Source organism: Malania oleifera, chromosome 13 (genome assembly GCF_029873635.1).
Source record: "Malania oleifera isolate guangnan ecotype guangnan chromosome 13, ASM2987363v1, whole genome shotgun sequence".
Taxonomy (NCBI): domain Eukaryota; kingdom Viridiplantae; phylum Streptophyta; class Magnoliopsida; order Santalales; family Ximeniaceae; genus Malania; species Malania oleifera.
In genome coordinates, this window is record NC_080429.1 from 84,162,302 (window position 1) to 84,234,390 (window position 72,089).

General features: G+C 35.3%; 4 protein-coding genes across 9 annotated transcripts; 3 read left to right on the top strand and 1 right to left on the bottom strand.

Annotated features, from left to right (window-relative positions):
* Positions 1-4,260: 4,260 nt before the first annotated feature.
* On the top strand, positions 4,261-28,055 carry LOC131146978 (nuclear transport factor 2). 2 transcript variants are annotated; one of them, XM_058096890.1, is made up of 9 exons: positions 4,261-4,416; positions 5,942-6,127; positions 21,356-21,659; positions 21,774-22,009; positions 22,093-22,273; positions 23,350-23,471; positions 23,561-23,620; positions 27,478-27,541; positions 27,667-28,055. In XM_058096890.1, the coding sequence occupies exons 2-9, from the start codon at positions 5,945-5,947 to the stop codon at positions 27,918-27,920; spliced, it is 1,404 nt and encodes a 467-aa protein (XP_057952873.1). In that variant the 5' UTR covers positions 4,261-4,416; positions 5,942-5,944; the 3' UTR covers positions 27,921-28,055. The 2 variants fall into 2 exon arrangements, with proteins under 2 accessions (XP_057952873.1, XP_057952874.1); XM_058096891.1 differs by having other exon boundaries at positions 4,262-4,416; positions 5,945-6,127.
* A 146-nt stretch (positions 28,056-28,201) lies between these two features.
* LOC131146979 (uncharacterized) lies at positions 28,202-29,545 on the bottom strand. The gene is made up of 2 exons (XM_058096893.1): positions 29,164-29,545; positions 28,202-28,742 (listed from the first exon to the last, which is right to left on the bottom strand). Exons 1-2 carry the CDS (start codon positions 29,353-29,355, stop codon positions 28,317-28,319), a joined length of 618 nt encoding a protein of 205 aa, XP_057952876.1. The 5' UTR covers positions 29,356-29,545; the 3' UTR covers positions 28,202-28,316.
* Positions 29,546-46,811: 17,266 nt separating this feature from the next.
* LOC131146980 (mitochondrial import receptor subunit TOM5 homolog) lies at positions 46,812-54,363 on the top strand. Its single transcript, XM_058096894.1, has 2 exons — positions 46,812-47,049; positions 54,059-54,363. The coding sequence occupies exons 1-2, from the start codon at positions 46,963-46,965 to the stop codon at positions 54,134-54,136; spliced, it is 165 nt and encodes a 54-aa protein (XP_057952877.1). The 5' UTR covers positions 46,812-46,962; the 3' UTR covers positions 54,137-54,363.
* Positions 54,364-64,547: 10,184 nt separating this feature from the next.
* On the top strand, positions 64,548-68,470 carry LOC131146329 (uncharacterized). 5 transcript variants are annotated; one of them, XM_058095877.1, is made up of 3 exons: positions 64,548-64,789; positions 65,102-65,483; positions 67,194-68,470. In XM_058095877.1, the coding sequence occupies exons 2-3, from the start codon at positions 65,102-65,104 to the stop codon at positions 68,318-68,320; spliced, it is 1,509 nt and encodes a 502-aa protein (XP_057951860.1). In that variant the 5' UTR covers positions 64,548-64,789; the 3' UTR covers positions 68,321-68,470. The 5 variants fall into 5 exon arrangements, with proteins under 5 accessions (XP_057951860.1, XP_057951861.1, XP_057951859.1 ...); XM_058095878.1 differs by having other exon boundaries at positions 64,548-64,721; XM_058095876.1 differs by having other exon boundaries at positions 64,548-64,710.
* The last annotated feature ends 3,619 nt before the right edge of the window (positions 68,471-72,089 follow it).

Below are 72,089 nucleotides of genomic sequence, written 5' to 3' on the forward strand. Positions count from 1 at the left end.
TACCACGATGCTCCCGGCGAAGTTCTCTGCAAGTCTGCCAGAGCTGATCGTGGGGAAAACGAAGTTGGATTTCATCCCAAATTCAGGGTAAGGCCTTTTAGCCTATTTTTGGCCTTATGGTAGTTATAAGAAATGATGTAGGCGATGAAATACTGATATTTTGTTCTGACATATGTTGGTTTCAGGGTGTTTTATAGGAGGCCCTGCAGGTGTTAGACTAGTATTCTATAGGGGCTTTCCGGTAGTCAAGTAAAGGAAATATGCTATGTTAGGAACTTTTAAAATATTATATAGTTTATTTAATTATGAAAATTATGTATTACAGTATCGTGTGGCTTGTGAATATGAATATAGTACGAAAATATGTTTTACGATATTTCAGTATCCTGATTTTACGATATTTTGATACCATGATTTTATGGATTTTTAGTACCATGATTATACGAATTCTAGTACCATGATTATACGAATCTCAGTATTACGATTATGGAGTTTCAGTGTTATGATTATACAGTTTTCAGTAATATGACGTATGAATTACAGTACAGTTTATGCAGCATCATGGTTATTACGATTATTTCAGAATCATGGTAATTCAGATAGTTGTATATAGAAATATATTATATAGTATCAGACTCTATTGGACTTGCAGCTACAGAGCACGGTACCGTTGCTACAGATATTATGTTACTTTATGAGTGCAACCACTTATTTATACGTGGTAAGGTCGATCACTTAGGCCCTTGAAGAGGTTAGGCTCCCCATTCAGATATGGGTTGAGGTGGGCAAATCGACTGACGGAGTATAGTGATTTATTCCTGGTTGGTCAGCCAGGGTAAATCGCGCCTACGGGCCGCACAACCCTGTCATAAGGGGGTAAGTCATGACACACAGATAGCCACTGGGAACAGTTTCAGTTACTATTACGTACGTACAAATTTACAGAAATAGGGACCATACTTATGTACATTAGAAGTATTCTAAATTATAACCTATAATACTTTTATGTTAAGCAACATGGAAAGGGGTGGTGTATTTTATTACTTGTATTGTACTTTTGCATCTAGTTATTCATGATTATATGAAAACAGATTTTTATAGTATAGTAGCTCATTTGCCACATACTAGTAATAACATATTTCGTCTTACTGAGCGTTGGCTCATCCTAGTGTTGAAATATTTTTCAGGTGATCCAGGTAGGCGAGCAGATCAGACTTGCAGATAGAGGGGCTTTAGTAGTGCCCCGTCAGAGAGTGAGTATGTTTTGGGAATGATTTTGTATACCCTAGGTAGTTGAGGGTGTTTTGGGAACAGTGATATGTGTATATTTTGGGGAACATGTTAGTACTCTGGTATTGGTATTGTTTGGTATTGATTTTGTATTGTGTACATATTTTCATATGGATATGGTTATTCAGTTTTTGCTTCTTGTTGCTTAGGTTTATGGTTAGGTTTATCCCGGTATGGTATTAGAGCATGTAGATTATCATAGCATATAAAAAAAAAATCAGTTTATTAAGCAGGTCGTTATAGATGTGCTAACAGTTTGAGGACCAAGTGTGTAATTAAGGCCAATAAGGATCATCTAGGCCTGTGGTGGATGCGAATAGGGTCAAAATGTGGAGGTAGGATTGGTTCGGAGGCACGTGGAATGCAATTCGAGGCACGTAAGACGCTAGTGGTAAGACCTACTTTAGCAACTGTTGAGGAATTGAGTTTACTCCCATAAGGGAGATGATTTCCGTTCAAGGGAGAGCGGTTGGAACTCACAAGTGAGAGGGAAATTGTTGAGAATTCCACTTGTGAAGTTTGTCTCACATTGGAAAAAATGAGTGGATGATGGATGCTTATATACATGGTGTAACTCAAGACCCAATAGGCTTAAACTTTTGGATCAAATTGGTACTCACCTATATGTATCAAGCCCACTCATAGGCTCCGCCGGTCCTAACATTTTTAAATAATAGTAGGAGGGGGCATGTGCACGCAATACATGTGCAATACACATGCTTATCTAAACATTATTGTATGTTGTGAAAAATATCATGACATATTTAGTTACAGTCAATTTACTTTTGTTTGTCTTACAAGAGTAAATTTAGTTACAAAAAGAAAAAGATGAGATCAAGAACGCCATATTACACTACACATATCCTATTGAGCAAAAATATATGGAGTTATCTTTAATTGTTGTAATTCATACACACTTATAACACTCATGGCTGGCTATTTTTCGGAAATAGAATATCGAATCTATTTGTTTGATTTTTCACAGCCATCATACCCTTGCATTGCCCTTTTTTTTTTTTAAAGCTTATTCATTGGTCTCTAGAGATTGCCAATGTTAATTCAATTATTTGAAAATATTTTATTTCTTTTAGTTTACTTAAAATAAAATAAAATATTTTGTAATTTTTGTTTTTTAGTTCATTAGGGCCCTGTCTAGAAGTTGATAAACATTAAAAAGAGAAAAGAAAAATATGAAGGAATTCACTTTTTTTTTCATACTTAGTTATTAAGGAAAGGGAGAAATAATATAAAATGTATAACAAAACAATTACCAAAATATTAAATTTACACATTATTAGCATGTGATATTTCTATTTTTTTAATCATATAGATAAAAAAAATGTTTTTTTAATAGTATTTTGGTCTAGAGAAAAAGAATGTCCCTCGGATCAAAGGTAAGGTTGCTCTTTGGTAACTTGTTGGTCATAGGTTCGGGTCCAAAGAAACAACCTCTCCATATAAAAATAGGAGTAAGACTACGAACATTGTCATCACTCCCCTTAACCTTGCAAAAGTGGTGAGCCATCTCACATGAGAATGCCTTTTTTGATACAGAGGAAAAAGACAATAGAAAATAATTTCTTTCCTATGTTTCCTTTCATTTCCTTTTCTCAAATAAATACTTAGAGGTTTTGAGTTTCATTAATTTGTTTTGACAATTTCATGATATCAATAATACCCTAGTAAATTATTTGAAGTTTTATTTTCGTACCGTTTGACTTATGTAGATTTGTGCCATTTTTGGACAGTTGCAGCCTTTTCGAGTTTGCTTATATGATTATCAATTGACAATTTTTTTTTTTCCGTTTTCAATGATTAAGTTCTCTTATATTTACAATTAATGACAATTCGGTGAAAGTAGAAGTTCATGCTTCCATCTCAGATATAGAGGACATAATGAGATGAGAGCACTGATCTATAGTGTTGCTAACTATTAGAAAAAGTTTCCTTTCATCAACAATTTAACCATTGAAACTATTTTTACAATTTGCATATTTTTATAATTTAAAACTTTTGTTGTGTAATTCCTCTCCTCTACTTAGTTTTTTTTTCGTTCTTACTTATATCGTGTTTATCCTTTTGTTCAATTATCTCTTTGCACCCATACTCTCCCCACCCAATAACCTTTATTCTTCTCACTCTCTTTGGCTTCTCAAGTTTTATTTTTCATTTTTCTTATTTTTATAGATTCCTGAATGAGAATATATCAATAAATAAATGGAGGTGCCGCCCTCTTTTTTTTTTTCTTAAAAAAAATAGCTTCTATGTAGAAACAAGAAACAAGATGTAGACAATATCTTAATTGCTAAATACTTGGCTTCCTCCTAAGCACCTTTGAGCATTCATCCTACGAGAAATTATTAACGATACCAACCTTTGAGAACAAATACAACTTCTCCTTTTCCCCATTTTATTTTGTAAGAAAGAAATCCTACTAAAAATAGAGCATTAATTTATGACCAAATATTACAACGAAATCACGTAAGTTTTATTGACGCATGCATTTTTCTTTGGGTACAAGCACAAAGATGAGTACTCACATATCGTTGTATTTGTAATATATATATATATATATATATGTATATTTTTTTTTACACTTTAATTACTTTTACTCTATTTTAAGAGAGATCTTTAAGAAATTTGAATGAGATGTAATATAAAATTATATTAAAATTTGTTCAAATCTACGTAAATTCACATCTAAAGTCTCAAATACATACTTCTAAACACACCTAAAATATAAGTTGAATAATAATTTATTAATTTTTAAAAATTTGTCCGAAAATATTATAAGTAAAAGTATATAATGTGGGTATAAATATAATTTTAAATTTTAAATTTATAATAATATTAGTCAAAATAATATTAATTTCTTGGTTTTTAAAAATGATTGGAGGAGTTTTTAGTGTGACAGTGGAAGAGTTTGGAAAAGTCAGGCTTTTATAAAATCCGTGGTAAATAAACAAAACTGAGTATTTATACTTTGCCCATTGCCTCTGTCCTTCCCTCTTTGCGTGCGCTTACTGACCTTCTCTCTGCTCTCGTTCTTCACCCGCACAGATCTCCTTTTCCCTACCTCTCTGCTTCTCTCTTCATCGCCAGCAGCCTCAGATCACTTCAAAGCAGGTACCTTTTCTCTCCCTAACATCATCAATTTCTCGTTATTATCTGTTGAACCTGTTTCCTGCAATCTATAGAATTTTGCATTTTGCTTGCAGCCCAAATTTTGCTTGATCCGTTTCAGAATGGGTTAATATCTCCCTGCTTTTTCATTATCGGGTCTGCTTGTCTCCTGGGTTTTATGGGTTTTCCTTATTTTTTAATTTTCTGTTGAATTTTTTTATCCCGGATGAGGTGCGGGAGCTTTGGGACGGACCTCTGATGCTAGACATAATGCATTCAAATACAGTGTTAGTTTGTTTTTAATATCTGGATTTTGCCTTTTCTGGTCAGGTTTGTTAGGGTTTCATAGTCTTTTGTTTATCCTAAGTTTATTTATGGCTTTGTATTTCTGTCTTCGGTGTCTGTTCTTTTTGGGATTTTACTTGTTTCAACCTTTGCCGTTCGTTTGGTTGAAGAGAAGTGGAGAGCAGAAAAAAGAGTCTCTCCCCACTTCTCTTTTGTGGTTCCCATAAACCGGAGAGAAGAGAACAATAAGTGGAGATATATTAAAAAAAGTTATTTCTTTTGTCTCCCAAATAGGAGACAAATAGAGAGTAGCTACTTGAAAGACAAATATGAGATCCTGTTGTTTGGGAGCTTAGTACTTGGACCCTTGGAGTTGGATTTATGTGGATTTGGATATAATGGAGGATAAAATTGTGCTAGGTTTCACTTGAATCCCTACAAAACCTAACCTGAGGCGGGAAATCTAGTTGCTCTCAACAAGACAATTTTAAAAAGTGACCTTACGGGGTATTCTCTTAAATGGCTTGTTTCCCCTTATTTCTCTCCACTCTCTCTTACTAAATTAAATAATATAGAGAGAATTAGATTCTTTTGCTTCTTCGTGCTTCTCTTATTTCTTGTAAATTTCTTTCATCATTTCTCTATTTCTCTCCCACCAAATGGAATGTCAGTTTACATGGGTTTATGCCTTGTGGGCTTTGTATTAGGTGCCTAAAGAACTCTTTATATTTTGAGTTTGATTGCTTCCGTCTTTTTCTTATGTGTGTTTCTGTTTGGGTTTTATGCATTTTGATTTTGCAACAATATGCTGTGTGTCCTTTGGTTGGGGCAGTCATACAACTACTCTGCTGCTACCCCTGGTGCATATGCCTTAAATCTACAATCCTTTTGCATTTTATAATTTTATATTATTATGTGGCCAAATCCTTAAGGAAGCCCTATGATTTTCTTTCGTTTTATTGGTTTCCTAAGTGTATGTGACTGTATGTGATCCTTAAATTATAGATGAAAAGAAATAAAATATTTTTTCTGTATTTTCTATGCTAATGGAACATGATTAATTATTAAACGGGTTAAAGTATTCGATCATTTTTCTGTAGTTGATTTTTTTATGGCTCAAACCAAACACAACATCCTTTCCCTTGTATGCATTTATGGCTTATTTTTTCATAAATTTCTTCTTCACTATTCTATAATAATTTTATGATAACTTTTATTGATATGTTAATGTTGGTCTTCTTAGTAGATGGCAATGCAGGAAACTGGTCCTGCTGCTCCAAGTGCACAGGTGGTTGGTAATGCCTTTGTGGAACAGTATTACCATATTCTTCACCAGTCCCCTGGATTGGTGTATAGATTTTATCAGGATTCAAGTATGCTTAGCCGACCAGATTCCAATGGGGTTATGACCACTGTATCAACCATGCAAGTAAGTTTGGAAGGAAGTAACATTTTAGACTTCTACACTGGAAACAAGGATGCTCTTAATTGCTTTCTAGTTATATTAGAAGTTTTGCAATTTGGTACATTGCCACCTCCAAAGGCATGAATAAACATGCAAAACATTTTGAATAATATTTTAGCCCATATTTGCCTCAATATTTTACCATCCAGATGAAATTGGTTTAGTAATTTTCAACTGATACAGTGATATCAAGCACTGGATAATCCCACTTTCTTTTCCACACATGATTACTCTGCACATTTTAAAGCAAGACCAAGCCTTGCCATTTATATGATTTTAGGCATGCTCTTATCCAACAAATAGGGTTGGCTGGTTAAATGATCTGTATGCTAGCAAATGGCTATAGCATTCTTGGTATCTTAAATGAACATGAAAAGCTTCCATGTTGGATACATTGACTATGAATTTAAAGAAATAGAGAACCCTATTATGTGAATATCACCTTTTTTTGGAAGTTGGTAATTATGCAGTTTCTGTTTTTGACATGTTCGCGCACTGAATTTGATTAGCTATCTGGGAAGTATATTTAAATGTTTTCACATTTTGTTGTGCTTGGAATGATGCTGTATGGCATATCATAAATAGCCTAATTTAAATAGAACAAACCTTAAATTTGATTGATAGGATCACATCAGAATTTGAAAGCATTATAACTCCTTGTAGGAATATTTATGTATAAGACTTGTCCCCTGGGACAACATGCTGGCCTGCTGGAATTCATAGTTGTCAAATTGAGACTTGAATTGTGAATCGAAATTTCAAATTTGGGAATCAAGAATCGAGAATTGAATCGAATCGTGAGATTTGGTACAATTTTCAAAAACAATTCTAAATGATGTGCATATATTGACATACAAACAAGAAGGAAAATCGTAAAGTACATTTAAAGTTTGAGAATAAAAAAACCATATTTCATGTGTATACTTTCCCTATGCAAATGGAAACTAAGAGAAAGAGTCAAGAAATATAAATTTAAAAAAAAAGAACTTTATGTTGTTTAAGGGAAGGATTCAAGAAAAAAGAATAAAAGATTGAAATTTTGGTGTTTATCAACAATTTAAAAAAATAATATTTCATGTATATTCTTTCACAGACTAAATAGAAAAATATGATAATAACAAACTACCACAAAAACCAACTCTTGAATCTTAACAACACAATGAAACATGAATACCACCGCAGCCAGTGACTCATTGAGCAGAATAGTATACACGAGTGAAGAATGGTTTTGTGGAGGCAATATAAGATGTGAAGTTCTATTTCTTCTATAAAACTTTTTTAGCACAAAACTAGCATAGACAAGGAATGAAAGGTGATAGTGTAAAAACGAAAGCAAGAAGGAAGAAAGAAAGAAATATTGTTTTGGGGGTTTTAAACTAGTCAGGTTTGTTAGGATATGATAGGTCTAGAATCGTGTGAATCAATAGATTTGGATCGATTCATTAGATTCACAAGGTGAATTGATAGATTGGACAATGATTCAGTAGATTTTAGATTCGCTGCTAAGATTTGAATCGATTTGGTGTGGAGTTGATACGAATCGTATGAATTGAATCGAGAATAATAAGATTCTAACACCTATGCTGGAATTGTTGGCTCAATAAGTTTTACGAAATTGTTTGATATTAGGTTGGGCAATAAATTAGCTGAAAGGAGAAGTTTAGCTGCTTATGTTGTAGCAATAGCTTTAGAATTTAGAATTTTTAGTTTGCAAAATTTGGGTTATTTTAGAAGTTTAGATAATTTAAAGATTATTTTATATATTTTATTTATTTTGGGGTCTTTTTGTAATTATTTGTAGGTGTATAAGTACTTTATTTGTGTATTGTAATAGAGAGCTACCAATTTAGAATTTAGAATTCCAGACTTGTTTCCTCTCTCTCTCTCTCTCTCTCTCTCTCTCATGCAGCCTTCTCCCTACTATTCTTCTTCCTTCTTCCCCCTCCTTTCATCTTCTTATTTCTTAATCTTCTTGCCTCTTGCTCTTACTCTCCTTTAATTCTCTGTTCTGTCCTGCATCAGTTCCCTCTCCCTCCTCTTCTTCTTTCTTCTTCCAACTTATTTCTTATTCTCCTTGTTCATTTCTCCTCTTTATCTTTCTCTCTCCTGTATTTGTGTTTTTCTGTTTCAATTGCTTTTACCGTCCTACATCACCAGGTTTTGGAGAGTTGTGGCTTTTGTTTTTTCTGCTTGTTATCTCTGTCTCCATCTCTTGATGATACTCTTTGTTCCCTGTTTCGTTTTAATATTTCTTTAAAATATTCTTATGAAAGTTGTTTTGAAGATGGAATGCAAACTTTTCTCGACACTGAAAGGTCTTACAAGAACTTACCACTCTTTTGGAGCCTGGGAGAATCTATCCAGAGTTAATTTTCCGTCATGGGGTCAGCTGGCTTTACATATCTTTATCAAATATATTGTAATTGAATTCTTGTCATTTTATTTTATGATATTATAATATTCCCACATTCTTATTTTAAAATTCCATAGTTTTTATAATATTTGAATAATTCTCATTTGATCAAGTTTATAATTAATATCTGGATTGTGAACCATGGATACGAAATGGGAGTATGGCCACCTTGAATATTTAAAAGGTAGGACACAACGTTGTAGGACATTCTTATTTTGTTTTGCCTGTCCTGGTTAGGAGGATATCTTATTCTCCTCTTTTTTTTTGGGCATTCTTTATTCCTTAATGAAATCATCTTCTTTTGCTATAAAAAAAATTGTAATGTCTGTGTGTATGCACGCATGTGCACGTACATAGTCTATTAAATCTTACATTTTTCAAAGTGTGTTTTATGGGTGTGTGAATATGTTTCTTCCTCCTCATCTTTCTCTCATGGAAAGTTTTGATGTTTTACTTCTTCTATTGTAACTTGCAAGAACTATGAAATTCAGTAGAAGTTCTAGATAAACTAGTACAGTGCTTTTTCCTGTACAACTATAGTCTTTCATGGATAGAATAAAATAACATTGATGTTATAATTTTTCATTTTGTTGCTAGAATGTGTCTGAGAAGTGCTGGAGAGGTGGCTGGGATTAAAACTAAAATATAAAATTGTGGGCATGTCAAGGATGTTAGATGCATGATTTTCTGCGAGAATAAGAAGTCTTAGTGTTCAATATGGATGTGATGTGGTCCATACGGACAAGACACAATTGTGTGTATTGGGTTGATGACTTGGATTTTTTTTTTTCCTGATAGAAAAAGAAACTTTACAAAGTAAAAAATGATTGTATGAGAAGAATAAGAAATCCTATTAAGACAAACCGGGAGAAGACAAAAAGAAAGAGAGAGAAATAAATACAAAAATGAAAATAAACTCACAAAGCTTTCCAAAGATGTTGAATATTAGAGAAACAACACTGCTGAAACAGCTTGACGAAAAAGCTCACTGCGAAGCAGAAAAGATAAGCCCAAATCAAATCAGGAAGCGATGTGTGATCAGGAAAAATACAAGTGTCTCTCTAATCTTCTTGCATCCTGATGCCTTCCAAAACGTGTAAGGTCAAAGCTAGGGAAATAAATGGGGCGGATTTGGACTGGGAAGGGCAGAATCTGAAACCACCCAACCAAAAATTATGCACCCCATGCCCCCACCTACTGCCCCATCTGCCTTGGGTGGGGGCATTATTTATATCCCCATCACCGCCTTATTAGGGGATCTGCCTCCTGCTGGGACCCGAATCTGCCCTGCCAATTGCCAAAAAAAAACATACAAAATTTTGTTAAAAAGCAACTAAGATATCTTTATATTATGAAAATAATATACATTACCATCTTTTTAATGTAATTATAGATAACATGGAATTTGTAGTAGAATGATATATAATAAAAACAATACATTTAGAAGCTAGGAATAATTGAATGAAAATACTATATTCACACACACAGACATATATGCATACATATATTTTGTTTATTTATTTATACTCAAGACAGATTTGGTGCAGGTATCGTTTAAGCATAATGGTATTCGGCGCTGGGCAGATTCGGGGCAGGAAAATACATTTCCTGGTGCCCTGGATCCACCTTGGATCACAAAATTCATCCTAACTACTGCCTTGAATCCATTTGGAAACTACTGTATTTGCCCCTGTAGAGGCAGGTGCAGGATAGCCACCAACCTGAATCCGTTTACATCCCTAGCCAAAGCACAATGCTCAACACCCAAATAACCCCCAAAGAACTAGAGCACACCCAACACTGCTGAAATAATTCAAATAACTACTCCATAAATTCTAGGCCACAGAGACAAGAAGAAAATGATGAGCATGAGTCTCACAATGCACATAACACGTCACACAAACATCAAGCAGATAGGGCTATATAAGGTTTTCTACTATACAATAGATTGTTGGTATTAACTCTATTAATGATGGCCATCCACACAAAAGCCTCAACCTTTTAAGGACATTTAGCTTTCTACAAATGATTAACAAGCTGAAAATAATGAGAAGAACAAGTGAGATAAGAATGAGATTTTCTAGAGAACATACCAGAACCATACAAACTTGATATGTGACATCCCGACCATAAGAGTGACAAAACGACACCAACAAACTAAGAAGCGAAGAAAGCTCCTGAACTACCCTATCATTGAGATTCCTACAAAAATAGAAATTCTAGGAAATGCGATCACTATCAATAATGTGAAACAAATATATACGTAAAGGTGGATGTTATAGTAAAGGTAAAGCAACAGAAAAACCAAGATTGCCAAGAGCCAAATATCCTCCCAAAACCAAATCTGACAACTCCTGCACAGTTGCACACTTATAGTGCTTGGAAATAATTTGATCAACAATAAATAAACATAAAAAAAAGTGTATTGCAAGAGCCCTGATTTGAGATCATCATGACATGATTTAGATATGAAGTTAGACTTGGTGCAATGGTCAATGCTTATGCCTTATCTGCCTAGTGTAGTGGCATAGGTTTGAATTTAGGAATCAGCTGTCCGATAGGGTATAACTGACTGTAGTCTACCTTGTTTAATGAGGACCTTGCATCCTGGACCAACCTTTTATGGCACAACTGTGAGAACTTGTATTTTATTGAAATTAAACCACCCCAAAAGCTAACTAGAAGACTTGAAAGAACTATGAACAGAGGACAGACCGACAGTTGGGATTTCCTTTGTCAATATAAGTTTCTAAAATTGTTGAACTTAAATTAAAATTGTTGGCCCAAGAGTTGTGTCTAGAGGGGGGGTGAATAGACGCTTTTTGCATATAATGTACTTTTCTACAAAATAGTTAGACTTGGCAAGATACAAGTAATTTAAATCACAATAATTGCAAATTAAATAACACAAATAAATATGAGAGATGAAAGGAAGAAAAGCTTAACACCGTGATTTAATGTGGTTCGGCACTCAGCCTACATCCACGCCTTGTGACACACTCAAGGGTTGCATAATCCACTAACCAATCTCCTTTGAAGACGGAGAAGCCTTTACAAACCGGGAACCAATCCTTTATGCTCACCAAGAGCCAATACACGAAGTTCACCAAGAACCCCTTTGATCTGGTTCACCAAGAACCCTTTTACAATCACACCAAAGTACAAGGAATATTGTTGATACAAGGAATGCTCCTTCTTGAGTTGATTTTATAATATAAAACCTCACACTACTCTCTTGAGTAAATGATACTTCACAAGAATAAGAAGCAAGAGAGTTTTGAGCAAATGATGACCTAGAATGGTTGCAACAATCAATTAATCACTGATCATGGTCTATAATAAATGCAAGTAGCTTGTATTTATAGGCAAAAGGCCAAGCTAGCCGTTATCTGATCGTTGGGTGTGTAAAACAATTGATTGGCTCGAGAACTAGCCGTTTTATGCCCGTTGTTTGAGGTTGCTTGATGCAAATCGTTGACTATGTGATCCAATTCGTCGACAAGTTGCCTCAATTTGTCGACGAATTCCCCAATTAGTCGACTAATTATCTGGGCAGAAAAACACATTTAACTACTGGTTTAATTCGTTGACGCATAGGGTCAATCAGTCGACTGATTGCCCTATTTTCCATACTTAGATGCTTTTTATTGAATTAAACCAATCTAGGACAAGTGTATATGAAAGGCATTAAAACTAATGATAATTAATACTTGTCCTTATGAAGTTCCATTTGATTATAAGATATCTTGTGTGTGAAAATGCATTTGAAAACTCATTTTTGATATCCTATATACTAGTATGCATATGCAATTGCTCAAACTCTTGCTAGATATTCTTACTAGAATCATAACCACAAGAGTTACATAATATTCCTACCTATACACATCCAATTTTACATGTGAGAATTTACATAGGCTTCAGTTGGTTGTGCTTGGGTATTTCTTGAGTAAGCTTTGATCATTGCTTCATCAATGTTCACCCAATCTTTGTGCTTGCTCTAGTATTGTCATGTTGTCCTGTACTAAATTTGATGTAGAAAGATTAACTAAACTAAGAATCACAAATGGGTTGAAATCATCAAAACATATTAGTTTGGGATAATATAGCCACTATGGCTAACAATCTCTCCCTTTTTGATAATGACAAACTATTGGTGTTCTTGTAGGATATAACTTAAAAACTCCCCCTCAAAATATGCATATTTGTTTGAAGTCTAAGAAAACATTACTCCCCTTTACTGTATGCATTACAAGCATGATAAAAGTATTCATATTTACATTTCACAATCATGCAAAATTTTGAAAATTCATTTAATATAAACCAACAAGCAAATACTGAAGTTTCATTGAGAGTCAGTATATCCAACAGTTTGACAGTGTATCCAACACATAGACAATATTCCAATAAGTAAATAGTATATCCAACAAGTATTTACCCACATACGTATACCACAATGTTAACAAAGTCTTTACCCACATACGTATATCACAATGTTAACAACTTAGTATATAGTGGCAGGCAATAGTACGCAACAATCATTTATGCCATTCATAAATATCCTGTGATATAGCAGTATTACTAAAAAGTCATGACCTGTGATATAGCGGTATTGCTCAACAATATCAACAGTTGTACTCAACAACTATCAAGTTTTATCATACAAGATTGTTAATCAAATATAAACAACTAGAATGAACAAACCAGAATTAAAGTTTTAAGGATCCATCCAACACATACATTACAAACACGCATCAGCCAACACCAATATACATCAATCTCCCCTTTTGACCGTCGTCAAAAGAGGGGTCCTAGTTACCTCGGCGAAGGAGATCAAGAATTGTGGCCAGATTAGAATCAACGTTAGCCAGATGAGTATTTGTTCCCTGCTCCATGGACTCAAGGCGAGTACCAAATCCATCGAGGTGAGTACTGAACCTATCAAGGCGTTCGCCCATCCCCTGTTCCATATAGTCAATGCGCACAGTCGTCCCCAACTCGAGCCGATCAAGGCGTTGCATAATGGGGTCGTCTGAGTGTTCCTTCCCCTCGGGAATATCCATATGCAGATCATGAAGTCGTGTTCTCCGGCCGACGCGACTTCTTCTTCTTCTGCCATAGCTTCTTCAACTTCATCTGCAGGTTCCCCAACTGGATGGTTTGCTTTCATTCAGACTAATGAGTGTTCATCCTGAATGAAGTGCATATGGTGCATGGTTGCCTCGGTATAAATATCATCATTTGTAGGCAATACCCTTGGTGTGCCTACGAGTAGAACATCATAGTGCAAGAACATCCGTGTTAGTAGGCGAGCAAATGGCCGACATCCATTCTTGCGTCTCAAATTATCCTCCATGTGGTGTACGATGATGGAGGGCAAATCAAGTCCGCATCCATGCCATAAATAGAACATCACAAAGATATCTCCAAGGGTAACTGTGTCTCGCCCACCTTGTCTTGGCGAGATGTTATAGGTAATGATGTGGTGAAGTATCCAAAATTCCATGTTAAGCTCCTTAGCCTTTGGTTTAGCAACCTTTGGTATATGAGGGTTTCCAGTTATGAGCTTGAGGGCCTCGTGAGGATTGAACCAAGAAAGGTGCGTAGGTCACATTTTGATGGGGAATGCTATGAGTAGGATATCTTTCACAAGACAAAACCGCATTAAACGTAGTACTATTTAACAATATTGTTTTGCCTCTCAATGTAGAGTATGCCAAGCATCCGGGAGAAGAGGGCACAAAGTTTGCATAAAATTCTTTAACCAAATCAAAATAGGTGGGCTCATTCAATGTTAAAAGTGGTTCCCAACCAATAGCCCTAATCTTATCTACAAGCAATGGAAAGTTATCCTCTAAGAATTTAATTGGAACAATTTTACCACATACCACACTTCTCTTGGAGATAACATGCTTGTAGCGATGATGTGCCTTTGGAGAGACAAATCGAACTCTCCCTTCTTCGGAGTCTTTCCGGATTTGGTCCTGGGAGGGACCTTTGGCACATTCTTGTTACCTGGGGGAGTTGCCGGTCTTCCTCTTCAATTTGGGAGCCATGAAAATCAGTGATTGCTGAGGAGAGGGATGGCTTGAGAGTTTTTGTGGTGAGGGGAAGAGGGAAAACGAGAGAAATTGTGAGTTAGGGTTCGTAAACAAGGGCTGTGCTGCGCGTTTTAATGTTCTTCCTCGACTGAAATTGTTGACTAATTTGCCCAATTTGTTGACTAATTTAGGCACAATGTAAATTGAATAGGTACTGTCTTAACTCGTCGACTAATTCCCCTAATTCGTTGACTAATTTGGACAGAATTGAAATGAGTGAGTGCTGAATTAGCCATCTAAGATGTATATAATGAATGGGAATTCTTCACACTTTTAACATAGGTCTTGAGGAGTACACATTCCCAACTCATGTCTTATTTTATAGAACCTATCCTCGTTTAGGGGCTTTGTCAAGATGTCGGCTAATTGACGTTCAGTATTAATGAATACTAGTTCGATGTCCCTTTTTATACGTGATCTCTAATAAAATAATGCCTAATTTCAGTATGCTTGGTTCGAGAATGGATGCAAGGATTTTTGGAAATGCTAATTGTACTAATGTTATCACAGTGGATTGGGGTACCTTTGACCAAAATTTTAAAGTCCTCAAGTTGCTGTTTCATATACAAGGCTTGAGCACAACAACTACCGGCAGCAATATACTCAGCTTCGGTGGTTGATAGTGCTACTGAGGTTTGCTTTTTACAAAACCATGAAATGAGCGAGTGTCCCGAAAAATGACATGTGCCACTAGTACTTTTCCTATCAGTTTTGCACCCTCCATAGTCAGCATCCGAATAGCAAGTAAGATCAAATGGTGCATTCTTAGGATAGAATAGGCCTAAGTCACATGTTCCTGCGAGATACTTGAAAATTCTTTTAACAACATTCAAGTGAGATTCTTTGGGACATGATTGGAACCTAGCACATAGACATACACTAAACATTATATTCGGTCTGCTAGATGTCAAGTATAGTAAACTACCAATCATTCCTCTGTAGAGTTTTTGGTCAATCTTGTTGCCATCTTCATCATTGTCAAGCTTGGTTGTCATGCTCATTGAAGTTGATTTGGTCTTTCCGATTTCTAATCCAAATTTCTTGAGCATTTCTTTCATGTATTTGGCTTGATTTATGAAATCCCATTTTTCATTTGTTTGATTTGTAATCCAAGGAAGAAGGTTAATTCTCCCATCAAGGTAGTGTTAAACTATCCTCTTGAGAAACCATCTTCCAAGAGATATTTACTTAACCGGTCATACCATGCTCTTGGTGCTTGTTTTAATCCATACAGTTCTTTTGAGAGTTTGAAAACATAATTAGGATGTGCATGGCTCTCAAATCCAGGGGGTTGTTTAACATAGACTTCTTCATTTATGTACCCATTGTGGAAAGCACTTTTGACGCCCATTTGAAATAATTTGAAATCTTTATAGCAAGCAAAGGCAAGCAACATTCTAATAGCTTCAAGTCTAGCTACAGGGCCATATGTTTCATCATAGTCAATACTCTCTTGTTGATTGTACCCTTGTGCAACTAATCTTGCTTTATTTCTTACTACATTACCATATTCATCTTTCTTATTTCTAAATACCCATTTTGTAACAATTATGGAAGTGTTCTTGGGTTAAAGGGTTAGTTCTCACACTTTGTTCCTTTCAAATTGATCAAGCTCTTCTTGCATAGCCATGGTCCAGCTTTCATCATTTTCAACTTCTTCGAAATTTTTTGGTTCAGTTTGGGATACAAAGGCTATGTGGTTACATCCACTCTTAAGCTATGATCTCGTACTAACTCCCCTAGATGGGATTTCCTATGATGAGATCAGTTGGATGATTTTTGATGAATTTCTAGGCTTTAGGGAGCTCCTGATCTACTTCATCTGGTTTTAAAGCTTCATCTTGAGGTTGTGACCCTTGATGGTTAGACATGTCATTTTGGGAACTTTCTTCTTGTTCGTTGTTTATTTTAAGTTGTTCAAGTTCCTTTTCAATTCAAGAGTATTTACGTGATCATCGTCCTCTGTATTAACTATGGTTTTAGTGGCAAAAGGATTTGCTTCATCAAAAACTACATGAGTTGATTCCTGAATGGTTTGGGTTCTATTATTAAACACTTTATAAGCTTTGCTGTTCATGGCATATCCTAAGAAAATTCTTTCATCAGATTTTGGATCAAATTTTGCCAAATAATCTCTATCATTTAGAATAAAGCACTTGCATCCAAAGACCTTGAAGTGAGATATGTTAGGTTTCTGACCCTTCCATATTTTCTATGGAGTTTTTACCAATTTTGGATTTGATGACTTCACGATTACTTACATAGCATGCGGTATTTACTACAGCCCAAAAATATTTGGGAAGACTATGTTCGTTCATCATTGTTATAGCCATCTCTTGGAGAGTGTATTTTTTTCTTTCAACTACTCCATTTTGTTGTGGAGTTTTTGGTGCGGAGAAGTTGTGTGAATAACCATGTTCATCACAAAAGTTTTCTAACTCTTTATTTCAAAACTCTCTTCCTCTATCACTCCTAATGTTAAAAATGGACAACCCTTTCTCATTTTGAACTTTGCCACAAAAATTTATGAAAGCATTACGAGTTTTGCTTTTGTTTGCCAAAAATATTTCCCAAGAAAATCTAGAGTAATCATCGACTATTACAAAAGCATATAATTTTCCACCAATGCTCGCAACGTCGTTTGGCCCAAATAAATCAAGATGGATAAACTCTAAGGGTCTAGAAGTGGAGATTACCTTTTTGGTCTTAAAGGGTGACTTGATTTGTTTACCATACTGACATGCATCACATACTTTGTTATTGACATAACTATCTTTTGGTAGACCACTGACTAGTTCTTTAAAGGATAATTTTTGTAATAAGTCCATGCCAGCATGGCCAAGTCTCCTATGCCACAACCAACTAGATTCATTGGTTGCGCCAAACATTTGACATCACTAGATTCAATGTCATCAAACTCAATAGTGTAGATGTTTGATTCATGACGTCCTATCAGGATAGTTTTCCCATTTAAATCATTTATTAGACATTGAGTGGACTGAAAGATAACATTAAGTCCCTTATCACATAATTGACTTATACTCAACAGGTTATGTTTCAATGTGTCAACAAGTGCTACATTATCAACCATAAGTGATGAGTTACCTATTTTACCTTTGCCAATGATTCTACCTTTGGCGTTGTCCCCAAATGTAACGAACCCTTCCTTTTTAAAGGTGAGAGAGACAAATTTGTTAGCGTTTCCTGTCATGTGTCTTGAACACCCACTATCAAGGAACCACTTATTCTGTCTGGATGTGGTCTTTAGGTAAACCTACAAAACAGAGTTAAGTGATTTGTTTTGGTACCCATTCTTTCTTGGGTCTTAGAGGGTTAGTGTTCTTAATAACCTATTTACACTTATTTTCTTTTCCTTTGTTTCCTCTAAAAGGACAAGTGTAGCGAATATGACATTTTCTTTCACAGTATAAACAAGTTTTATCCACATGTAAAAGGTTTGGTTTGGGTGCTGTGTATTTAATTGGTAAAGAACCTCTTTTAACACAGACCAGCAAAGCCAATAGATTTATATAAGGATAAACAATAACCTAAACCTTCTTTGTAAATCCCAATTCTTTGAGCTCCAAGTAATTTGTCAAAGTTTTCTTTTCCATTAGTGAACTTATAAATAATTTTACATTGATCCTCAATTTTCTTTTTCAAAGTCATATTTTCTTCTAAACTCTTATCAATTTGATTTTTCATATTTTCAATTTTCTTTTGAAAGAGTTCATGATCTTTTTGAGTACATTTAATAAGTTCTTCATTTTTTATTTTGAAAGAGGCGTTTTCTTCTTTTAAAATGGAGCAAAGACATCTTTCTTTTTGTTTATTTTTTTCTTTTAATAACCACTAATTCATCATAGTTTTCTACAGTTATCTCTTAATTCATCATATGAAGGAGCATATTCATCATTAGAACTAACCTCTTCTTGATCCTCCGCCATTAGACAGAGATTAGCCACTTCCTGTTTCTTTCTTCATCGGTTGAAAGCCCATCCATTTCGTCCCATACAGTTACATTTATGGCTTTGTACTTCTTTTTGTCTCCCTGTCGATAGTTACCTTTGTTTTTGAATAGAAAGCAATCAACCATTTTGTGTCCGGCTTTCTTGCAGTTATAGCATTTCATGCTATCATTTTTACTTGCTCCGCCCTTTTCTTTTTGCTTTCCAGGCCTTTTATTCAGTAGATTTCTTTTGAATCTTCTTGTGAGTAGAGCAACTTCGTCTTCACTATCACTCTCATCTTCCTCAATTATTTCTTTCGGGCTTGTTGATTTTAAGGCAATACTCATTGCCTTTTTGGGTTTTTCTTGCTCAAGTGTTGTATTTTTCTTTTTGATCTCATAGGTCATGAGAGATCCAATCAACCCATCAAGGGTAATCTTGGAGAGATCCTTTGCTTCTTCGATGGCTGTTGATTTTGCATGCCATGACTCCGGCAATGATCGAAGAACCTTCTACACATTATCTTCCATAGAATCATCCATACCAAGTACTTTCAGTCCATTTGTTATATGTGTAAAGCGAGTAAACATGAAAGTGATTGATTCCCCTTCATCCATTTTAAACATTTCATATTCTTTCACTAACATATGAATTTTAGATTTTTTAACTTGAGATATACCTTCATATGTTACCTTGAGCTTTTCCCAGATTTCCTTTGTGATGTCGCATCCGCAAATGCGATTGTATTCTTCATCACTCAAAGCACAATAAAGAGAGTTCTTAGTCTTAAAATTTAGTTGTACTAACCTCATTTCATTGGGTGTCATCTCTTCAATTTGTTTCGGTTCACCTTTGTCATTTTTGAAGCTGTAATTTCTCTTTGTCATGACTTGCTACATTTGAAGATCATGAGATTGGATGAAGATGGTCATTCGATTTTTCCATGATGGATTGTTCAACTGAATCTTGGTGGACGATCAGTAGATTGTCCCTGGGTGAGTGGTGCCTCAATTGTATCTGCCATTTGATCTTTGCGCTCTAGAATTTACTTCGATAAATCAAGCGATTGGCTTTGATAACATTTGTTGGCTCAAGAGTCATGTCTAGAGGGGGGGGTGAATAGACTCTTTTTGTAGATAATATATTTTTCTACAAAATAGTAAGACTTGGCAAGATACAAGTAATTTAAATCAAAATAATTGCAAATTAAATAACACAAATAAATAAAAGAGATGAAAGGAAGAAAAGCTTAACACCGTGATTTAATGTGGTTCGACACCCAGCTTACGTCCACGCCTTGAGACACACTCAAGGGTTGCAAAATCCACTAACCAATCTCCTTTGAAGACGGAGAAGCCTTTACAAACCGGGAATCAATCCCTTATGCTCACCAAGAGCCAATACGCGAAGTTCATCAAGAACCCCTTTGATCCAGTTCACCAAGAACCCTTTTACAATCACACCACCAAAGTACAAGGAATATTGTTGATACAAAGAATGCTCCTTCTTGAGCTGATTTTACATTGTAAAACCTCACACTACTCTCTTGAGTAAATGATACATCACAAGAATAAGAAGCAAGAGCGTTTTGAGCAAATGATGACCTAGAATGCTTGCAACAATCAATTAATCACTTATCATGGTCTGTAATAATTGCAGGTAGCTTGTATTTATAGGCAAAGGGCCAAGCTAACCGTTATCTGATCGTTGGGTGTGTAAAACATTTGATTGGCTCAAGAACAAGCCATTTTATGCCCGTTGTTTGAGGTTGCTCAATGCAAATCGTTGACTATGTGACTCAATTCGTCGACGAGTTGCCTCAATTAGTCGACGAATTCCCCAATTAGTCGACTAATTACCTAGGCAGAAAAACACATTTAGCTACTGGTTTAATTCGTTGACACATAGGGGTCAATCAGTCGACTGATTGCCCTGTTTGCCATACTTAGATGCTTTTTATTGAATTAAACTAATCTAGGACAAGTGTATATGAAAGACATTAAAACTAATGATAATTAATACTTGTCCTTATGAAGTTCCATTTGATTATAAAATATCTTGTGTGTGAAAATGCATTTGAAAACTCATTTTTGAAATTTTTATACACTATTATGCATATGCAGTTGCTCAAAATCTTGCTAGATATTCTTACGAGGAATCATAACCACAAGAGTTACAAAATATTCCTACCTCAAAACACATCCCATTTTACATGTGAGAATTTACATAGGCTTCAGTTAGTTGTGCTTGGGTATTTCTTGAGTAAGCTTTGATCATTGCTTCATCGATGTTCACCTAATCTTTGTGCTTGCTCCAGTATCGTCATGTTGTCTTGTACTAAACTTGATGTACAAAGATTAGTTAAACTAAGAATCACAAATGGGTTGAAAGCATCAAAATATAATAGTTTGGGATAATGTAGCCACTAAGGCTAACAAAAACTCTCTCTGAATTTATTGATAACTTTGAATTAAAAATTGATGGTCCTACACTAGCTAATGAGTAACTTGCATTGTACTCAGCTGCAGAATGACCAATCCTTTAGCTAATGAGTAACTCACATTGTAGTCAGCTGCAGAATGACCAATCAATATTTAGAATCATTACATTTTCCAATTATGTCTAGAATGAATTTAAATCTTTATATTTTCCCTTTAAAATTTTGAAGTAGAACTACATTGTCGTTTGTTTGGCGTGTGAGTAACACTACATTATCTTCGATTTGGAACAGGAAATCAATGACAAGATCCTATCCTTGAATTATGAGGACTACAAGGCAGAGATAGAGACTGCAGATGCTCAGGAGTCCTACAATGGAGGTGTGATTGTCCTAGTCACTGGATGTTTGACTGGAAAGGACAATGTTAGAAGGAAATTCACACAAACATTCTTTCTAGCACCACAAGACAAAGGCTACTTTGTCTTAAATGATGTATCTCGGTTTATGGGGGAGAATGTATCATTGCAGAACAATTCTATCTCTGTTAATGATGCCAGTGGAAATGCCTCACCAACCAACTCGGCAACTGATTCAGGTTGCTCCCTACCTCCTTTTCTTTCCTTTTCTTTTTCTTCTCCCCATTGATGTGCTTCGTAGGCATTATATTTTCAAGGTCAAGTTTAAGAATTGCTTCTATATTTGTTGCCAGAGCCTACTCATGTTTCTGACCATCCTGTGTTGGAACCTGCAATATCCCTTGAGGTGGAGGATTTGAATAATGGTGACCAAGTGCGTGACCCTTCAGATAACGGGGAAGGATCAGTCATTGAAGAAGAGGTGGTTGTTGAATTCTCTATTCAGTCTGATCAAAATGAAATGCATTCAGTTGTTGATTCAACTCCTGCTACTCAAGAAGACACCCCCAAAAAATCTTATGCATCAATTGTGAGTGTAAGCTCATACTTTTATTAGTTTATGCTTTGCTGTTCTCTTTCGTTATTTTTTTTTTTTATCTGAATTTTATTTAGGTTAAGGTAATGAAAGGAAATTCCACACCTTCCTCGGTTTATGTGCCTACTGGTACAGTGAGGGCAGCACCTGCAAACACTGATCAACAGTCACTTGGTTCTGCAAAATCTGCTTCTGTGCCAGAGGCATCTGTTCCTACAAGTGACAGTGCTCCTGAAAGTAGTGATGTTAACGTGGAAGGTATCTATTATCTTTCTATCATTTTGTTTTGAAATGATATGTTGCTACCATACTTTCTCTTAAGCATTTGGGACATGTGATTGATTTCCAACAGAGCTATTCCATTTTTCCAGTTGTGATGTTTAAAGTAGAAAATTTTGGGCTTAAGCAAGGTTGATTAAAATGTTAATCATTATGGTATGTGGAATGGGTTCAATGCAGAATATGTGTTGGCAATTTGGCATGGAATGTAATACTATAGGGGGCTGGCTTTTCTCAATATACATGATTGAAGTTTACAAACTAAATACGCCATCGAGTGTAAGGAGAAACCATCTATAATCTCATGTTGTGTCTAGAATCCCTAAAATTGAGAGATGTTGCTGTTCATCTTATTTAATTACCTCATTTATCTAGAATCCAATGTTATATATTTCACATTTGTATAAAGAATCCAATTATGTCATGTTGTTGAGAATCTTGACTCAATGGTAAGGGTGTTATGTTCAAACTTGAAGATCATATTGTGGAAAGTCTCTTCAAGCATGGGGGTAATGACTATGTACATCTTGCCCTCTCAAACCCTGATGGTGGGGGCTTTTTTGCACTGGATGTTCCATTTTATGGTGTAATCACTATTTCAACTTGTTTTATTGAGAATCTGACTAAAATCGAGATACTTCACTATGTCAACTCATTAGTCTTGTTTAATTAGCTCATTTTATTAGGCGGCATTTCTATGAGTGATGGTGGTGTCACTGCATCTTACGCATTTAGTGGGTGTTGAATATTGCATTCCAAACAAGCAGTGGTCCATGTTTTGTTATCAGACTTCCAAATTGTAATTCTCTAGGGCAATAATAAAGTATGGTGGCTTTCTTAAGGTACTGAATGAGTCTGGTCAGTATTTCTAATTTGAATTCCATATCTAAGATGCCTTGAGATGTTTATCACTTTATTTTTCATAATTTTATTTAGCCATTGTTCTGATAGTTGAAGGCTGGTGAATTTTTTTGTCTGGATTTAATGTATAAGGTATCTCAATAAGTTTTTTATTTTCCCTTTTTTAATCTATATTATTTCCATGATCCTTGCAGCCGAAGGCCACTCCATATATGTAAGGAATTTGCCTTTAAATGCAACAGTTACACAACTTGATGAAGTGTTCAACAAATTTGGACCTATTAAGCATGGTGGCATACAAGTCAGAAGTAGTAAGGTCTGTTTGAGATGGAATTTTGCAACTCCAATTCAGACATTCTCAACTTAATATTATGGAACTCAAATTTAATTTTCTGTCTGGTACAGGGGTTCTGCTTTGGCTTTGTTGAATTTGAATTGTTGAGTTCCATGGAAAGTGCGCTCAAGGTAATGCATGTTTGCATGCATCTTCATTTTGTTATTACACCTACAAATCATATTAGATGGATTCTAGTTCTCATTTCAGTTGATCCAATCACACAATTTAGTTGTACCATATATTGTGCCACAATTTGGTTCTTTGTTTGGCATTCCTTGAAACATGCTGAGGACCATCCAGGAATTCTTCCTTTTTGCTAGGTGACTTTTCTTTTTCTTTCTTTTTGTCATTTTGACCATTGGGCACCTGAGGTGGGGATGGGGAGATGGGAGATTGTTTGGAAGTTTGAAAAGCTGAGCTTCCTGTCTTTTGCCTTGAGGAAATGGTCTGCTATACTTTGGCTGGTTCAAAAACACTTCCCATTTCAGTTGGCACTCTTTTGACAGTTTTTGGGATCTTTGCTGCTTCATATGCAGTTTCTGCAGGTTGCTGCCCCCTCACCCCTCCCTTGTCTTTGGTGATTGGGCTTAATGTACAAAACAAAAATTTTCTTACATCACTTAATGGATGAACTCCTTCTGAGTAGCTTGCTGAATATATGAGTTGACTAGCCAATATATGAGCTCCTTGTGTTGGTTTACGATATTAGTGAAGTTTATAAGGGCAGTTTCTGTGTTCATATTTCTGATTTCTAATCTGGAGAGGGTATCATCTTCCTGCTGATGCTATAAAATGAATTCCACATGGTCTGTGGCTTTCTAACTTTCTGATTGACATAATAAATTGAACAAGTTGCCTGTCAAACTATTTGTGTTTTTATTTCCCATTTCAAATCTTGAATGGGCAGGCTGCGACCACACCCACACCCACACTATAGTTAATGTCACGAGCGATTGCAAGTGAGGTGGTGTAATTGAATAGTATTAAACTATTAATTATACATGCAACCACACATATTACTTCATTTCATCTAGAAATATATGTTATCAATAATTTAACTAAAAAACATACTTAAGCACAATATGAAAAGCAATATTAAGTAATTTTTATGTAATTTAGACTAAATTTATACACAAAATGGAAAAAATTAAATTTATTAGAAAAAAACTAACTCCTAACTTCATCAAAAAGAATACTAAACTGCCCAATTTTCAATAAGTTGATTTATTTATTTTTATTTAACTTTACAATTTTAATACTTGCCTATTAATTGTGCAATATATTATTATTTTCTCTTTTGATAGATGCAATTATTATATTGCTTTTTTTGGGGGTGGGGGGGGGGGGGTGGGGTGTATATATAGGAAGTTGTGGCATGTGATGGTTCGATCTCAAAGCCTTGGGAGGACTACCAGCATTGGGACAACCTTTTTTTGTTAATTGTGATATTGCTTTTACTGAAATACAAATTTATTTTTAACTTTAAATTTTAGAATAAAGTCTATCTATTAGTGTGCATAATTTTTTAAAAAATTGAACTTTTAAATTCAGTCACTAGTATATTCTATATAATTTATTAACAAATTTATAGTACTTTGTGGTTATTAGACTTATTATAAAGATTTTAATTTATGACAGACGGCTTTAGCAGATTTTACTTTTTATAGTACAAATTACTTTTAAATTTTTTGAGATATCTAAATTATTTTATTTTGTGTTAACAGTATTTTTTTATTAAAAAAAAAATCTTTCTTGTAATCTTTGATTTGGAGTGTTAAGTCCTTTTCCCCCCATGAATTTAAATTTTTTCTTGCAAATAAATTCCCAGGTACCTAATATTGGCTGGAGAAATGGAGATATATGGTGCAGAACCTTTCATGAAAATTTTTCTTTAAAGAATAAATCCTCAGAACGATTTGAAAAATATAGATATGCAGTGCAAAAACTTGTTTGTTTATTTATTTTTTAAGTAAGATTTAGTTTGTGTTTTTAGAAGCATATCCATAAAAAAAGAGTTTTTTATTTCTTATGTTAATTTTCATGAGACTTGCATGTGTAGTGTGGTAGGATATAAAAGAATTGTGAAATTAGGGTACTCCAACAATAAAAATGGAAGTGTCCAACTAAATGCAAAAGAGTAGAGATGTTCCACATATGGAAGCCCACCATGTTCAAGTGTAATATCCTAAATCAACACGAGTGGAAGTAGAATGAAAAAATAAACAATCAGATTCTCTTCAAAAGTAAAATTATTGTGAGTTGTATGGAGATTAGAATCTTTAGATGAAGGTTTTCCCTTTAGTCAAGCAGTAGTTGTGCTGACCTCGACTGAGCCAGTTGTCAAAGAAATACCATTATCAGAACTACACCACAGTTCCTTTTGGACCAAAACGTCTACTGATTTAGCATTTGCTACCTTCTGGAAGGTGGGCCCAAATATGGACGTTAAAAGGTCCTCTATTCAAGCTATTCATCTTCATAGGATAGATCATGAACTGAAGACTCCCAATAACAATACAGAGAAGTATGCGAACCAAAAAGTTGCATAGAAGAAACAAACTCCCCAAGAAAGACACATCCAGAGTACAAATGGACAGGAAGAATAGACCCAAGAGAAGTGTATGTAGCAAAAGGTGATCAGATGCGGTCAGTTTAATAGAACATGAAACTAAGAACTACAAAACCAAAACTGGATTTGAAGTACTTGCCACGGTGAAACCAGAATCTGCTGCTGAAATAGGTCAACTCAACCTGACTTTGTTGACTAGCACAACCCAATACGCCCAAACAGTTCTGACAATAACTACCATGAGTAGGTTAGCAGACTGCCAATTATTTTACCCCTTCTCTAAGTAGCTTAAACAGTACAATATTCATATCTAGCAAGTTTTCTGAGGCAAAGAGACTTCAAAGAAAGCAGTGCCTGCATATTGTTTGATGACACAGACTAGAAAGGCCACAACGTAGAGTACATGCAGCAACAACAGAACTAAGCATTATTTCCTCATAAACCATTATCAGAACGAGATACAACCAGCTTGGGAGCAAACCCTGATTTTAGTGCATAGATTTATGTGAGATGATTTCAATGATGTTGAACTAATTACAGCACCCAAAACCCTCGCTGCTTTGAATTCTTTCTATCTTCTCTTCTCCTGTGTTGTGTTCTTTTTCTTTTTCATTTTTAAACACTCTCCACCATAGACTCGCATAGCACTTTTTAGAGATTTTATGCATGAACTAAAAAAACTCAGCCTGTGATGCACTTAATGTCCTAATTTTTTCACACACAGCCGGTCCCAAGCCCGGGTTAAGGAGGAGGGTTGCGTTAGGTAGCTGACAGCCAGCGTAAAATTTGTCAGATCACTATGACTATGATATGCATGAACTAAAAACTTTATGTCTAGAAACCTTTAATTGCGTTTATAGTTTGTGCCCATAGTATATTTTTGTTTCATGTTTAAACTGGATTTTGTCCAGAAAATGTTTGTAATTTCAGCTGCAAATTGAATCAAAGGGCACCAAGAGGATGCCATTCTGAACCTGTTCCATTATGTTTATCCAAACAAAGATGCTTTTTTTGAGTAACTCCTACTTGGATACTCCCTTGTATCTGTGTATCGCCTTTATGGTGCACCTGAGGTTGGGTGGAGCAGTTATATGTAAGCTTTGTGCGGCTTTGCGCGGTTTTCATCTTTCAGTAATATAAAAACAAACTAATCCTTTGTCAGCCTGAAAAATAAGGTTCGGTTAGGTTGCCTTTCTAGACGTTTTTTTATGAAGGTTTTGCTTTATTTTTTATTTTTAAATTTTTTTGTATAATAGAAACATATATATCAGACACTTTCATGAAAGCAAGAAGTCTTTGGAGATACTGAAAAAGCGAGAATAATATGATTCCATAACCCGTTTAAATTACTGCTTGCTACTAGTTTCAGTTTCCATTGCACCTTTCAACTAATTAAAGGCTGCAATGAATTTTCAGGCATCCCCAATAACTATTGGGGACCGTGAAGCTGAGGTTGAAATAAAGAGAACTACCACACGAGGCAAGTCAATATTATTATTATTATCACTACTAGTGTTACACACCTAGCCATGCTGTGAACAGTCATTGCAATTCCTTCTGAATTTCTGGTTAGAGGACTGATAATTTTTCCAATGCTTTTTGCAGTTGGCAGTGGTGGAAGAGGAAGGTTTGGTTCAGGAAGGGGTGGGTTTCGGAATGACAGTTTCAGTCGGAATGACAGTTTTAGAGGCCGCGGGAACTTTGGCGGTGGCCGGGGTTATGGCAATTATGGCAGGAGTGATTTTAGAAACCAAGGTGAATTTCCAGGGCGACGTAGAGGCCCACCTGTGCGTAATGGGGAGGGTTATCAGTGGGTTAACCAGGATGGAAGTGGGAGAGGTGGTCGCAGGGTGGGGTGAACCGATTTTGTGCCCAATTGAGTGTTAAAATTTGTAAACAGAAATTTTTTGGTGGTACAAACAATGGATTTGTAGTCAGGTGTTGGTTTTAATAGTTACTTTTATGAAAAAAATCCCTGTTGGGATCCTTCTAAATTCTTGTTGGGTGTTATCCATACTTTGGTGAGACAAAAGATGGTTGCATTTTGTGATTTTAACTCCTTTCCACCTTAATTCCTCTCCCTCCAAAGATTGAACATAAATGTTGGCTCATGTGGAGTTCATCTGATCCCATCTGTTCATGATACTAATGAATGCAACATTGCCAATTCCAGTCAATAATGAACCAGTCGATTACGACAAGTAAAATAAACTCATCCATTGTTTGAACCGAAGATAAATTCCTGGAAAACGAGCTCATCTTGATCTCTGCAAGTTGGATACAAAGTTAGAAGCAGCAAATGCTGCAGACCCACCAACCACACAAATCAGAGCAACAGCCACTTGCAACACAATCTCCCATGGGTAATCCTCTGGCACCAGGTAAACACAGCAGGGACCCATAATGAGCAAACCCAAGCTCAAGCTCAGGAGAGCCCCTGGTGTCCCGGGGTCGGTACTGGCCGAAAGGATTCCTAATTCTTCTGCCTTGGAGAGGAGACCCAGTTTCTCAATTGTGGACAGAGAGAGCCCCAGCTTCTCTGCGGCTGATAGAAGGCCAGCTTTCTCTGCTTTGGTCAAGAGCTTCAGCTGCTCCACCCTTGTTAATAGCTTCACCGGCGGCGAAGATGGTAGGGGGCCGTTCCGGGGGCCTTCCTGGCCCAACGGGAAGACCGTCTGAGCCTGCATTACATTGAAGTGGTGGAGCATTTGAGGACAATTCTTAGAAAATAATTGTACAGTGCATGTAGAGGAGATCGGAAATGACCCCAATTTGAAATTTTGTTAGATGAACAAAACCCAATACAATTTTATATCCTATTTTGTATCGAATCTCATAATTCCAAGTTCATGCTCTGGGTTAAAAAATTATGCCTCAAACAAAAAAATAAAATAAAAATCAGATTACAGTTTTGGATGAGAGGTATTACATGCACATCCAGAGAAACAAAGGAACTATAAAATAATTTCAAATTAAAAAAAAAAAAAACAACAAAAAAAAAAAGGGGACAGAGCATGGTTTGCAGATAGAATTGTTAAGGTATAAACTGAATCTTTTTTCAAAGGTAAGAAGAAGAAGAAGAAGAAGAAGAAGTGAATTGACCTTTTTAGACGAAATGGTTTTGGTAGGAGATGAGGTGGGCTTCTGGGCGGCCATGGATTGAATGAGAAGGGGAGAGAAAGTGGCAGCGGCGAGGTAGTGTCCTCTTGCTTTTGTTCTTTTGGGAGAAGAGCTGATGAATGGGACTCCCCCTCTGCTTCCACAAACTGCCCTGCCTGTGCCTTCCATTCTCATAATCTCTCTCTCTGTTAATTCTCAAGTTGGGTTCTGCTGGGTTTGTTTGCTCGAAGGAGAAGAGGAGGGGGAGGGTCTGAAAAGCATTTCCCTGATGATGGGCGAGGGAGGGCAGACCCCGGACTGGCTGGTTGAGTGCCCACGTGTCAGTACATGGTTGGCTGGTAGCTCTTTGTCCACTGGGAAAAATGAGGAGTTGTTTGGATGTATACCCATTTATAAAAATATATGGTTCGAGATGACTAAGTATTTATTTATTTATATGAATATTGGCTAAATATTTTGTATACCGAAGAAAATTACCTCCTGGGTAGATAGTATTTAGTAAGAGGCTACACAAACTCCTTCAATGGAAGTTAACTTTCACATAGAAAAGTGGCTTTATTTTTCTTTTTTCTTTTTTGTTTTGTGGTCTTATTAGAGGCTTTTAAGCTATATAAGGAAAGATAGCAGACCTCACATCCCATACTCTTTTTCATCCCTTTCATGATTTGAACCCGGGAAGTTAGAAATATGACAGTTAATTACTAGGATGTCTCCTAAAAAACACCTCCTTGTCATTTCTATTTATTGAAAAAGACAACTAGGTTATGTTTGGTTTGTGGAATGTCTATTCTTAAAAATAGAATAAATTAGTTACAATTAGTTATATAAGAAACTATATTGTTACTATAAAACAAATAAGAATGTGAAACACTTTATCAGTCCATAACAAGGAATGACTCTTTCTAAATTTTGTCGTAGGGGCGTCTATTCATATTTTATTATATATTGAATGAAATTATTAGAAATATATAAATAATAAATATTCTCTTAATTTATAATATTTAAATCCATATTCTATCTCTTTTTAATAAATAGCTATTCTGTTTAACCAAACAAGCCACTCGTAATTGAAAGTTATCTAAAAAATTGTGGAGAAATATTTGAATAAATGACTCATGGAGTTGTAACACATTATGGGACACATGACTTGCACTTTCCTATTAACAAATTGTAATATATGTGACATGTATTTAGGGATTACTGCAATGATTTCTTATATAAAAGGAATAAAAAAGGATTTTTAATTATTTGAACACAGAGTTTTCTTTTGCGTAAGAGTAACTAGATTGGACTAGTGTAATGTAGAACTATACTTTAATTTTTTTTTTATTTAATTCAAATACAAGCTAGTATCACTACTTGTGTTTACGTTTGAAGATGATATCAGTTAAAATTAAGGAAGAGTTTATCTTGCAATGAAATGAATCTTATATTTGAGTTTAGTAAAGAAAAAAGATAATTTTTGTACTTGAGAGCATGAATTTCTCATCTTAAATTTGGATTTAAGTGGATTTAGACAAATTTCAACACAATTTTAAATTATATCTTATCCAAAATCAAGATTTCTCCAAACATAAGATAAGTATATTGTTGTATTTGTGTGTGACTCTTATACTTGGTGGGAATCACAAAGGAAGGAAGGAAAACATGAGATAGAGGTATTCTTGTGCTGGTAGCAGAAGACTCGTCGATGAGTGCCCTGTGCTCGTCGACGAGTAGATACTGAGAGTTAGAATTCTCAGAGTTAAAGACTCATCGACGAGAGGATAGACTCATCGACGAGTGGGCTTCTTTGACTCATTGACGAATTCCCTGTTCTCGTTGATGAGTGTGCTTGGGCTGCGAAAAGAAATTCAAAATTTGAATTTGAGCGTTAGGGTGGTTAGGTAATTGGAGAGAACCCTCCGAAGGAAAGTCCATTTATCCCTATATGAGAGTATTGTGAGATATGAGAGAGATTTTTGTGAAGTGTATTGTGTATTTTGAGATTTTCTTAGATGTAGGCTTGCTGAACCACATACATCTTGTTGTTGTGCTTGTTATTTCATGTTTTCTGGTTGAGTTTGTTGTGCTTGTTGAGTTTTTATTCCGCTGTGCATCCTATATCCGATCCATTATTACAAAAAATTGGTATCAGAGCGATTGTTGATATGGCTTTGGGATCATCTTCTACAAGATTTGACTTCATCAAATTTGATGGAATCAGGAACTTTGGTTTATGGCAGAGGAGAGTGAAGGATATACTTGTGCAACAAGGAATGACTAGAGCTCTACTTGGCGTTCAATCGGTTGGAATGGATGAGGCAACATGAGGAGAATTGGAAGCAAAGCCCGTTTCTATAATATGCTTGTGTTTGGCCGATGAAGTTCTCTATCATCTGATGGAGGAGGATTCTCCAGCAGCTGTGTGGCGAAAGTTAGAAAGCCGGTATATGTCTAAATCCTTGTCGAATAAACTTTTTCTTAAGCAAAGGTTGTATTGACTTAAGATGGTTGAGGGTTCGGATTGGAACCAACATATCAACATTTTCAATCAAATTGTGAGTGATTTGGCATGTGTTGATGTAAAGTTCAAGGAGGAAGACAAAGCATTGATGCTATTAAATTCCCTACCTACGTCTTAAACTTATGAGAATTTGGTTACAACTCTTACATGGGGCAAGGATGACATAAATTTGGAAGAGGTGACAAGTGCATTGCTTGGTTTTCCTCAAAGAAAAATGATTAGCAATGAAGCTTCACATGGTGAATGTAGTGACCCGAAGAATAATAATATTTTAATAATAAGAGGGAGAGAAAATAGAAACAGAAACAGAAGGAGGTCGTAGACTTCATCGACGAACGTTCCGCGTTCGTCTACGACATTGTATTTTGGAGATAATATTAAATAATAAAAATTTTAGAAATTGCCAGGCTTCGTTGACGAAGGTCTATCGATGAACATAGGGCTTCGTCGACAAGAAAATACCGAGAGAAGGTCTGGGGGCGGTCTGAATTTCGTTGACGAATACAGGGTTTCGTCGACGAATCTGGCAATATATAAGTAGGAAAACCAGGATTTTTTCTTATTCATCTCGCCGCTCTCTCTCTCTCTCTCCTACGACTCTCTCTTCCTTCTTTCTTCATTTTTGGCCCCACCAATCGCCGGATCGACGATCCTAGGCTACCACAACGCTCCTGGTGGAGTTCTCCACAAGTCTCCTGGAACGAATCGTCAGGAAAACAGAGTTGGAATTCATCCCAAATTTAGGGTAAGTCCTTGTAGTCCCCTTTTGGCCTTATGACAGTTATAGGAAATAATGTAGGCGGAAAAATACTGATGTTTAGTTCTGACAAATATCCTTTTCAGGGTATTGTATAGGAGGCCCTACGGGTATCGGGCTAGAGTACAGTAGGGGCTTTTCAAAGTTAAGGTAAGGGAAATATGCTATGCTAGGATATTTCTAAATATTATATAGTTTATTTATTTATGAAAACTATGTATTAAAGTATGGTGTGGCTTGTGAATATGTATGAAGTACGGGGATATGTTTTACGAATGTTAGTTTCATGATTTTTATGAATTTTAGTACCATGATTTTACGGATTTACGTAGTATGATTATGTGAATTTCAGTACCATGATTTTACGGAATTTAGTACCATGATTATATGAATCTTAGTACCATGATTATTTGAATCTCAGTACCATGATTATACGAATTCCAATATTACGAATATGTAATTCCATGTTATGATTATTCATATTTCAGTACGTCATACAACATCATGATTATATCAGTACTTCAGAATCATGGTAAATCAGATAGACATGCATGTAGAAATACATTATACGATATCAGACCCTGTTGGACTTGTAGCTACAGAGCACGGTACCGTTGCTACCGATACTATGTTACTTTATGAGTGCAACCACCTATTCAGATAATACGTGGTAAAGTTGACCACCTAGGCCCTTGAAGAGGTTAGGCTTCCCATCAAGATATGGGTTGAGGTGGGCAGGTCGACTGACGTAGTTCAGTGATTTATTCCTGGTTGGCCAGTCAGGGTAAATCCAGCCTACGGGCAGCACAACCTTGTCATGAGGGGGCATGTCATGACACAGATAGCCATAGGGAACAGTTTCAGTTACTATTACATACGTACGAATTTACAGAAATAGGGATTCTACTTATGTACACTAGAAGTATTTTGAATTATAACCATAATACTGTATGTAACACCCCAACCCCGAGGGGCCTGGGATATTAACTTTTTATCATTGATTTACAGCGAAAGCAAATAAACTCAATTATCATTAAATCAGAGCACTAATTATCCATATTACAATCATTTATTTCAAAAGAAGAAAAATTACATAAGCATAAATATCTGGCATCATACTAATATTTCTAAACAATCTTTATTTTTCTATCCCCACCCGCATGCTTGCTAAGCCTGATTTCCAACATGCTCTTCAGAGTTATTTGAAATAAAAATATGATTGGAGTGAAACGACGCTCAGTAAGTAAATAAGATTATTATTAGTGTGTGGAAAAAATGAGCTTTTTAAAAATTTCGTAAAACAATGTTTAACATTATAACTTCAAAACTGTATCTAGAATAAATATAAATTTAAAAATTTCAACATAAAACATTTACCATCAACTATAACAGTAAAATTTTATAATCATATACTATAACTGTTAAATTAAACTTTTAACTTTAAAACTGTATAAATATTTAATGATAAATATACATATACTTTTCCTTATACGTTTTCTTTAAATCGTCATTTAAGCACTAAAATGATCATTTTCATGTAAACTTATACTTTTCCTTCAAATTATTAGTAACTTTGTACACGTAATTAAATATGTATAAACATATATTGTAAAAACCACCCTTAGGCCTGTTTGCCGTAAGTCATGTTTACCCCTATGACTGGGTTGTGCGGTCCAAAGACTGGACTTAGCTGACTAGCCGACCAAACTAAATCAACGTACGTAAACTTTAAGTGAGATTTTCTTTATTAAGTCCTGGTCCGGAACCAGGTGTGCACTTAGGAGAAATCCACTAACATGAATAACCACTCTGTAAATAGTGTGTGTGCACTCTGATCCGTACAAACTTTAAGTTACGGTACCGAGCATCTGTAACTTTGAACTAAGGGGTTTTAAAATCATTTTATTATAATTTATGCAATTTAAAATAATATTGTAAAAATCTCATCTTTACTCATATTTTCATAAAAAAATGTAACGTAAAAATAAACTCATGCCACACAATTTTTGTGTTAAAAATATATATAATTTTATTTTTGAATAGAAACAAATGCTGAAAATTTACCCGAGGGGATTAGAACATTTCTTAACTCAAAAATAATTGCAAGTATATTAAAGATAGAAATGGTATAATTAAATACGCGTAAAATAAACTCATGAAAATTTTGTGGAACTAATTAACATAATTGAAATTTACTTATAAAATAAATTCGGGTATGAATTTTAAATAAAAAAAAACTAATATAATCAAAATTTACTTACCTTCTTCCTTACGAACACTGTAACTATCTCAAAGAAATGAGATCGGAAAGAGTGGGTGATTGAAAACTTACTCAAAAATTCTCTCTCCACCACAATTTCTTTCATTCACTAATTCTTCTCTTCCTTGGAAAATTGTTGTGAAAAATGAAGGTTGAGAGCTCCCTATTTATAGGAAAATTTTGGGGAAGAAATAAAATTTATAAAAGTGTGGGGAGATGGGTGAAATTATAATTTTTAAAAATTAAATAATGGACAAGAGATGGGCAAGGTTTGGGTTGAGTATGGGATGGGAATGGAGGCCATGTGAGAGTGCTTGCCACCATTCCCATTAAATAAATTTTTAATTAATCACTTACCTAATTAATTAATCAATTAGTTAATTAATTATTTTATTATTTTATTATTTTTCTTAATCATTATTATCATTATTATTAATTTTGAACCATTTTTAGTATTTATTTATTTTATTATTTATTTTTGAATAAGAATTAAATTTAAATTTTGAAAACTCATGTGGGCTCCACATGGTCTTGTGGGCCCCACACTACTTCGAGACCCAAACGGATCCTACGTAACTCCAATAATTCTCATGCGATTTTATGAGCCATACACAGCTTCGAGACTCGTGTAAACCTCCACACGGCTTCGGGACTCATTTGGGCCCCACACAGTCTTGTGGGCCCCGCAGAGGATACCTATATTATTATTATTTTTTCATATATTTCTACAAATTATATTAGTCAAAATATTATTTTATGTACTTATTTACGTATATAAACAGTGTCTACCCTGTTTTATCCTATGAATTTCCATTTTGATCAGGCCGACCTCCAGGGAGTGACTGAGCCGCAATGGTCTCTAAGCACTCGCTTAGACAAGGTCTTTCTTAAGCATCAAACATGGAATCAAGGATCCTAACAGAGAAACACTTTCTTTTTTAATACTAACTATTATTCATTTTTTTTCTTGGGTTATTACACTGTATGTTAAGCAATAGGAAAAAAGGGATGGTGTATTTTATTATTGGTACTGTACTTTTCATTCAGCTATTCATGTTTATATGAACACAGATTTCATGATATATATATATAGTAGCTCATTTGCCACACACTAGTAATAGCATACTTCTCCTTACTGAGCGTTGACTCATTCCAGTGTTGATATATTTTTTAGGTAATCCAGGTAAGCGAGCAGACTAGGCTCGCAAATAGAAGGGCTTTAGTAGTGCCCTGATAGAGAGTGAGTATCATTTTTGGGAGCATTTTTTTGTATTACCATAGCTAGTTGAGGGTATTCTGGGAAAGTAGATATATGTGTATATTTTGGAAAAAAAAAAAACATGGTAACACTCTGGTATTGATATTGTATGATATGGATATGTTTATTTAGTTTATGCTTTTCGCTGCTTAGGTTTATGGATGGATTTATCCCAGCTTGGTATTAGAGCATGTAAAATATTAGTGTAAAAAAAAAAAAAACCATATAATTAGATAGGTCATTACAGTTTGGTATCAGAGCAAAGAGTTAGTTACCCCGATCCCCCGGAACTCTCGCTTATGAATGATTGTGGCGAAAGAAGACTCTCCGCCAGGGGGCTTGCTGAATTGAGGGACGGCGATACGTAACGCCTCAATCTCAGTGAGTGCTCTGATAGGTATTCGTTGTTGCCACGGGTGCAAGGCCCACAAGGTTAAGTGACAACGCCTGAAAGGGGGACGTTACAGTGAAGGACTTGTTGTGAAAAGTAATCAAGAACATGGGAGATGTAAGTCCCAAGCAAATCTCAGTTGCTGTCTAGGAAGAAGAAGAAGGACGTGAAATGTTTTAAGTGCAGTAAAATTGGGCACATAAGACCAGAATGTCCGGAGTGGAAGAAAGGGAATTTTGAAAATCAGTAAGGTTCATTAGAATCTGCAAATGTAGTGGAAGAAGATTCAAAGTGCAGTGATGGGGATATGCTATGTGTTTCATCAGGTTCGAAGTGTCTCACAGATGATTCTTGGATCTTAGATACCGGATGCTCTTATCACATGATAGCAAATAGAAAATGGTTTGACACCTACAGGTCAGTCAATACTAGTTGTGTTTTGATGGGAAATAATATTTCATGCAAAATACTTAGTATTGGAAATGTCAAAATCAAAATGTATGATGGTGTTATAAGAACCATATGTGATGTAAGGCATGTTGAGGGTCTAGGAAAGAATTTTATTTCATTGGGTACTTTAGACTGTAATGGATTTTGTTACAAGTTTGAAAGTGGAGAAATGAAAGTGTGTGAAGGCGACTCGATTGTGATGAAAAGAGAAAGGATAGCGGGAAATATCTATGTACTGTAGGGTGTTATCGTTGTAGGTGGAGCTACAACTGTAGAATTTGAATCAGATACTTTGTGGCATATACAGTTGAAGCATATGGATGACTACATGTATTTAGATGTTTGAGGTGTTGTGGTTGAGATGGAGTACCAAACTAGGAGAGAAATCCTCATGTTAGTCATTGGGGCTGAGTACGTTGGTTTTGTTCAAGGAGTTTTGTGAGCAGGGTAGATCATATGCAGGGTTTGCAAGGTACTTCTTGGTGAAGTCAGTGAGTATGAAACTTTTCTCGTGTGATCGATTGCCAAAGATATTTCTAGATGAGAAAGTTACAAGTGAATTGTGGGTAGGTTTTGCGATAGACTACTCGGTTGTGAGTGGATGTCCACTAGTGCACTATTCTAGCGATGGAGGATCTAGGCTTGGTGTTATGTTCGGAGAATACATATTTCTGGGTTATAAGAAAGGTGGGTGCAAGCTGGGTAATCCCGTGACAAACAAAGGAGTGATCGATGGCATGACTTTTGTTGATAAAGTCATGGTGATAAAGGAAGAGAAACAAATTCTTGACAATTGTGGCAGCAATCATGTTATTCAGGTGGAGTTAGGGACTCAATGCAGAAATGTGGGGAGTTTCATCTTGAGTCAATATCAATAGTATCACAGTATGAATGTGCATGTGATGCAGGTGAAGCAACAGACTCGAAACAAAGTTGACATTGGTCATATTGCAGGGAGTTTCAACTTAGGAGACCAGTAGGATTACGGTGGGCCCATGTGCACTATCAGACCACCATTCAGGTATAAATTGGTGAGACTTCCAGATGGAAAGAGGGTGATAATGATGTATGAAGTGATGTATCTAGTGTATGTGAATAACATGTTATTGGCTAGAAATGCTTTAACTGAGGCTAATTAGTTGGAAACTCTGTTGAAAGTTTTTGACATGTATGTGTTGGGTACGACCAAGGTGGGTCTTGGTTTGTTGATTCGTATGGACAAAGTTACAGGGAGATTGGTATTATCTTAAGGTGGTTTTGTGGACGGAACAGTAGGGAGACTTTGTTTGCCGTCTTAGGGAGGTTCTGTGGAGAATTATTGTGAAATATCTACCGTTTGGTACCCAAGGATGAGCTGTGATGTTCGGGATATGTCAAAGGTCCTCCATGATTGTGTAATAGAGTGTTTTAGCAGGCAACATAGTGGATCGTTAGTTGTTAGTTTTGTTGAAGACTATGTAGGGGGCTTTCATGATATAAGACTTGCAGCAACTTTTGTGTTTACTGTTATGGGAAAGTCTTATTGGAAGCTTAGGGCGAAGTCTTTGGGTGTTGAATCTACAACTGTATTGGGGTTGATGGTAGAAGCTGAATCTGCCATCGGGAAGTTCAAGCGGCATTGCTTGGAATTGGTGCATGTCTCCAAGTACTAGAAAGGAGACAGTCCTAACTGAGCGTTTCAAGTTCAAGGTGGACCAATCAGTCATGTTTTTGGGATCTCCTAAGGGACGTATAATCGCCAAGGTGGAGATTGTTGTATTTGTGTGTGGCTTTTATACTTGATGGGAATCACAAAAAAAGGAAGGAAAACATGAGATAGAGGTCTTCTTGTGCTGGTAGCAGAAGAATCGTTGACGAGTGCCTTATGCTCGTCAACGAGTAGATATCGAGAGCCAAAAATCTCAGAGTTAAAGATTCGTCGACGAGAGGATAGACTTGTCGATGAGTGGGTTTCTTTGACTCGCCGATGAATCCTCTATTCTTGTCGATAAGTGCACCTGAGCTGCGAGAAGAAATTCAAAATTTGAATTTGAACGTTGGGGTGGTTGGGTAATTGGAGGGAAACCTCCAAAGGAAAGTCTATTTATCCCCATCTGAGGGTATTGTGAGATATGAGAGAGAACTTTGTGAAATGTATTGTGTATTTTGAGATTTTCTTAGTGAAGTTTTTGTGCCGATTGCTTCCGTTGATGTAGGCTTTGTCGAACCACGTACATCTTATTGTTGTACTTGTTATTTCATGTTTTCTGGTTAAGTTTGATCTGCTTGTTGCGTTTTCATTCCGCTGTGCATCCTATATCCGATCCATTATTACAACATATATTTAATTGTCTTGCACAAATAAAACCAATGAATTAAATGTTTGAAGTTGTAATTCCAAAGTCAACTTAATTAATTTAAATATTCTTTTCACAATTTTCATTTTATTTGTCGAAAGTAGTCTTCATGAAAGACTCTACAATTATAATATAGTGTAAGGTTATATTGAACATTTTGTAGTTGTATACTTGGATGATATTGTAGTCTCTATTGCAACACAAAAAGGATCATATAAAGCACAAGAGTAATGTATTATCCAATTTGTGAGAAATGGTTGTATGGTGATAAGGAAAAATGAGAATTTTATTGCCATGAATTCATGTTTCTAGGGCATTGGGTGAGCCAAGATAAGTTAGAATGGAAGAAAAGAAGGTGAACGCCATCCTTAACAAAAACAAGTTATATAATTTCAAATTTTCTCTTTGTTTGGCCAAGTATGCATGAATAGATGTTTCTCCCATTGTACTCTAAGAAGTGACCATTAATTTGGTGGATATATTGAAAAAGGGTTGGAGGTGGGAATTGAAAGAGGCATGTCGAGATGCCTACGATGATTTGAAGGTTGTAGGCTCTTTATAACCTATGTTGTGAATATTAATTTTGGATTTACCATTTGAAGTACGCACTGATGTGTATGATTGTCATGTTGCAAGAGCTTTCATGTAAGAGGAGGAACCTTGTAGCCTTTGAAAGTTTTTTTTTTTTTTGGGTATTCTAGAAATAAAATAACAAAGAAAAGAAAAAATTTTACCTACTTACTCTAAGGATGGTGGGGATTAAGGAAGGTTCCCTTGCCCATGGATTAGTCCCCTCCCCTTCAAGAGGAACTTGAATATCATTGGTTACTAAAAAAATAAACAACAAATTTATTTGTTTCGAGTAAAGAATCCAAATTGCCTAAAAGAGTCACCAAAATCCATTGTCAAGTGGCTGTTACCATATTCAAGTTTAACCAAGTGGTTTGTAAGTTGATTACTTTCCCAAGGATATGTTGCAAATGCATATTCCAATTCTAAAGTTTGAAATGTCTAATGTTTTCTATATATTAGGTTCCAAAGAGGATGAGCTTGGGAAATGTAGTTTAAAATGTGGTATGGTGCTTCAAGAGAACTAGATTCAAACAACTTTATGAAATCTAATTGACGGTGATATCGTATGGTAGATAATTTAATTGACGTATTAGATGTCACTCCAATTGATGATCATGAAAAACCAATCCTCTTATCACCAATATTGTGGATAAGTCTGTCTACCATATCACTTCTTAGGTTGTTTCTTGAACTACCATCAACATTAACTTTTATCGAACCACTACAAATGGGGTGCCATTGACCTATTGTAGTTTGGGTACACTTGATCCTATGATCTCCATAGAGGTTGGGCAATATCCTAATCTTCTGCCAATCTCTTGATCTTCGAAACTTAAGTGTGCAATTCCAAGGAGAAAATAGCATCAATAGCCTTGACATTCCTTGTCCTTTAAGTTACCCTACAAATAATGTAAAGGTTCTTGAATTTTTGGTCATTAGACTGCTTTGAAGAAAGAGGCATATCTCTTTTTTGACCAAGTCTCAAGTTGCGTAAGGAAGTCCCAAGTTAAATCAATATGACATGCAAGCCAAATCTCTCTTGCTTTTGGGCAATCGTAAAAGAGATTTAAGATATCCTCTTTTCTTTCTATATATTGAATATACAACATATATAACCAACACCTGTTGCCTCGCACTTAGGCCTTAGCCCAATCCATAACGCACCTATAATTTATCCTTCTCATTGGAACACAACATATATATCCATACCTATCATATTTAGGTCATTCCCCTAATACCTTCACTTTGTCGTTTCTTATTTTAGTATTTGGAGTAAAATTTTACTACTCTGTATATTTTTTATTCTATTTGATTAATATAAGTGTTACTGATGCTCATTTGATGATTTTGCACTTAAATAAAGTATTTTTCCAATTTTTCTAAACCAGAACAATCCATCAATTAATTCTTCAAGATCATTTGGAGTTTAAAACTGGGCATGAGGTTTAAGATCTTCTTGTGAGAGTTGCTTGTTAGTAATGATATATATACTTTCTATTTTAGCAAAATATTTACTTTTCCTTTTTTTTTTTCCATTTCTCTTATATACCCTTATAATCCTCGTATTGAGAGTAAATAGAGAAAATCATTTTTCTCCATTCTTAACATGGTATCATAGCAAGAAAAATAAAAAAATAAATTTTTTTTTTCTTAACCTAGTTTTCTCTTAACTTTTTTTTTTTTCTACCTTGCCGTCGCACACCCACCGGCTTCTACCCTGTCTTCTCCGGCGTCACTCGCTTCTCTCTCTGTTTTTCTTAATTTTTCGGCCGTCTTGCAACCCAGCCATCTGGTTCTTCTCCGTTCGTGGCCGAAGCTCAGGTTCTCCGTCATTTTACCATCAGTTTCCTACGGGTCGTTTCTCCTTCGGCAATTCGTGCTTGATTCGTCTCTTCTTCTCCGGCGGTTCGTTCAGTGCTCCGGCGGAATCCCAACACTATGAACGCAGCCTCCCACAGCCTCTCAGTTCTTCGTCACCTTCTCGGTTCTTTCGTTTCTCTACAACCGACAGCAATGAACGACCTTGCTTCCCGACGGCCATCACCACCCAACGTTGTCTTCTCCGGCGAAGAGCAGTAGCAGCTCCCGACGATGTCTCAGATTTTCACTTCACCTCGTTCGTCTCAGCTACCTCTCTCAGGCTCTCAGTCTCTCTTGGCTACCTCTCTATTCTGGTGTCTCAGGCTTTCAGTCTCAGGTTCTGTCTCGGCTCCCTTTCGTTCCAGCGTTGTCTCGGCTCTTTCTCTTTCCGGTGTCTCCCTACTGCAACTCTTGGCACTCTGCTCCAACACTCTCTTGTCGTCTCCTGGGCAACTTCTCATCTATGGCAACTTCCATATACCAGAGGCTTAGTTTCCTATCCTTTTGTGTCTAAACGTATTTATTTTGTTCCTTGAAAATTTTTGAAGATTTCACATATGTGGATTGCTTGATTCGATTTTGATTGGTGATGATTTGTTTTGTTTTCGATGGAGAAACGCTTGCAAGTTCGTGGTTGATTTGATGAATTATGTTCTAAATTTGTTGCACTTTGGGTGATTATTTGATGATTTCGTGGAATTGAGCAGTGCATCGTATTCTGGGAAATTTAGTGAACTACTAGCTGTTATGGAAGCATATGTTTCTTCAATGGTTGAACATAATGTCACAGATTCTTCAACCTCTTCTGAGATTGCTATCCCTGGTCTCACCAGCAAACAATGTTATCGACTCTTAGATCCTTTATCATCCTTGAACACCAACTTTGCCAATTTTGCTAGTAACCTCGCCTCTTGTCATTCTGCTTCTCTTTCTAACATTGAATGAATTGTTGATTTAAGTGCCTCTGATCACATGGCTTCCAATTTGTCTTCTCTTAATAATATTCAGCTTCTCAATCAGCCATGCCCCATTAAGCTTCCAAATGGTGACATTGTTCCTGTAACTCATATGGGCACTATGCGATTTTCTCCTAATTTCTCTCTTTCTAATGTTCTTTATGTGCCTTCATTTAAATTTAACTTATTATCCATCAGCAAACTTACCACTGATCTCAATTGTATTACTATATTTTTTCCCACCTTTTTATCTTTCAGGACCTATCAACGAGGTAGCTGATTGGAACATGTGAAGTACGTGATGGGTTTTACTACTATAAACCCCCCTCCACCTCAGTTTTCCACTCTCAACGTGTTTCTGAAACTACTCTTTGGCATCAACGTCTCGGTCACCCTTTCATTTCATGTATGCCGAAAACCTTAAATATTTCTTCTCCTCATTTGCCTTGTGATGTTTGTGCTAGAGTAAAGTACACTCGTTTACCTTTTTCCTTGAATACACATAAGAGTACATTTTGTTTTAATCGGATTTATTATGATATATGGGGTGGTTATCATACCACTTCACTCTCTGGTGCACATTACTTTTTAACAATTGTGGATGACTACTCACGTGCTACATGGGTCTATCTTATGCGCATGAAATCTGATACTTTCACTTGCCTTAAAAATTTTTGAGCCATGGTAAAAAATCATTTCAATTGCACTATTAAGCATGTACGCACTGATAATGGTTAAGAATTTCTATCCACCCCGCTTCAAGCCTTTTTCCATGATCAAGGCATTTTTCACGAGCGCACATGTGTGGATACACCACAGCAAAATGGTGTTGCCGAGCATAAACATCGTCACCTTCTTAATGTGGCTTGGTGTTTATGTTTTCAAGCCAATCTTCCCGTTTCCTTTTGGGGTGAATGCATTCTGATAGCCATCTATTTAATTAATCGTACTCCTTCACCTAGCCTTAATCATAAGTCCCCTTATGAACTTATTTTTCAGAAACCCCCTTTGTATACACACTTGCGAGTGTTTGGATGCTTGTGCTATGCCCAAACCACTCGCCAACATCGCGATAAATTCTCTCCTCATGCTCTCTGATGTGTTTTCTTAGGTTATCCTACTCATCATAAGGCTTATCGTGTCTATGATCTTGAAAACAAAAAAAATTTCGTCTCTCGTGATGTCACTTTTGAAGAAAATATTTTTCCCTGTCATCTCATCTCTCCAACTCCTACATCTTCTCCAATCCTTCCTCTTCCTATTCCTGATATACATCCTTCCTACACTTTACCTCCTCCACCAATCACACCTACCCCTAGCCCCTCATCTCTCTCTCCTTCTCCCTTGGTCCCCTCCCCGACAACCCCACTCTCACCCTCTTCTCCTCCAACCCCTCCACCACCCCCTCCACCCACCTCTTCATGGCCCAAATGAGCTGTCACACATCCCTCTCACTTAACTGATTATATCTACCCTACTTTACCAAAGTCCTCCACGGCTTCACAAGTTTCAAAATGTCCCTCAAGTACAGTTCATTATCTCTCCTCTTTTTTATCTTATCATCGTTTCTCTACTCAACATTTGACTTTTCTTTCTGTTATGTCCCAACATCCCAAACCCACCTCATATTCTTAGGCTGTGCTACACTCCCATTGGCGTGATGCCATGACTTCTGAAATCTAAGGCTTAGAAACCAATAATACATGGGTTCTTCAACACCTTCCACCTGGAAAAAAACCAATTGGCTGTAAATGAGTGTTCAAAACAAAACTCCTGGCCGATGGGTCCATAGGGCGACACAAAGCTCGCTTGGTGGTCAAGGGATACACTCAGGTAGAAGGTTTGGATTATCATGATACTTTTATTCCTATTGCTAAACTCGTTACTGTCAGGTGTGTTCTTGCAGTGGTGGTTGCTCGGAATTGGCATCTCATTCATTTGGACGTCAACAACGCTTTTCTCCATGGTGACCTCGATGAGGAGGTTTATATGATCCCTCCCCCGGGTTATTGTAAATAGGGGGAGACTCGTGTTTGTCGTCTTCAAAATCCCTTTATGGCCTCAAGCAAGCTTCTTGCAACTGGTTCTCTAAATTATCTTCTATTTTACTTGCTGCGGGTTTCACCCAATCTCAGGCTGATCACTCTCTTTTCACCCGCCCTCGGGGTCAGTCTTTTACTCTTAAACTTATTTATGTTGATGACATTCTCATGGCAGGCAATGATCTCTCCGATATTAGCACTTTCAAAGTCATGCTCGCTCAGAAATTCAAACTTAAGGATCTTGGAAAATTGAAATATTTCCTTGGCCTGAAAGTAGCTCGCTCTCCCACTGGCATTTTTCTCAACCAACACAAATATGCTCTTGACATCCTCACCGATAGAGGTGATCTGGGTGCTCGTCCTGCCCACTTTCCCATGGAACAATAATGTTGATGGTGATTTTCTCTCCGATCCAAGCTCGTTTCGGTGACTCGTTGGATGTTTGATCTATCTTACCATCACTCGTCCCGACATTGTATTTCCAGTCAATATTCTCAGTCAATTTATGCACTAGCCCAGAAAACCACACTATGATGCTATTGTACGTGTTTTTCGATACATTAAAGCATCTCCAGGTCAAGGCTTATTTTTTTCCTACTATCAACACTCTTCAAGTCTCAGCTTATTCTGATTCAGATTGGGCTAGTTGTCCACTCACTCGCCGCTCCACCATTGAGTTTTTTATTCAGTTGGGCACTAGTCCAATTTTCTGGCGCACTAAGAAACAAACTACAGTCTCTCGCTCCTCCGCCGAAGCTGAGTATCGGGCACTTGCTTCCACTACCTGTGAACTTACATGGCTCAAAACTCTTTTACATGATCTCGGCGTACCGCATTCTTAGCCTATGCTCTTATATTGTGACAACCAAGCGGCTCTTCACATTGCCCAGAATCCTGTTTTCCACGAACGTATCAAACATATAGAAATTGATTGTCATATTGTTTGTGACAAGTTACAGGCTGACCTCTTCTTCACGAAGCATATTCCTACCCACAGTCAGCTTGCCGATATCTTCACCAAAGCTTTGGGTCGTGAACATTTCCAAAACTTATTATGCAAGTTGGGCATTACGGATCTCCATGCTCCCACTTGAGGGGGAGTATTAATGATATATATACTTTCCATTTTAGCAAAATATTTACTTTCTCTTTTTTCCCATTTCTCTTATGTATATATACCCTTGTAATCTTTGTATTGAGAGTGAATCAATAGAGAAAATCATTCTTCTCCATTCTTAACACTTGTTGATGCTCTACTATTACAATCAAGAGATTTCAAATCCAAGATGCCACAAATACATACCCTTTTTAGGAGTATGAATTTTAAGTTTGGATTTATATTTGCATGTATTTAGACGAAATTTAGTATAATTTTATATTACATTTTATACAAATTTGTACAATTTTAAATTTCCAAATTCAAGACATAAATTCTAAACTATCAAACATGGTGTCTGCAAATTAGAGAAGATTTGTTTCACATGCATTGAGGGAGGTTAACAAGTTAACAAAGTCACTTAAGGCAAGTTGTGCAGACTTTTGCAAGTTGCAAGTCCTTTTCAGACTTCATTTAATCAAAGATTTTGTTTAACTAAAAAAATAAAAAAAGAAGAAAATTTATTTTTTATTGTATTTTTTTGTTTATATCAAATATTATTAAAATTAAAATTTATATTTATATTTTTTTATTTATGTAAACTATTATCAAAATTAGAATTTATTTTTAAAAAATTAAATATTAATGATGTGTCAAATTTAAAAAATTGTTCATTAATTTCATATATATATATATATATATATATATATATATAGTTTTTTTTTCTCATTTTCCTTGATAACCGAACCTGACAAAATATATTTCTTCATATTTTTTATTTTCTTTAATATTTTTCAAGTTTCAAATAGAATCACAAGTATTTTAAATCAACTTCCCCTTCCTTTCACAACTCTTTTTTTTTTTTTTTTGTCATTTTTTTAATATTTTCTTATCTTATGTTTGGGGGCTTAGATTTTGGAGATTTGTACAAATATAAATAAAATATCATGTAAAATTATGCTTAAATTTGCTCAAATTAATATTAAATTTAAATTCAACTTTTAAAATTTATTCTCACAAACACAACTTTAAAACTATTCTAGTTTATGCTTGTAACTATTAAATAGTAATTACCAAAAAAAAAAAAAACCAAAAAATAGATTTGCTTCCAAACCCACCGGGTCTCCCTCGCCCGACCCAAGAAAACCCGAACCCGAAAAAAAGAGATTCACAAATCACGAGCCCAATAAGAGCGTCCTCCCTCAAAACCCCGAAAGCAGCTGCGTCCTTTCTCCCCCTCAGCCTAAAACCCTAACGCCCCCACCCTCTCTCTCTCTCTCTCTCTCTCTGGTTGCAATGGCCGATTCTGTTATACCACTGGAGAAGTTGAAAGCTTTCTGGCACTCTCAGGTTCACGATGAAGAGAAGTGGGCGCTGAATATGGTAATTTTACGTTTAGATTATTTTCGGTTATATTTTCAGTCATGTTCAGTGTAGGTTGTATTTCTGGGCGCTGAGGGTTGTGATTTAGGGTTATATGTGCTTTTTGATTTTCTTTTTTTCTTTTTGGGGTATCGCTCGCCCCCTTCCGATGAACTAATATAATTCATGAGATTTTCTCTTTTGATGCTTGTTTGGTTGCTGAGGAAGTTAGTGTAAGAAAAGAAACTGAATTTAGTTTTAGGTTTTTCAGCTTCGAGAACTTGTTAAAAACTGGGTTTGATTACCTGAGAAAAATAATAGCTAATTAAGCTTGGTAGCCATGCTTGGAAAAGTTTAGGGCCTGTTTGTCTGTGGAAAATATTTTCTATTTTGCAAATTTTAGTTTTTTTGAAAGAATTATAAAAAATTTAGTTTATTTTTTAGCTTTTCGAGATTATATTAAAAAGGTAAAAAATAATGAGTTTGTTTAAATGTGTAAAACAATTTTTTTTTTAATTTCCATATTTCAAAAAATTACAAAAAAGATATCTTGTTTTCCAATTTTTCAAACTTTATATAAGGTAATGTTTAGAATTACGGATGCTATAAAAAAAAGTTATGGATTTTGGGGTTTGAATTTGGATTTGCATGAATTTAGAAGAAATTCTATAATAATCCCCACAAAGTCTACCTTCCAAAATCTCATGCTCACATAAAAATTCAGAAAAATAATGAAAGATGTTTTCCAACTTTTCTATATAAATTTGGGAAATTGGGAAACAAGGTGACCTTTTTGTAATTATTTGAAACATTAGAAATGAAATAGAATTATTTTTAGAAAAAAAATAGTGCCAAAACAATCTAGTGTTATTCATTTATTTTATACAAATGTTTTAAAAACGAAAAACTAGCTAACCTTTTTGTATTTTTTTGGAATCTAAAAATGGAAAATGACAACTGTTTTACAAAACTAAATGGGCCCTTGGTGTTTTGAAAGAGAAGAGCATCATTGGATGTGCAACTATCAATTTTTTTCCCCGGATGTTTTCTCAGCAATGTTTGTTTACAGTGAGAGTGTGGAACTGCGTTGTTTTTTGGCCCCCTCTCCATGAATATGTGGCTGCACTCTTCTCTGTTTTTCATTGTACTGTTAGTTTGGCTTGTGAAAGGAAAATTTAATGTTATTAGCAGTTTAAGTAGAAAATTGTTATGATTTAGATTGGCTAATGACTTTGTGGTTCACTATCATTGGACTCTTGTGTTCCATCTGTTATTGGTTGCCCCCTTAAAGGTTGGGTTTGTAAAAATGTGAGTGGTTTTTGATTTTGATGATTGCTTCTTAATTTGTTCCTTGAATTGAAAAGTTTCCAACCACATTTTGTTGCTATACAACAAATGAAGTCTGTGCTGCTGCTGTTGTTGTTGGTCAGATTTTTTTGGGATTTTTCCCTATGCTGTACTTTATGCTACTTTCATTCACTAAGTAGTTATCTAATAGGAGCAATTACCTTATAATTCTGGTTCAGCTAACCTCTCAAGTTTAGGAACCATGTTAAGGTTTCTTTTTATTATGGATCTTAGGCTCTATGTATTTCATGTTACTCTTCCAATGATTGTCTCTTATCATGTATTTTGTATGTGTTTCTATCAATTGTGGAAAAATCTGCCAAGGCACGCTTGAATTTGTTTGCATTCATAATCATGACTTTTGCAGTGCTCCAAAAGAGAGAAGATTGATGTATATTATGAACTGCATACTACTCATCTAACAAACTCCATTGCCCCTCTCTCTCTCTCTCTCTCTCTCACACACACACACACACACACACAAAAAAAGGTTTTAGTAACTTCTAGAGTATTTCTACAATAGCAACAACTACAGCAAAACCAAGCCTTAAGTCCTACTACATGGTGTCGGTTACATGAATCCTTTTTCACAAATTTATGCGATTATGGATAATTTTCTTCGACAAATTTAGGACTATTAAATCCTTACTATCTCATCCAAGTTATTTTAGGTTTACTCGTACCACTTTTACTACCCCTCATAGTAACTAATTCACTTTTCCTCACTCGCGCACTCCTCACTAGCGCACTACGTGACCTACGTTGCAAATGCCCAAATCATTTGAGTTGTCTCTCCCTTATCTTATCTTTTACAAAAGTTACACTTAATTTATCACCAATACGTTCATTTCTTAATTTATCTTTTAATGTTATATCACCAATCCATTTAAGCATTCTCATCTCGATAACTTTAATTTTTGGATATGTTGTTTCTTAGTTGCCCAACATTCTGCTTCATATAGCATAGTTGGTCTTATAGTCGTCCTATAAAACTTTCCTTTTAATTTTAAGGGTATTCTACGATCACAAAACACATTCGAAACACTTTTCCATTTTTACCTATCCTGCTTTAACTGTATGTATTGCATCTTCTTCAATTTTTCCTTTAGCTTGCAAAATAGATCCAAGGTATCAAAATCTACTAGTGCTATAAATTTCTTTATCATCAAGTCCTATTATTATTGAAATTACATTTAATATATTCTATCTTATTTTTACTTATCTTATAGCCTCTAGATTCTAAAGTTAGAGGCTTTAGAATCGGGATTCTAAGTGGGATTGTTGGGGGCATCTGCAGGATCAAATCATAGAATTGGATCGAGAATTGTAAGATTCTACTTTCAATGTAAAATAAATATTAAAAAATTTTATATGTGGAACTTCAAGACTAAAAACTTGGTTAGTAACTTAGTAAGTATAAGAAGTTAAGAACACAATAAAAAGTTCAAATAATAGAAAGAAGAAAAAGAAGAAGAGCAAGAAAAGATGGAGGAGGAAAACAGTGCTCACTAGTAAGTCTTTTCAAGAAGCAAAATATTTGTTTCAAAGCATATTTTTGCAGCTCTGTTGGGCCAGCTGGCTTGGCTCTTTTCTTGGCTGCTGCTGATCAAACAAGAACTCTGTGTTGAAGAGGACTGATGCGTCCTTGTCGAACACCAAAGAAGGAAGAGGACTGAGGACTGAGTTTTTGTTGAACCCCAGGAACTTTGGTTGTTGAACACCAAAGAACTGTTGGTCAAATAGCAGGACTGCTAGCCGCTGATCAAGCACCAGTCACCAGATGGAGGGTTCTCTCGTCGTCGAACAGGAGAGAAATTCAGGTGCAGGGTTGCTGAATTTCAATGAGGAATAGAGGACTGAGGTGTCGAACTCCTGGAAATCAGGTGCAGATTCTGCTGAATCTGTTCACTGATGGGAGGTTGGGATCCATTTTGCTCCAGTTTTAGAAGACTTTAGACCAAACATAAACCTTTTGGGGGCCTTTGGGCGAATAAGAACATGTATTGGGCCACATTATTGAAGCCCAAAAAGGGAAAAAAATCCCAATCCAGATAACAGAGTAGGATCTGTACAATTCTACTTGCGATTCTACGATTCTACCGATTCTTTTACGATTCTACCATGCTTCTACTTGATTCCGATTTTTGTTGCAACTTGGATTGTTTGGGTGAATTTGGATTGTAGAATTGTATGATCCTATGATCCAGATTGCAATTTTAATGACAATGGTCTTATGTATTGACCTAGCAACAAACTCATCCCTTTAATGAACTACAAGAATTAACAAAGTCCCACCTTTTTATAACAATAACAACCACAAGCACTGCCTCCACCACCACCACCACCACCACCAAGCGTTAACTCCCACTAGGTGGCATTAGTTACATTTTGCCAGCCTGCCCTTCAGCACCATCTACCGCACTGTCCTTTGATATTTGAAGTGTTGTCGAACCTTTTCTCACTGTATTGGTCCAAGCCATTCTAGGTCTGCCCCTCTTGCTGCCATTAACTAGTTCATCCCTCCTTATTGGTGCATTATTTGGCCTGCTTGCATGTGTTCAAAAGACTTCAGATCATCTTAATTGTCCCTCCCTTATGTTATTTTCTGTAAGTACTACACCTAATTTACCCCAATTTTGTTTTTTTTTTCCCTTATCATCTTTTATGCTCATCCATCTTAGAGGGCGTTTGGTAAAATTAAGCATTAAATCTTAAATGCTGAATCTAGTTCTGAATTTGTGAACCGGAATTTAGAACTAAAGTGAATTTCTGAATACTGAATATTTTAGATTGTTTGATAAACATCTGAATATTCATGATTTTTTACCATTTAATTACTTCAAACATTTTGACAATAGCTCACTGTCTTTTTTATGTTTTTTTATTAGGTGACACAATTTGATTATTTGAGAAATTTACAAATATAAAATTTTGCAATCTCTTGTCTGTGTGTATGTGTGTGTTGGTTATTTGATATTTAAAAATTTAAAGCATAAAATTTCCCTTTATAGATAAGAAAATAAAATTGATTTCTCATTTCTAAATAAATATAAAAAACAAGTTCTATTTATTGCAAAAATAAGAAGCAAGCTATAAGTATCTACATTATAGGGAAAATTTACACCTTGAAATCACTGGGAAATATTTAGAAAAATCCAAATGAAAAACCCATCCCCATGTACATGAGAAATCCAGATCTACACAAATTAATCCTCATCTCCCCCTTCTTCTTCTTCTTCTTCCTCTTCCCTAGGTTTGATTAGGTCCTTAGCTGTTCAGGGGGGAGAGAGAGAGAGATGAATGAAGAGATGAATGAAGGAGGCGTTTGGGAAGTAACAAGGTCTTGAGCTGGCTCATTATTTTGATAGTGTGGTTGTCAATAGCTGGTTGTCATTGTTGAGTCCTGTTATGGTCTTCTCATCTAGGAGAGGCAAGGTCTTGAACTGTTTCACCATCCTGTTTGTTCTCGGCAGTTGAGCGTCATTGTCAGGTCTTGACATGGTCTCCTCGTCAGGGAGAGGCGAGGTCTTGGATTGGTTCATCATCTGATCTGGTTGTTGTCAGCTAATTGTTGTCATCGGGTCCTTATCTGGTCTTCTCATTGAGGAGAGGCGAGTTGTTGAGATGGTCCACCATTTCATGTTTCATCGTCGAAGAGAGGCAAGAGTAGACAGAGGAGAAAGGTGAGAAGAAAAGGTCGTGAATAGTGACCTTACCTCTGGATGCCATTAAGCATTATTCTTAATGCTGACTGAATAAGAGGAAATTCAAAGGATTTACAATGTCCAGCTAAACATTACCGGTCAGCATAAACAAATACCCCCTTAGTGTCATCTTTTCATGAACTTTTTCTTTTTTGAGTTATATTGTTTCTTAGTCGCCCAGCATTTTGACCCATATTAACTAGTCTCACAGCCATCTTGAACTTTTAATTTTATAGGTATTCTACAATCATACAATGGACTAGAAGCGCCTCTCCATTTTTCCCACACAAATTAACTCTATGTTTGCATCTTTTTCAATTTTGCTATAGCTTGCATAACAAATCCAAGCTATTGGAATATACTAATGTTAAGAATTTCTTGACCATCAAGTTTAATATTTTTTAACTAATCATCATAAAATGTCTAAAATTATATTGCATGTATTCTTTTTTAAGGATCCAAGCTATCATAATTTATTAACGTTAAGAATTTATTGACCATCTAGTTTAATATTTTCTTCACCATTCATCGTAAAATGTCTAAAATTATATTCAGTGTATTCTTTCTTATTTCTTAAAACTTATAGATTCTAACGCTTCTACCATAATTCGAACTTAGATTTTATACCACCTCTAGTTTCATCAATAAAGATAATACCATCTTGAAAGTTTAAGAGCCTCATTTTTTGTGGAACTATAATTGAGCCAATCCGAGCTTTAACAAGTCCAAGCTTGGCTCGTTTAATAAATGAGGTTTAAAATCATGTTCAAGTTGAGCTTGCTAGTTAAGCAAGCCAAGCTCATTCTTGTTCATGTTTGGCTCACTCACCAAAAAACTTAAACAAGCCAAGTCTTATGTGGTTCATATTTCCATTTATTAATGAGCTTCAAAGCCTAAAACAGCTCAATAGAGTAAATAAGAAACAACTTATATCATTTACAATCGTGGGTGTAGTATATATATGATATTATGCTATGAATTTTAAAAAAAAAAAAAAAAATTATGTGATTGATGATAACTTGAGAGAAAATACTTCTGAAAAACCATGTATAAAATAATGTCCAATTTAACGGAGTTGTAAACGAAATTTATAAACAAACCTCTTAGTGTTCCAACAAATAAAAACATAAATTTTGAGTCTGAATGCAAACGAGTTTATAAATTTCTTAGTGAGTTAACTCATGAGCCTATTAAACAAGCTTATTGTGTCAACTTATAAACAAGCCAACTTGTAATCTACAGCTCACAAGCTTGTTAAATGGTTTAGCTCGTAAGCTTGGTAAGCTGAGTATCATGTAGCTCAAGTTTGGCTTGTAGTTTTTGAGCTTCAAATTCAAGTTTGAGATTGATTTGTGTATCTTAGTAATGAATTTGAATTATTGAGCCGAGTGCCAAGTAGCTCACAAATGGATTGGCTCATGCAGTCCTATTCTTTGGATATTTAAGTTCATCCATTACTAAAGTTAAAAAGAAGGATTCAAAGCAGACACCTATTGTGGTTGGATATTCCCTAGACTCTCCCCTTGTAGTCCCAAGACTCCCAACTCTGGTCATTATATCTTAAGGACATTGATATACGTATACCTACCACATACTTATTATTATTATTATTATTATTATTATCACCATAGAGCTACAACAAAGACAGCTAGTGGGACCAAAAAAGACAGCCTATTCAGCTGTGATGGGATAAATTAAATGGCAATGTCATCAATTTCTGTTTGGGTTCTAGTTGTCTGCTACATGATTTGTAACATTGCAACTTATTTCCTAGTTTGGTGCATTGATTGCAACAAATTGAACTTGAGTGATAACAATAGAAAACATGCCGAAGTTCAAACCAGCTTGCCTATTTCTCGGTTCATGTTAAATTCCATGTTGGTGTTAACTTTCCCCTGGGATGACTTCCCTTATTGTCAGTTGTCTGTTCCTATTTTTTAAAATGTCATTTTCTTACTTCATTTTCTCTTTTTGTGCAGAAATTGCTGCGTGCTGCAGGATTATTTGCTGGCTCCATCCTTCTGATGCGTAACTATGGAGATCTCATGGCTGTTTGATGGATTGCCTTTGTATACTCCTTTCTTATTTTCATTAGAGTAAAAGCTAGTAGCCCCACCTCTCTCATTCTCTTCTTTTTCCTTTTCCTTTTTTGGGGTGTCCTTTGTGAGATTACTCTTTGTTGCTTTTTTGGAGTTTCTGTTTTAGGATTTGGAAAAAGATGGAGACTGCCATGTTTTATGTTATCTTGTGACTAAGTTATTAATGATTTAATAATACTTTTTTTTTTGCCCCTTTTCTGTTTAATGAATTTGTTTCATGATCATCAATGAATAGGATTTCATTTTCATAATGTGGAAAAAAATGTATGCCAAAGGATTTGGTCCAGATTACTCTGTTTGTTTAGATGCAGGTGTGCTGGAAGCATTTGTTCCAGATTGGTTTTCCTGGAATGCAGCTCACAAAGGAGGGCTGTTGCTCTGATAGTCTTGTTTAGGTCAGCTTTCTGAGCCTGTGATTTGAGTCTTAGGCTTGGGTACACTGGCACCTTCCTTTGAAGGCTCATGCATGGGAGGATGGTTGCTGCACATACAAGTGACCACAGGTAATAACTTACAAGGTTCAAGATTTGTCCAATAGAGGTATTGCTGTGTGTGCACTTTGGCATTTGGGTGTAGATTTTGATACACAATTTCTGATTACAGACAGTTTTCTACAAATGGCTCTTTTAACGGCCCCATCCCTTCATCTACTCTCTTCCTGGAGTGAACAGAGATTTGTTCTCTCTATTATTTTCTAAACAAATCTCCATTCCAAGCATTCCTTGGCCTAGTACAATCCACCAAGCTTTCATTTCTTATTGTTGTTTCCAACAGATAACCACTGGAATTTATTTCATTGTAATCTGATACAAGCAGCTCTCAGTTCCATCATAATATGCTACACCATTTTTCATTCCAACCCCCTAAATTATCAGCTTATTAGGCCTTGAATCTCCTGCATGTTGATGGAAAATTGTTCTTTCCTCGGTCTTCTTGTGTAGAAATGAGAAAATTTTGGACAGCATGAGTGTCCTGTCTCACTCTTAATTCAGCATGTGAGGCTTATTCTTAGCTTAAGAAGCCCGGTCCACATTCACATGTTGAAATAGGAATGGTTTGAGATCATTATTCATGCTCCTAACATGGCGGTGGTCTAGGACCACCCAAAAAATCCTAGTGTCGAAATCATCGTACACTATTTCAATATATATAATGACTTTCCCAGATTGCAAGTGCAAGAATGAAATGTAATGGAATGAAACTGACTCCTTAGTTCTGATCAATGATTGAAGAAATAAAATGAAAAAGATTTCGATTTCCAAGCATTATGTAATTGTCTTTTTTGGTCTAATTAAGCTGTTATTTATTTATTTATTATTATTATTATTATTATTATTTTCCATAGAAAAAGATAGTGTACAAAATCAATTGATGAGAGATGAGTGATTAAAGATACTGGCCTTCGAGGTTTGACAAAAATATATTGATTTTTCCTCAAATTTTAAAAATTCTAGGAATTTCTCTTGAAGTTTTATGAATTTCACAAGCCTCCCTAGAGGTTTACGGAAAAGGCATCAATCCTCTTTTGTATTTATGAAAAAACAAAAGTTTTGAAGTGTTCTAGGAATTAAATACCATAGGAGGTTAGTGAAAATTTTGAAATTTGAGGGGAGGTTTATGAGATTTTTGAAACTTAGAAGAAATCAATGTCTTTTTGTTTGTCATTCTAAGGGAGGTTAATGTTTTTTTTTTTTTTTCTGAATATTGTATTCTTTATGAACTGAAAATGGGTTACATTTATTGAATTTTATTTGAGCTTGATATTGAGGATTTATTTGGATTAAGGATTTTGTTTAGAAAAGAAAAATAGAAGATTTTTTTTAATTATATTTTCTCTCAGTATTGAATATTAGTTATTATATGTTTTATTTTATTTTTCTCAATTTCTTTCATAACCAAATGTGAAAATTTGGATCTGTTTTAATTTATTTAAAAAAAATGTTTTTGAAGTTCTAAATAGGGCTTAGGGTTTGTTTGGAGAAAATCTTGTGTGATTTATGCTTGAAATTTTTTCTAGCTCCATTTCCTTAATTGAAAATCTTAAATAATAGGAATGAGGAGCCTTATCCAAAATTTTGAACCAAATGTCAGTTTACTATTGGCATGGATGTTAGTTGCAATATTGATTAATTTCTTACTCATGTTTGGATTGCAAAATGAAATGAGGGTAAGAATGAAATAGGACAAAAAGTTGAATGGCAAAAAAATAAAATAAAGAAATCAAGTGAGAATGTATATTTTAATTACCACAACAATAATAGTACTTCTAGTTCATTATTATTTTAATTACCATTTACTTGAAAAAAATTGAAAATATTATTTATTATTATTAAAAATGCAAAAAATATTATGACCTAAAAAAAAAAACTTAAAAAAAAAAAAAAGGAAAGATGCTAACCTCCCTTAAAAGTTTGGAAAAAAGACCAAAAACCTTTCCTAAAGTTTTAAAAATAAAACATACCTCAATATATAATTTTTGGGACACTTGTATTCTTTTAAAAAAAAACTTATCTTTTTACGAAATGTAAGAATAAATTTGTGTTTTATTTTTTGGCGAACAACAAAGGAAGTCTGGAATTCTTGAAATTTAGGATAGGTTCTTAAAATTTTGGAAACCTTAGGAAAGTCAAATCTTTTTTGCTAAATCTTGGGAGAGGTTAATGTGTTTTTGCCCTAAAAGTAATGTTTAATTGAAGTAATATTTGAAAAATTGCAAAGTAGCTATATATATAAAATAAAATGACTTATTTTTCATTCTATTATAGCCAAGATTGTAGAATACCGATGTTGGAAAGGAATCAAAAGTCATTTTTAAAGTCATTTTGTGTTACTTAGAAAGAACAATAGTTGAACTCAAAATGCGATTCCATTTTTGTCTTAAATCTATTCCTCACTTGATTCCATTTTTACTTGATTTACATTATTGTCGACCAAAATGAGGTTCACTTAAAAAAATGATAAATTTGGAGATTGTTTGTGCTATGTTTCTGTACTACCCAAATGTAATGTGGAAGTCATAATTGTACACATGCGTATGGAAAGTTGACGCATATTAGAGCAAGACCTTGCATAAGTAGAAAGGTCATGTGTGTATCCTCAAGACATGAAGATATACCTGTTCAATGATATGGTCCAGTCATTGGATGACAAAGGTTGCCTAGCTATCATGTTGTGTAAAAACCCCCAAATATGCATAGTGGAATATATATATTTGTATAAAAGGAATCAAACACACACTGCAGCAATCTAATAGTGAATATATAGAACAATCCACAACCACAACAAGTAAAATGATGATTCTCTTTCGGAAGATGGTTATAAAGGTGTGTATTGGAGCTGGTTTTACATTGCTTTTGGAGTTCTGCTGAGTGCCTTTCTTCGGAATTGGTTCTATTCATCATGGTTTTCTCTTCGGTGGAGGTTTGAGTTTCTTCAAAGTTTTTCTTGATCTTCTCATTCTAAAGATGGTTCTGAAGGTGTGTTTTGGAGCTGGTTTTCTTTACTATCTGTCGCTCTCATGTTGGCTTTCTCATGATGGTTTTCTATTTGGTGGAGGCTCGAGTTACTTTCATTTGCTTTCCTTTCGGCGATGTTTTCTTTCTGGTGGAGGCTAGTGTCTTTAAAGGTACTCTATTTTAGTGCCTTTTTTGAGTTACTTTGTCTTGGTCGCTTTATCTAGTTTTTTTAGTTTTGATGGCTTTTTGCCCCTGGGGATGCCTAGGTTGAATGTATACGCATTTTTGTTGATTGGGAGCTTTGTCCTCCCTCCTCTCGAGTATGCCTAGAGATTTCTGTGCATATCCATTTTGGTCAATATAATTTATCATTTATTGATAAAAAATAAAATAAAATAAAATAAAGCAATAAAAATTACAAAGATGCAAAGAATTACGTGGTTCGACAATGACTACATCTACGGGAGTAAAGAACAAGGATTCACTATATTCTGGTGTAAATTACAAGAGCAATACAAGAATCCTCTTAATTTTCTCTCAACTACACTTGACTCACTTGGAATACTATATACAATGTATTCTATCTATATATATGCCTCATTGGAGATTTTCCCCATGAAACCAAATTAAAATAACGTCTAAATATTCAAAATTTTAAATCTGCACAAGTTGTCCCGAGCCAAACCGTCAACTGATTAGGCCAAACCGTCGACTATTTTAGATATAATGTAAATTTTCTAAATTTTGGAGCTAAACCGTCGATTGTATTAGCCAAATAGTCGACCATTTCCTTGCTCCTCCTCGGCACATGTGATTTTCCACTATGTCTTCTTATTTGTTTATGCAATCCATCAAGTATACGAGTCACAAAAATACAACAATCTTCACCTTGGTGAGTATACTCCTCTTAGGAGAACCTGAAAACATAGCTCGTTGTTCCACCTTGATCTTGGAACGTTAGGTTGGGACCGTCTCCTATCTAGCAACTAGAGACAAACACCAAGTCCAAGCAGCGCCGCTTGAACTTGCCGATGACAGCTTCAGCTTCTACCATTAACCTCGATGTAGTTGTAGATGCAACAATTTGAGACTCCGCACTAGGTTTTCAACAAGGCCTTTCCACAACAGTAAATACAAACGCTGTTGTAAGCCTTCTATCACCCAAACCCCTTGCATAGTCTTTAACAAATATCACAACTGATGGTCCGCTCTGTTGGCTGTCGAAACACTCCATTACATCATCATGCAAGACCTTTGACATATCTTGGACATCACAGCTTGTCCTTGGGTGTAACGCTCCAAAAATTCTCATAACATAATAACAATAATACATATATAATCACATAATATCTCTGATACCACATTTGTAACAATTCGAACCCAAAGTGGAGAACTGGGTACATCTGTCTATAACTCAATTTAAAATCATGCAATGAAAAATATTTTAAACTTCAAAACTATGCCAGAGTTTTAATACCACCATAATTACACATGTACCTCAAAGCATTCATACTACATCCCAAATAGACAAAATCATATCTATATACATATCAGTGTCTCACAAACACATACTCTAAGCTATAATAATTAAACCCCCCTCCCGAAGCTTGCTAAGCTCGACTCCCTGTATTTCCTGAAATGTGATAAGATTATTTGGGTGAGACACTTTTTAGTAAGACGGAATAGATTATTATTAGTGTGTGACAAATGAGTTTTAGTGTAACAAAATTCATCCATTAATTAACTTTAAATGAAATAGCATTTAAAATTGTACTCACACCTATATAATTTGAAAATGCATACTTTCTTCTCAAAACATGGTTTGGCTCAATAAATTTTTTTGTTTACTTAAATCTACATATATGCATAGAAGAACTTCCCTGACTGGACAATTATATAACATCATGTATTAACCCCACATGTTTGGGTTGTGTGGTCTGAAGACTGAACCTAACAATCTGGCCGGCTGACCATTGCTAGGTCAATATAACATGCTTTGAAGTACGATTTGCCTACCTCAACCTGGTGCGGACGCAGGAGGGTATCCTGCTCTTCTCAGGCCAAATCGACTATCCAATTACCAATACTCTCAAAATAGTGTGGTTGCACTGACATAACTTACTAGCTACGGTATCGTGTTCTCAACATATTTGGTCCATCAGGGTTCTTATACCATATAATGGAATTTATATAATAAAAAAAAACATGATTTCATTTTCACAATTCGGTATAAAATTGTCATATTCACAAATCAGTACAAGAATCCTCTCAATTCTCCCTTAACTGCACTTGATGCACTTGGCATACTATATACAACGTATTCTATGTATATATAAGCTTCCTCAAAGGTTTCCCCCTGAAACCCAACCAAAAATAAAGTCCAAATATTCAAAATTCAAAATCTACGCAGACTACCGTTGAGTGATTGTGCCAAACCATCGATTGTTTAAAATAGAATGTAAATTATTTGAATTCTGGAGCTAAACCGTCGACTGTTTCAGCCAAATAGTCAACTATTTCCCTAATGCTTCTCAGCACATGTGATTTTTCACAATGTCTTATTCCTTGTTTATGCAATCCATCAAGTGTATGAGCCATAAAAACACAACAATCAAATGACAGAATAGATAAGCATTGGGTAGTCATGTACAAAATCTACAGTACAAGAGCTTTTTCAATAATAATTAGGCATTTTATTGTTTAGAAATGTTCCGAATTAATGATTGAGATTAATGTTTAGAAATGTCTTGAATTTATGATTTGGATTATTTCTAAATCTAACTTTGACTTAGAGTAGGAGTATAAATATGCATATTTTCAATTTTGTAGAGACCTCTAACCAATTTTAGACATCAATACAATTAGCTCAGTGTTAAATGTCTCAGTGACACTTTATCTCTCTTTCTTTTACTCTCCCTAACTCCTTCCCTCTCTTTGTTCCCCTACCCTTAATTTATTCGTATTCATCTCTTCCCTCTCTCTTCTAATCTAAATTTGTTTACCTCTTTCTCTTCTCTCCCTTTTTACAAATTTGTACCATTTTTATGACTTTAATTATTATTTTATAAGGTACCCGTTGTGCAATAGGGCATTATCTTAAAGCCTTTGACATGACTTGGCATAACGAATCTACTATTATCCAACTCAATATATTCATAACCAATCAACCATATCCACATCATCACAAGGTATTTGAGCATCTATTTTTGATAAATAGAGACTAGGAATTTGTCTTTTACCAAAAACCCTTCTCTTTTTGTCCATTTTCTTCGTGTTATATATACTTATTTCCTCAAACCGTTAATCAACATGAGAAAGACTTGCGAGGGCTGCTTTCTCCATGTAAGTTTTGAAATCTAGTAATTAATTAAAAGACACACCATATTAGCATTTGGATCCGTACAAGTAAGAGATGCAATCAGGTGCGCATGTCAATAATGTGGGTCCCACATTATTTTAGCGGGTCCAAACATTATTATAATTGACGACTTTCAAATCCAGAGAACCATTCCTTATAGAATTTAATTTATTGAAAACAAATACCATTAAGAAATAAGGATAACAAATATTTAATCCTATTGAAGTATATTAATTTTTTTGAATGTCTTATTTATTTCTTTTCAAATTGTAGAAATTCCATGGATATTTTTCTTTTAATTAAATTTAAACTTACATTATCATTTTATTTTTATTTTAATTAAATTTTTTATATAAAATAGAAAAAAAATAATTTTTAAAATCAACCTAAATATTAAAGTATTGTAAAAAATATGTTATAATTATTGAAATTTATAAAATTTAGGTTTGATTTTTATAAAAATTAATAATAGAAATAGAAATAGAAATCTAGCTACATAGATGGATATGAGAATAATAACTTATTTTTTCATTGTAAAAAAATAAAAATAAAAAACAAAAAAAAAAACATAAATAATAGGAAGGATGAAGTCTTAAAATTTCAGAATTTAAAAAATATAAGAGAAAAAATATTTAAAATACAATTTTTTTATGTTTGAATTATTGAAAAAAGTTAAATAAAATATGGAATAAATTAGTAAATAAATTTTTTTTTTGAATTTTATGCATCAAAAAATACATTTCTTTTCTCGAGAAAGTCTTTAATACAAAACGACACTCCGATTTTTTATTTATTTTTATTTTTTTGGACTTATTTGTGCCTTTTTTTTTTTTATTTGTATTTTGAGCCTAGCATTGAATATTTGGTAAAATACAATATTAAATATTGAACGAATGAAATTACAATTAAGTACACTGCGATGGACCCCGGCGACTGGAGAGTGGTTTACCGTCAGGCGGAGACGCGTGGGCTGGATTACGTTCTAGAATAAAAGACATCCTCTTTTTCGGGGCTCTGACAACGTAACGGCAGCCCAGGTCCACTTCCAAACGTCACACCCACGCGCTCAGCACTCACACACAACACGTGAACTCCACATCCCCTTTTTCAACACGTGGCAATTCCACACTGTACTCTGGCTTGTACAGTTGTACTCCCCTAACCCATCATTTTCCCGCCCAGAATATTCAAAGTAAATTCAAATATTAAAGCGAGGGAAGTATTTGTTTTTCTAGTAGTGATATTTTGAGAGACTATTTACATTAGATGTGCCCTAAAAAGATTTGGGGCTAAGTTAAAACGGACCATATTTCATTGAAATTGGATTGAGACTGTTATACTTGAATGATATTTCGAGAGGTATCTTGACAAGACACAAGTTGGTATCGCATACCACTTTCGATTAATGCAATTGATGAATTTTGAATCTGACTTAAAGAGATTTTTCATATAAGGTATTTTTTAGGAGCATCGGTTTTAGGGTTTGAATTTTGGAGAAATTCAATGCAATTTTATACTATAAATCTAATGTTCGAATTTTCTGTTCCGAATGTAGGATAAGTATGTATCCCACTCTTGTTCAATAAATATTATACAATTTTGTTGGTGGGGCCTACTAAGTGAATGGTGGTAGTGACACTCATAATTTCACAACTCTCAATTAATGACCTACCTTTTTTCCGTTCAAATATTATTTAATGTTCGGTTCATTATTCAGTTTTTCCATAGCCTAAAACAACCACGACTCACTCTTATTGAGGGGTCAACAATTATTGGTGCATTTACTTAAAGAGTGCAGTTAAGTTTTTAAAGATGAGAATGAAATAAATAGAATTGAACTCATTTAAGACGTTTCAATCAAGGCTTAAGCGTTATGGACATGAAAAGAACTCTCTTTCTCCTTTATCTTTTAATTTTTATACTCCTCAGTTTAAGTTATGGATTAGTCATTTCTTGTTCATGTAAGTTTTATCGTACCAAACATGGGATGAGTTTTTAAAATTTTTTTTTTTTTTAATTAAGTCCAATCTCCCTTAGCAAGCGAAGCAAAAATACCTTACAAGAAAAAAAATTATGAATACAGAGAAAAAAATTTCTAAATGAGACGAATTGTATGTATTTAAATTTAGTTTGTCTATTAAATTAACTTTAAAGTTGAGCTAGCTTAAGTCATAAACCAACTTAAACAAATCATATGCTTGGTTTGAATCAAATTTGCCTCTCTTTATGAATCTAGGCATTTAAACTATTAACGTAAAATTTTATTGAAAAATATGTCAAAATTGTTAGTAGTTTTGTAGCGTATGCATTTATTATTTCTATGTAAAATGGAATTTAGAGTTTTGAAGGGCCATTTATATTTTCTAAGTAAGGTGACCTACCTATTTAATATAACTCTAAATCATATAACTTTGCTTGAAATTAATAAATTATTATAGATGAAGTTGGTACAAAAGATAGTATAAAAAAATTGTAAACAAATCATTCTTGTTTTACTTCATTAGTGATGATAAATGGAAGGACTTAGAAATCCCATATACATTTATTATATTGGTGCACAATTAGATAACCCACATTAATTAAGAGTTAAGGGAAAATTCCGACTTATAATGTAAGGCGCTTTTTAAAGAAAAAATCACGAGTTTCGTGAGTAATAGTGAGGGAGAATACTTTGCGTAAACCATGAATACACAGATTAATTATTGGCGTCTCTAGGGTTAAGGACTAAAACTAAATCTTAGACATGCATACACAGATTCTCGCTCGAATGGATAGCTATGGTTGTGTTTAGAATGAGTTCTTGGAAATCTCATGTGGGTTGAGAGCCAAGGAAGTGAAACTTTGAGCTCTCCACATGAAATGTCTTAAACAATGAAGTCGAGTCAAAATAAATAATACTCCGTGGCTTGGCTTTAGACGTCAAGCAGTGCTACATGTATGTGTGTATATGTAATTTCTAAGCAGGGAAGGGATTTTTTTTTTCTCCTGAAGGCTCTTATTCGTGGTGGAGTGCTTCGAGTAAATTTTATTCGAGTGATTTTTATTGTGAACAAGTTAATGCATTTCTCTAAATACCCTTACCTTATGTTTGGGGAGGGCTTAGATTTGTATTTGTATTTCATTTGAATAAGATGTCATACAAGATTATATTGAAATTTATCCAAATCGATCTAAGTTCAAATCCAAGGTTCAAAATCCATAGTGACAAATGCAACATTACTTTCCGTTAATTGGAACATATATTTTGAGGTATGAATTTGGATTTGTGGGAATGTATTTCTAAAAACGTAGTATGAATTTGGATTTGTGGGTTTGTTGAAAAACGTAGTATGAATTTAGATTTGTCTGTGTGTATTTTGAAAAATGTAGAATAATATTGAATTAAATTTCTTTTGAATATAGATAAATTCAAATTCAAATCTCGAAATTCAAGCTCACAATAGGAGTAGCATTAGCTACCAAACAAGAATGGGTAGGGTTTATGAGAAGAGCGCCCTCTATGAAGCTTTCTCACACCCTACGTGGCCCTCACAACCCTCCCCCATCCCTTGCTCGTGTATTAATGAATCTGTAACTGTTACTCCCTTCTTCTTTTTGTCCTTGTCTTCTTCTTCTCTGTCTGGCCAGCTAATCTTCCATTCTCTCTCAGAGCAAAGTGGGGGTCTACCACCATTGACAGAATCCATCTGAAAGTTCTACTTGGTTGAGAAAAATCTGAAGTATCCATACGGTTTCTCTCTTTTCTATTATTTTCATCAGCAGAAGAATTCATATAAATCTCAATTCTAGCTCTTGCTGGTATATCTATCTATTGCAGCATAGTATACGTAATTCTCTAGAGCCAGCTGTGATGTTCTTACTGCTTCTTTTGCTCGATTACCTATATATATATATATATATATATCAAGCTTAGTTAAATCTCCATGCATGCTTACCTAGTATAATCCCTCTTGCTTGCTTTTGTCTTTGAAACTCCCCATATATATAAAACTCATATATATATATATATATATATATATATTTATTTATATATATAAGATTAATACACATATATGCACGCACATACATATATTTAAAGTGTTTTTTCTGGTGCATATGTATCTTTTTTAGATGTTTGCAATGGCTGGAGCTCGTCAAAATGTTGTTCCTAAGCTTAAGATCATGACCCAGCTGCCAGTAGAGGACAACAACAGTGGTACTGAAATGCCGAAGTCCAGGCAATCCTCTTTCGCGGTGCATGAAAAGCAGAATCACAGAGGAAAGGGCGTTGAAGGCATCCCTCCACCACCTGGATTTGGTGGCCATGACATGAAAATTTTCAAAGGAAAGAGTGTTGAGGACGACATCCCTCCACCGCCCGGATTCAGTCCTCGTCCTCTTGGAATGTCCAAGGAGGAGTACTTGAGGTTGCAGAAACGGATGTATATTGATCTGAATGATAAAAGAAGCTCTTCTTCTCGTGCTGGTACTGCTAGAGGGATAAACATCCAAAGTAAGCCAATTACTCTGAATTCATGTATATATAATGCTTGCTATTTGATTTTCTTGTTTTTTTTTTAACTATCTGTGACTATGTGATCTCTTTTTAAGCAGTGTTTCTTCAATTTATGTTATGGTTTTGTTTAGCTCATGAGATATTTTGGCATCCCAGGGTAAGAATTAGAAAATCTGAAAAATGGGTGTTCAATCTGCTTTGCTATTCTTTTGGCTGCTAGCTTCTCTTTTTTTGGGTTTGCTGTTGTTTCTCCTTATGATCGTTAGTGTATATAGTCTTTTGTTTCTGATCAGAATTTTTGTTTGTTGAATGAAAATACTAAAAAGTGTGAACATACTTAAATTGAGCTGCATGTGATTTCTAATTCGATTACATGTCAAGCAAAAAGGGAGAAGGGGGAAAAAAGTGATGCAACAAAGTCGCACGAGATTGACTAGTTTAATCTTTCTACTTCAAAGAAGTGGTCACATATATACATTTATCTGATGGATTCTTCCCAATCATTTGACCTATGGGCTGTGAACAGATTCTCATCAAGAGTGGAATTGCCCCTTTTCATGGCAGTGGAAATCTTATTTTCATGGATGAGGTTAAAATTCATCAAACTCCATGATCAATTTTAAGAACTTTGTGGATAAGAGAAGAAAAATAACTGAAATGAGCCCCATGTAGGGACTAAACTAGTCTGATCATCAGCTGAAATGAAAGAGTCAAATGATGCATATGTATGGGGTCTCATGAGTTGCATGAAGTACGTGAGAGAAATGGGCATTTCAAAAGGAGGAAAGAAGTACAAAAAATTTAAGTTACCCTGACACAAGATATATTTGTGCCGCTAATCGACAAAATAGTCTTTTGGCTGTCTATTTAATTTTTCCCACATCTAGATGAAGTTTTCCCAATGTCTTGTGTGTTTGATCGTTGTTCTAGAATATGATTATTTCCAACACGCGTACTGAGTCAATATTTAATTAAATGATCTTGTACGTACGTTTCAAGGCATTTTCTGTATGTAGCGAATCTTGCCGTAACGGTATTCTAACTTGTCTCTTTGTTACTTATTGTGACAACCTTACAACCGCGTTGCGACAAATTAAAAACGTGTTGAGATGACTTATAATTAATCATTATAATCCAATGAACACGTGTTCAACATCGAAGCAAGAATGTTGCAATTAAGAAGGTTTTGGACCATACCAATGTAGAGATGAACTTGAGTGTGAACTATTTTTTAGACCAACAGCAAAAGAGACATTATATATAGGTTCCAGTGGCAGAATTTATACCGCATATTACAGCTAGCAGTGTACCTTATGTAGCATTGCCATGAAATATATACTAGATTTTGGTTTTGGTAATTTATGGAAACTGCTTTCCCTATTCAATCTTTGTTCTTAATATGACATGCTAATTAAAATTCATGACGTGCATATGCCACTCTTCAGTTTTTTTCCCCACAATTATTTGTTCATTTTGTTTTTGTTAAATTACTTGAACAATGATTATATTTCTTCTCGGTTTTATCAACAATTCTTGGTCACAGGTTTGCTATGGCTTATGGTCACTGACTTGGCACTAACCATACATCATATTTGTCCAAGCATACTTCCTATACTTGAAATGTATCTTTGTGTTTTTCCTTTCCTGAATTTTTGTTAAGTTTTTCTTGTCTGTCCATGATAATTTGTCTTCAATCTCTTTTTACAGCGGTTCCTCTCTGTTTACCACTCAAGGCTCCTGTTGAGAAACAAACAGAGGGGGTGAAAGAAAAGGAACTAAAAGAAACTTCCCCTACAATTCCTAACAGAAGAAAAAGCAATCGGATTTCACACTCAAGTATGAAGTGCCTGGCACAGGAACCACAAAAACGGAAGCGCCGGTGCACTAAAGGGCAAAGCTTGAATTCTAATAATAGCTCACAAGCAGAGAATTCTACAGGCAAAAATAGGAGAATGGATGCCCATGGGGGCAAGCAAGCTCCTACTCAGCAGCCTTCTCAGCCTGCAGCACATAGCATGGCAGAAAAAAGCAACTACTCTCCTTTGCATGCCACAAGTAATGATGTGAATGTTTTTGTGAACCCTTTAGCTGAGACCATGTTGGCAGAACTCCGAGGCTTTGTTAATTATTTGGAAGATAACTTCTCTCGGCCTGTGGTCGACGCTCCAGAGTATCCGCTGGAAAAGGTCAATGAACTCAATGAACTTCAAAAGGCACACGAAAGACTTTCACATCTTTTATCCTTGGATTTTAGGATATTGATTGAGCCTGAAAACTTGGCTGAAGTTGTTGGTCTTTCAGCCAAACTACAGAAAGATACTAGCTTAGATGCTGTCCAACTTAAGAACCTATCACTGATTGAGAAGCTCCCTTTGGTGAGTAATGACATTCTGAAAATGGAGTGGTCCATCAAACTAGTCAATAGATTCTTCCTCAATCTTAAAGACAACATGGCACGGTTTACTTCGCTGAAGGTGGAACACGAAAATCTAAAAAAGGCGGTGTCAAAAGCACAGGCTGAAGTGAATGTGAATACTTCATGTATGCAGGACATTGAAACTCAGATCTTACATCTTCAAACCTGTCATGCTGAACTGGCCACAGCGGTGGAGTCTAAGGAGGCCACAATGAAATCGCTAACCACCTCTAAAAATGAAATTTTTAATGCCCTTACGAGAATCAATAATGACATTGAAGACGCGATGAGAAGGAAACCATGGTGGGAAGAGAAGCAGCAAGAATTAGTCCATCTGAAGGCCAATATACTGTCCAATTACAGTTTTCTTAAGGGTTTTAGCGTTTTACTCTCTGAGTTGACCCAGATCGAGAGATGATCCATCTAGTTCATGATGTTCTATTGTCCACTTTGCTGCTTTGATCCTTTAAACAAAATCTGTTTACCTTAAAACTTGATGCTTACCATTGCTTTGTAGGAACAATACTGTTTTGTATGCCGCTATATAATTCGTACTTTGAATTTTACATACAATATTGCAGTAGCATAGCTTAAAACATCAATTGCTTATTTTTTGTTGGTGTGCGTCTAGTCCCACAGCACCTCTGTGAGCAGCTCTAAAGTCAATATAAGATCCTCTTAACTCTCTTTTCTAAATACCTAGGTTTTGAGGATGAGCGCTCTAACAAGGTATCAGAGCTGGACCTTGGGCTGCTTACCACTCATAACTGGTATCAGAGCCCATGGTTTCTCCCTAAGATGCTGGGCATGTGGTGGTGCCAATTTGGTGAGCCCAATTCGTGTGGAGTTTGGAGCCCGATCCCAATTCGTGAGGAGTTTGTAGCCCGATGTGTGAGTAGGAGATTGCTAGAATTTGTCCCACATTAGTTGTGGAAGGGGTTTGGTGGTCCGTTATTAAGTGTGAGGGAAAAACTCACCCCATGAGTTAGCTTTTGGGGTTGAGAAGGCTCAAGACCACCCAACATTTTCCCCTGAAGCCCATGGAGGGAAATGAGGCGAGAAGGAGTCCAACCCACAGAGAAGCCAAGCAGCCCAAGGCTCAGCTCTAATATCATGTTAGAGAACTCACTCTTAAAACCTAAGTGTCAAGGAGAGAGAGTTAAGAGGATCTTATACTGACTTTGGAACTACTCACAGAGACGATGTGGGATTGGATGCGCACTAATATTTTCTTATAACCACAATTACTTCACACATTATGTGTTGTCGTGCAAATGATTAGCTACCAAGTCTTTATTTGAAATGAGTTTTATGATAGTTTCAGTTGCATCTTGAGAGGGTAGGATTGTGTGCTACAAACTAAATTCCCCCCTCTTCAAAGGATTTGATTGATCCTTTCTTCTTCAAGTACTTCATTGTAATCATTGGGTGATCCAAGTACTACTCTTGCATACCTTCAAATTGAACTATATATGGTAATCTTTATGACAATGACCATCGGTTGTCTACTTTTTTTTTTTTTGTTTTTGTTTTTTTAATCTTTTTTCATACATTCTTCAATTAGTTACACCAGAGGTATATTATTTGAGTAGGGAAGACTGTCTTTCCTTCTACATATATTTATATCTTTTTTAAGATTTTCTTTGGTCCAATAAGGCTAAAGAGTAGAGACCAGAAAAGAAAGTAAATAGAGAAAATTTGTCATATTGGAAGGACATTGAGACTATAGTGTTGTTAAACAACTAACACTAGACAACTTCCATTTTATATTTATATGGTTAATGTATTAGTATTGCACACATGAAGCTGGTATGTATAGATAAGGTGTGATATGTAGATGGTAAGCATTTGAAATAGGTAAGATTTGTGCTCGACGCCTATTTGGAATGTCTTAAAAGATAAGTACTTCATACAAAAAGTACTTAAGTACTTATGTTTGTGTTTGATTTACACATAAATAAGTACTTATTTTAAAAATTACTTTTTCAAATTATTTTTTTAAGGAAAATGAACAAAATTTTAAAGTATTTTTCTGAAAAAAATACTTATCTTGAAAAGTACTTACAATAAGAAATCTTAGAGTGCTTTGTGATAAGTACATTTTACAGAATAATATTTTTGTATAAGTGGTTCCAAATGATCACTTAATTAGCTTTGTGTGTGTGTGTGTGTGTGTGTGGTGGCGGCAGGGTCGGCTCTTCACAATATAGGACCCTAAGTGGATGTTTTAATTAGAACCTCTTTATATTCAGTTTAATTTTTATTTTTATTTAAAATTAATTTTTCTATTTTTTTGAAATGCAAAATTACATAAAATTAGATAATCGAAAACGTTAAAGTGCAAAGAAAATATCACAGAGAGTGAGAGAGACAGAGAGAAAGAGACGAGAGTAATAGAGAGTTAGAGATGAGAATGACTGAGAGAGAGCGCCTGAGACCGTGTGAGGGAGGGGCAGTGTAATAGTTAATAGAATATTTAAAAACATAATAAATGTAGTCAATTTCAACTTTCAAGAGTTGTGCCAAACGGTCATGAGATATTGTGACTTGAAAAAGAAAGAATTAAATTGCATTTACTTTACTTTTCAAAATACAATTTCATTTACTTTTGAGATATTGAGAAAGTCAATCGTCAGTGAGAGAAAAGAGTATGAGAAGAGATGACATCATAAATAATATTAATATTAAAAAATTTTTGGGGTCCTAGGCAAAATACTCAATGGCCTTCTGGTCAGGTCGGCCTTGGGCGGTGGCGGTGGATCCAAATGATCCCTTTTAAAAAAAGTGTTCTTTTCTAAGCTCTCTTTCCCTTTGAGACCTACTCTTGCCCCTCAACATCCCACAAAAACTGAATTCAATATATTTAGGGAAATGTTATTGGTACTCCAAAGAATACCATTAGCACATCACGTTTATTTTTTCTTATATTAAAAGACAATTTTATTGATAGTATTCATGAGGAAATGAAAATTAAAAAGGGTTAAATTCATCATTTAATACATGAAAAATTAAATGCAAAGTACCATTGATAATTTTTGGAGTACTATAGCCCTTTCCTATATCTATGTTCACACATTACCTATTGTCATTTAAGAGGTGTGAATGCATTAATTGTGCAATTAATAAAAAATAATTTAAAAATCCTTTTAATGACGTACACTTTTAAATGTATGTATTAATGTCACACACCCTGTTATTGGCTAATAAGTCAAAATTTAACAACTAGCAACTAAGTGCGCGTATCATAAATTTTTTTTCAAAAAATAATTACAAGCATTGAAACTAAAGTTTCAGAGCATTTAATGCGTATTCCCAGCTGAGCTTTTAGGGAGTGGTTGATGCCGAAAAAAAATATTTAAATTTTTTATTTTTTGATTACATAGGAACTCTAGCCACCAACAAGCCCTTGAATACCCCTGGTGCGGCACCAAACTTACGAATCAATGCCCTCTCCCTAGGTCTCGTTGATTAGGTAAAGTCTGGAATGCGGACACGGCTTCTGTGCATCAGTTGGACGTTCAGCCAACCCGACCCCCGGGACACATCTCCATTACCATCCACGGTCCTCGTTGGCTCACAGAAAACTCTCATCATCCATGGCCCCCGCTGGCTCACAAAGCGAACTCTTACCATCCACGGTTCCCGCTAGCTCACAGAATAAATTCGCACCATCCACAGGTACCTCTGGTTCCGTGAGTGTATCTACTTGGAATTGAACCCCCGATGCTCCTTCTTACGTTCTGATGCCTTTCCACCGTGCCATGCCTGTGGGGACTAAAAAAAAAAAATGATTCTTGAAAAGGGACTAAGATGCTAAATGGGCAAAATGGGGATAAGAGTTGTAGGGTTCTCTCTCTCTCTCTCTCTCTCTCTCACACACACACACACACACACACACACACACTTACATTTTGACAATGATTCTTATAGCACTCAAATTTGTTCAAACTTACTTGCATCATTGATTGTCTTTTTTTTTTAAACTAAAGGAGGGCGACACCTCCAATTATTTATTAATATACCCTCACTTTTGGTAGAAGAATACTATGGTTACAAAACAAGCAATGGGAGATTACAAATAAAATAGACATTAAAGGCCTCCCAAATATAACACCAACAACCAACCAAAAACAGGACTACAAGTCCAAACAAAACTAAATAAGAAACAAATCTAAATAGGCCTAGCA

What these genes read in the sequence shown, in the direction of transcription:
- LOC131146979 (XM_058096893.1), bottom strand. Translation starts at nt 29,355, where the DNA reads ATGAGAATGGAAGGCACAGGCAGGGCAGTTTGTGGAAGCAGAGGGGGA. An exon ending in AAACCATTTCGTCTAAAAAG is followed by an intron (nt 28,743 to 29,163) that starts GTCAATTCACTT and finishes AATGTAATGCAG; the next exon opens with GCTCAGACGGTCTTCCCGTT.
- LOC131146978 (XM_058096890.1), top strand. Translation starts at nt 5,945, where the DNA reads ATGGCAATGCAGGAAACTGGTCCTGCTGCTCCAAGTGCACAGGTGGTT. An exon ending in CAACTCGGCAACTGATTCAG is followed by an intron (nt 21,660 to 21,773) that starts GTTGCTCCCTAC and finishes ATTTGTTGCCAG; the next exon opens with AGCCTACTCATGTTTCTGAC. An exon ending in TAGTGATGTTAACGTGGAAG is followed by an intron (nt 22,274 to 23,349) that starts GTATCTATTATC and finishes TGATCCTTGCAG; the next exon opens with CCGAAGGCCACTCCATATAT.
- LOC131146329 (XM_058095873.1), top strand. An exon ending in TAGAGGGATAAACATCCAAA is followed by an intron (nt 65,484 to 67,193) that starts GTAAGCCAATTA and finishes CTCTTTTTACAG; the next exon opens with CGGTTCCTCTCTGTTTACCA.
- LOC131146980 (XM_058096894.1), top strand. Translation starts at nt 46,963, where the DNA reads ATGGCCGATTCTGTTATACCACTGGAGAAGTTGAAAGCTTTCTGGCAC. An exon ending in AGAAGTGGGCGCTGAATATG is followed by an intron (nt 47,050 to 54,058) that starts GTAATTTTACGT and finishes CTTTTTGTGCAG; the next exon opens with AAATTGCTGCGTGCTGCAGG.